The 72,089-nt window shown below is 39.2% G+C and overlaps 3 protein-coding genes across 3 annotated transcripts; 2 read left to right on the top strand and 1 right to left on the bottom strand.

The window, feature by feature from the left end:
• Window positions 1-38,536: 38,536 nt before the first annotated feature.
• Window positions 38,537-58,736, bottom strand: LOC130464793 (leucine-rich repeat receptor protein kinase HPCA1-like; the record flags this gene model as incomplete). The annotated part of the gene is made up of 19 exons (XM_056834017.1): window positions 58,685-58,736; window positions 49,663-49,786; window positions 49,507-49,578; window positions 49,077-49,151; window positions 48,924-48,995; window positions 48,598-48,759; window positions 48,374-48,448; window positions 47,920-47,991; window positions 47,737-47,808; window positions 47,572-47,640; window positions 47,420-47,494; window positions 47,048-47,119; window positions 46,725-46,862; window positions 45,777-46,252; window positions 45,514-45,675; window positions 44,785-44,924; window positions 41,362-41,581; window positions 39,065-39,300; window positions 38,537-38,848 (listed from the first exon to the last, which is right to left on the bottom strand). Coding segments are annotated over exons 1-19 (2,676 nt in total), but the record flags the coding sequence as incomplete, so codon positions are not given.
• A 1,660-nt stretch (window positions 58,737-60,396) lies between these two features.
• On the top strand, window positions 60,397-61,949 carry LOC110777738 (uncharacterized). The gene is made up of 3 exons (XM_056834016.1): window positions 60,397-61,357; window positions 61,498-61,702; window positions 61,805-61,949. The coding sequence occupies exons 1-3, from the start codon at window positions 60,397-60,399 to the stop codon at window positions 61,947-61,949; spliced, it is 1,311 nt and encodes a 436-aa protein (XP_056689994.1).
• A 6,183-nt stretch (window positions 61,950-68,132) lies between these two features.
• LOC130464792 (uncharacterized) lies at window positions 68,133-68,776 on the top strand. The gene is made up of 2 exons (XM_056834015.1): window positions 68,133-68,658; window positions 68,712-68,776. The coding sequence occupies exons 1-2, from the start codon at window positions 68,133-68,135 to the stop codon at window positions 68,774-68,776; spliced, it is 591 nt and encodes a 196-aa protein (XP_056689993.1).
• The last annotated feature ends 3,313 nt before the right edge of the window (window positions 68,777-72,089 follow it).

Below are 72,089 nucleotides of genomic sequence, written 5' to 3'. Positions count from 1 at the left end.
ACTAGATCACATAATAAACAAACTCAAAAGATCTTATCATCCTATCTCGAATATCATTCGACGAAAAAGATATTAAGATTGGCAAAGCATGATAACTAAACCTATGCAACAAGTGAGAAGCAACACTCACATTGTAGCACTGGAAATCAAGCATAGCATTGAATTCCATGAAATGTTTTAAAGATGGATTCGAGGCCCATGGTTGTAAAACATTAGGGGTTGAACATTTATCATATATGAAATGTATTTTCATATTCCATTTAATCTTGGTTTAGTATTAAATGATGAGTCCCTTCAATTTGACGATATATTCAAGATAGACTGGCAGGACCAGTCCTGTGACTAAGAAATGTCTATCAAGTGAACTTGAATGTCAAAGGTTGAAAATGGTCCCTAGTCGGAGTTTTCTATAAAATTGGACGCATAGAAAACGTTAGACGACTAGAATGCAAGATGACTAGTAGTTCTGTTTCTTGAACTATGAGGACATGGCAATGTCATAATCATTTGCATAGATACTTACTTTGGGAAGACTAGTATCGGACAAGACCTATGAAACTTTACTGTAAGAGATGAAAATCTGTCATAAGTAAATTTCATTAAAATTATTAGACACTAAATCCTCAATACCTGAGTGATTTGAGATTACTTGTTTGAGAACTGGTTGCTTTGACGTTGACCAACCGTCGCACCGTAAAAGGAGGCTATAAAGGCAACGCTCAGGTAATCACCTATCAAACGAAGTCTAATCTCAAGATCGCAAGATTGGGATTGTCCTCCCATAAATCGGGATGAGATGCTTAAAAGTTGTACAAGGCCATTCGGAGAGCTAGAAACTGTGAAATGCATGGCCGTGCTCGGATGAATCATAGGCTATGATTATCTGTCTATTTGATCAGTTGAACTCTGAAACCGAGAAACACCTCTGGACATAATAAGGATGACAACTCTTACCTTATGTTCAAGAGCAAGCATCGAGCGACAAAGGAATTAGGAAATGTACACTTGTCCCTAAGGACAAGTGGGAGACTGAAGGAAATAATGCCCTTGGTCCAAGTATGCATTCTATGTTAAGTCTAATAAGTGCGGTTCAGTATTAATTAACAAGTTAATAATTCAATGAGATCAAGTGAGCTGAATGCCTAGCTAGAGGCCGCTTCAGTTCAAGTGGAATTAATGATATTAATCCACAGCTTACTCTTGACTGAACCCGTAGGGTCACACAAATAGTACGTAAACGGATCAAGTATTTAATGGCATTAAATACTCCATCTATGGATATTCGGAATCGACGGATCTTGGTTTCAAAGGGAGCTGAGATCGTCACAGGCAAGAAATGAATGCTCCTGAAACGATGATGTTGCCGGAAACGGAAATATGGATCGTATCGGAAATATAAATATTATCCAAGTCGTAGATGTTGCCGTAAACGGAAACATGGTACGTATCGGAAAATATTATCGGAAATGGAAATATTGCCTGAATCGGAAATATTCCCGGAAACGGAAATATTGTCAGAAACGGAAATATTATCGGAAACGGAAAATAATTCCGGAAACGGAAATGTTAAATATTTGTTCGAAACGGAAATTAATTCCGGAATCGGAAATATTAAATATTGTTCGTATCGGAAATGAATTCCGGAATCGGGAAATTAATCGGAAGCGTATCGTACGAATTAGCATCGGACGAGGCCTGCCAGACGAAGGCCCAGCACGAAGCCGGGCCATCGCCCAGCAAGCCAGCGCGCCACAACGCACTAGCCAAGGCTGCGCCAGGCCCACCGCAAGGCAGGCCTAGCGCGCGCCAACGCTGCGGCAGCGTGTGGGCCTCGTGGCAATGGGCTGCGAGCTCGCGGGCTGCGCGCGCGGAAGGCTAATTCAGCCTACTTTCGAAACCGACAAAGTCAGAGGTCCGAGCGCTTACCTTATACCCCATGGGTCCCTTAAGGCCCTATTATGTGCTTAGAACCATCTCTTTTGCCTCCTAAAGGCTAATTCGGCCCACTTTCTGAAAAAACACGAGTTGTCGAGTGGATGACATACCTGGACCTTTGAGCCTCGGTATTTTTTGAAACCTTCAAAGTTAGAGGTCCAAGCGCTTACCACATATCCCGTGGCTCCCTTAAGACCATATTAGGTGCTTAAAACTATCTCCTTTGCCACCTAAATGCCATTTCACCACACTTTCTGAAAAACACGAGTTGTCGAGTCGATGCCATACTTGGACTTTTGAGCCTGCGCATTTTTCGAAACCGTCAAAGTTAGAGGTCCGAGCGATTACCACATAACCCATGGGTCACTTAAGGCCCTATTATGTTCTTAGAACCATCTCCTTTGCCTCCTAAAGGCTAATTAAGCCTACTCTCTTAAAAAAACCCGAGTTGTCGAGTCGATGCCATACCTGGACCTTTGAGCTGGGGCGTTTTTCAAAACCGACAAAGTTAGAGGTCCGAGCGCTTACCACATACCCCATGGTCCCTTAAGGCCCTATTAGGTGCTTAAAACCATTTCCTTTTCCTCCTAAAGGCTAATTAAGCCTACTTTCTGAAAAAACCCAAGTTGTCGAGTCGATGCCATACCTGGACCTTTGAGCTGAGGCGTTTTTCAAAACCGACAAAGTTAGAGGTCCGAGCGCTTACCACATACCCCATGGGTCCCTTAAGGCCCTATTAGGTGCTTAGAACCATCTCATTTGCCTCCTAAAGGCTAATTCAGCCAACTTTCTGAAAAACACGAGTTGTCGAGTCGATGCCATATCGGGAACCTTTGAGCCTGGGCGTTTTTCGAAACCGTCAAATTTAGAGGTCCGAGCGCTTACCATATAACCCATGGGTCACCTAAGGCCCTATTATGTTCTTAGAACCATCTGCTTTGCTTCCTAAAGGCTATTTAAGCCTACTTTCTGAAAAAACACGACTTGTCGAGTCGATGTCATACCTAGACGTTTGAGCTAGGGCGTTTTTCGAAACCAACAAAGTCAGAGGTCCGAGCGCTTACCTTATACCCCATGGGTCCCTTATTGCCCTATTATGTGCTTAGAACCATCTCTTTTGTCTCCTAAAAGCTAATTCAGCCCACTTTCTGAAAAAACACGAGTTGTCGATTCGATGACATACTTGGACCTTTGAGCATCGGCATTTTTTGAAACCTTCAAAGTTAGAGGTCCAAGCGCTTACCACATGTCCCGTGGGTCTGTTAAGACCATATTAGGTGCTTAAAACTATCTCCTTTTCCTCCTAAATGCCATTTCAGCACATTTTCTGAAAAACACGAGTTGTCGAGTCGATGCCATACCGGGACCTTTGCGCCTGCGCATTTTTCGAAACCGTCAAAGTTAGAGGTCCGAGCGATTACCACATAACCCATGGGTCACTTAAATCACTATTATGTGCTAAGAACCATATCCTTTGCCTCCTAAAGGCTAATTCAGCCTACTTTCTGAAAAAACACGAGTTGTCGAGTCGATGACATATCTGGACCTCTAAGCCTCGTCATTTTTTGAAACCTTCAAAGTTAGAGGTCCAAGCGCTTACCACATATCCCGTGGGTCCCTTAAGACCATATTAGGTGCTTAAAACTATCTCATTTGCCACCTAAATGCCATTTCAGCACACTTTCTGAAAAACACGAGTTGTCGAGTCGATGCCATACCTGGACTTTTGAGTCTGCGCATTTTTCGAAACCGTCAAATTTAGAGGTCCGAGCGATTACCACATAACCCATGGGTCACTTAAGGCCCTATTATGTGCTTAGAACCATCTCCTTTGCCTCCTAAAGGCTAATTCAACCTACTTTCTGAAAAAACCCGAGTTGTCGTGTCGATGCCATACTTGGACCTTTGAGCTGAGGCGTTTTTCAAAACCGACAAAGTCAGAGGTCCGAGCGCTTACCTTATACCCCATGGGTCCCTTAAGGCCCTGTTATGTGCTTAGAACGATCTCTTTTGCCTCCTAAAGGCTAATTCGGCCCACTTTCTGAAAAAACACGAGTTGTCGAGTGGATGACATACCCGGACCATTGAGCATCGGCATTTTTTGAAACCTTCAAAAGTTAGAGGTCCAAGCGGTTAACACATATCCCGTGGGTCCCTTAAAACCATATTAGGTGCTTAAAACTATCTCCTTTGCCACCTAAATGCCATTTCAACACACTTTCTGAAAAACACGAGTTGTCGAGTCGATGTCATACCTGGATATTTGAGCTAGGGCGTTTTTCGAAACCGACAAAGTCAGAGGTCCGAGCGCTTACCTTATACCCCATGGGTCCCTTAAGGCCCTATTATGTGCTTAAAACCATCTCTTTTGCCTCCTAAAGGCTAATTCAGCCCACTTTCTGAAAAAACACGAGTTGTCGAGTGGATGACATACTTGGACCTTTGAGCATCGGCATTTTTTGAAACCTACAAAGTTAGAGGTCCAAGCGCTTACCACATGTCCCGTGGGTCTGTTAAGACCATATTAGGTGCTTAAAACTATCTCCTTTGCCTCCTAAATGCCATTTCAGCACATTTTCTGAAAAACACGAGTTGTTGAGTCGATGCCATACCGGGACTTTTGAGTCTGCGCATTTTTCGAAACCGTCAAATTTAGAGGTCCGAGCGATTTCAGTAAAGAATGTTTGAACTATGTATAAGCATTTACTAAGTTAAACATCAAAGGATCTAAGTAAGATTCTTAACCTATATTATATGTCAAAGATTTTAGCTGGATTTAGTATCTACAAAAACTAGATGAGCTAAACGTACATGAATAGAATTCATTTGGGAATTTTTCTGCAAAAGAATTTATCATGTATGATATAATATTAGGATCGCCAAAAACGTATCGTATGACTTTAGGCATGACGAACATATACCAATCTCTATTAATCTAAGTGAAGATCAACTAGATTGAGATCAAGAATACTTATGGTACTTGAAAGGAGTACATAAGAATAGTTCTTGATTCAAGGAAATAAAGATATGCTAAATATTGATGCTACACACATAAACACTGGCAAAGGATCAAGCAAGATTCCTTTGGAGTTAACCATTGACAAGGACGAGCTAAAGAGCATCGTGTTTCGAAATGGCAACATGGATTGGAGACCATGAGTTGTTGCGTGGGAAATTAAAATATTAATTTCTATGTTCTAAGATACAGCTGGAAAGTCTTCCACATATCCGTGAACTGCTTGGATAAGTAAATCCAAACAAAGCATCACTAGCAACCTAAACAGTTGAAGTAAAAGTACTTATTGCCTAAGAAGCAATAAAACAGAGTTGTTTATATTAATGAGTTCTTCATTGAACTTGGGTGGATCACATGTCTGCTAACTTGATGGTTCTTCATTGCAAAATACGTAGAACCACTACCGAAGTAAGAAAGACTAGATCACATAATAAACAAACTCAAAAGATCTTATCATCTTATCTCGAAAAACATTCGATGAAAAGGGATATTAAGATTGGCAAAGCATGATAACTAAACCTATGCAACAAGTGAGAAGCAACACTCACATTGTAGCACTGGAAATCAAGCATAGCTTTGAAATTCCATGAACTGTTTTAAAGATGGGTTTGAGGCCCATGGTTGTAAAACATTGGGGTTGAACATTTATCATATATGAAATGTATTTTCATATTCCATTTAATCTTGGTTTAGTATTAAATGATTAGTCCCTTCAATTTGACAAAATATTCAAGATAGACTGTCAAGACCAGTCCTGTGACTAAGAAATGTCTATCAAGTGAACTTGAATTTCAAAGGTTGAGAATGGTCCCTGGTCGGAGTTTTCTATAAAATTGGACGCATAGAAAACGTTAGACGACTAGAATGCAAGATGACTAGTAGTTCTGTTTCTTGAACTATGTGGACATGGCAATGTCATAATCATTTGCATAGATACTTACTTTGGGATGACTAGTATCGGACTGACCTATAAAACTTTACTGTAAGAGATGAAAATCTATCATAAGTAAATTTCATTAAAATTATTAGACACTAAATCCTCAATACCTGAGTGATTTGAGATTACTTGTTTGAGAACTGGTTGCTTTGACGTTGACCAACCGTCGCACCGTAAAAGGAGGCTATAAAGGCAATGCTCAGGTAATCACCTATCAAACGAAGTCTAATCTGAAGATCGCAAGATTGGGATTGTCCTCCCATAAATCGGGATGAGATGCTTAAAAGTTGTACAAGGCCACTCGGAGAGCTAGAAACTGTGAAATGCATGGCCGTGCTCGGATGAATCATAGGCTATGATTATCTGTTTATTTGATCAGTTGAACAATGAAACCGAGAAACACCTTTGGACATAATAAGGATGACAACTCTTAACTTATGTTCAAGAGCAAGCATCGAGCGACAAAGGAATTAGGAAATGCACACTTGTCCCTAAGGACAAGTGGGAGACTGAAGGAAATAATGCCCTTGGTGCAAGTATGCATTCTATGTTAAGTCTACTAAGTGCGGTTCAGTATTAATTAACAAGTTAATAATTCAGTGAGATCAAGTGAGCTGAATGCCTAGCTAGAGGCCGCTTCAGTTCAAGTGGAATTAATGATATTAATCCACAACTTACTCTTGACTGAACCCGTAGGGTCACACAAATAGTACGTAAACGGATCAAGTATTTAATGGCATTAAATACTCCATCTATTGATATTCGGAATCGACGGATCTTGGTTTCAGTGGGAGCTGAGATCGTCACAGGCAAGAAATGAATGCTCCGGAAACGATGATATTGCCGGAAACGGAAATATGGATCGTATCGGAAATATAAATATTATCCAAGTCGCAGATGTTGCCGGAAACGGAAACATGGTACGTATCGGAAAATATTATCGGAAATGGAAATATTGCCGGAAACGGAAATATTGTCAGAATCGGAAATATTATCGGAATCGGAAAATAATTCCGGAAACAGAAATATTAAATATTTGTTCGAAACGGAAATTAATTCCGGAATCGGAAATATTAAATATTGTTCGTATCGGAAATGAATTCCGGAATCGGGAAATTAATCGCAAGCGTATCGTACGAATTAGCATCGGACGAGGCCTGCCAGACGAAGGCCCAGCACGAAGCCGGGCCATCGCCCAGCAAGCCAGCGCGCCACAACGCACCAGCCAAGGCTGCGCCAGGCCCACCGCAAGGCAGGCCCAGCGCGCGCCAACGCTGCGGCAGCGTGTGGGCCTCGTGGCAATGGGCTGCGAGCTCGCGGGCTGCGCGCGCGCGCATGGCGCCCCTCGTGGGCTGCTGTGCGTGCGTGTGTGTGTTGGTGTGCTATACGAATCCTGAAGCTATCAGGTTTCGACTAATGATTAAATTCCTAAACCTAAAAAGGATGAATTAATTAAATAAGAATTCTATTAGGATTCTAGTTTAATTAATTCGTATCCTAATAGGATTACGATTCCTAGGGTCATTATTTTGCACAGAGAATTCAAGTATTCAAAGTGATTTTTGAGAGCAAAAATTCAGTCATACAATTGCCTATACTAGCCGAAAATTCTAAGTACCTTAAGGGCGATCCTAGTTGGTCAAGCTTAAGGCGGATCCGGACGTGCTGTGGACTATCTACGGAGGGACGACACTTGGAGTCCTAAAGACTTGTTCTTGTTCGGTTCGGGCGCAGCTAGGGAAGGCACGCAACAAAGTGTATGCATCTAAACTATGCTAAATGATTATGTGTAAATAATATGCTTTCCTGGCTTTATGGTTTTTCCGCATGATTTATGAATTGTCATATGTATCATAACCTAACAGTGGTATCACGAGCCTCTTATTATTTTCATAATCTAAATTGCATGAACATGGTTAAATATTACAAATTTGCAAGAATTAAAAGGGGTGATTAATTTTCGTAATTGTTAATTAATTGCAAATTGCGTTTATTTAATTATACGTACGCAGTTTTTCGGCAGTTTCTTCGTTACTCATCCAAATCGAGTGATTTTTGTTTCAATTCCGCATGTAAAAGGCATTCTAAAATTTTGACAAAAAAAGTACTTTTCGGCCGAACCCAGAATTCTCAAATTCGAAGCCTAACTATGACTTTTCGGAGGTTTTAGTTTTTCGAATGCAAAATTTCGTAAATTTAAGATGTTAAATTAAATATTTGCGATTCTTGTTGATAAATCTTGAATTTTTGATTGTCCTACTGTATATGTTTAACAAGTTTGAATGCCTAGCCTTGTTAATTATGCAATCTAATTTGTAATTATAATTAATTTGTTGAAAATTGGAATAATTTAGAATTAATTTGATTTTCATAATTAGTTATAATTTAATTAGACACCTATGATTAAAAACCACCATAAAAATTGTAAATTTATGTTAAATTTTAAATTTTTATGACCTAGACTTGAATCCATGTTAATCGGAAGTCAATTAAATAATACATTTTCGATTATTCGCCCTAAAATTATGAAATTAATATTATTTATTAATTTGTCATTAATTTTTAAAATAAATTTTGAATTTTTATGCGATTCGCTCATATAACTTGCACGCACAAAGCAATGGACGCTACGTGTTACCCTTAAGGGGTGTTGTATAGTGCGGGCATGTGACGACGAGCAAGGGAGCTCGTCGCCCATGCGGTACGAATGCAATGAGCAAAGCCATGGTGCACGAGCACAAGGCAGTAGCCCTGCCTTGTGTCGTGGGCTGTGTGCGATGGGCGAATGGGCGAGGGCGAGAGCAAGGCACGAGCAGTCGCGTGTGGGCAGCAAGCGAGCTGCGCCACAGCGCGCACTGCCTCGCGCAAGCGTGCGGAGCCACGCGCGCAGCGAGCGCAAGCTCGCGTGCCACGAGTGCTACGCCCAGCATCGGTCGCTCGCGCGCAGCGAGCGCTATTGTGCGTGCGACAAGCGCTCGCCCAGCGAAGGCGTGCAGCGTGCTTGTTGCGACGTGCGACGAGCGCTGCGCCCAGCGATGGCAAGCAGCTTGCTTGTTGCGACGAGCGCTGCGCCAAGCGATGGCAAGCGGCTTGCTTGTTGCGACGTGCGACGAGCGCTGCGCCCAGCGATGGGCTGCGGCAACATGCTTGTTGCGTCGAGCGCTGGCGCGCGCAGCGAGCACCAGCTCGCGTGATGCCTTGCGATGGTGAGCAGCAGCGATGCGACGCAGCGCATGGGCTGCGCGTACATGGCCAGCGATGGCTGTATGCGTGTGGCCCATGGGCGTGCGTTGCGTGGGATTGTTGCGTTGCGATTAGATCATTTTGAAATTTTAATTTGAAATTTTCAGTTTACGTAATTTTAATTAATTTTAAAATTAATAATTTAAATTATTTTCTTGGATTTTAATTTTGAATATTGTAATTATAATAAATTTTATTTATTCTAATTATTTTACTAAAATTAAAATCATGAATTAATTTAAATACGACTGAAATTAAATTAAACTTTTTGGATTCAATTATAAATGTATATGAGCTTTAAATTTTAATTAAATTTGTATGTTTCCGGTTAGACTAGAAATACATTTTTATGTTTAAAATTAGTAAAGCATATGAATTTATTGGTTTAAGTGGGAGCCCTTTTAGTCATATACTCTTGATTAGGTCTACAAATCCTTAAGGTTAAAACAACTTGATTTGAATTAATAAGGACTGAATAATTTGTAGATTATTGGTGCCCTTGATTAATTGCTGCAAATGTTTATGTGATGCATAATGTGTTTTACTAACCAGCTATGTGGGCCATTCATGATAATGAATGGGTGAATGGTATATATTGTATATGTACTGTTTTGCAGGTTATGAAGTGACTAGTATGGCCCAAATAGGATAGAAAATATGGTCTGCGTACCATTAATTTGAATGTAATTGGTCTAAAGTACCAAAGTTGTTTTTCAATTCAAATATGGTCTGCGTACCATCAAATAGTTGTAATTAGTTTAATTATAGCTTATCCTATTTGAAGAAAATGGTGCCTCCCACGGAGATTTTCAAGACGGACTTTGAAGTTGAAGCTTCAAGATGAAGTCGGGCCATACTGGATCACATTTATCTTATGCATGCTTTAAGTTATTTATTGCTTTAAATATGTCTTAATTATGCATGAGATTGCGGCTTGATTATGTTGCATGATTAAGGATTTTAGTTCACTTAAAATCTAATCAACATAGTAAGAGCCCTAAGTTCCAAACTTAAAAATTAAGTTAAAAGGTGTCATGCCAAAATATACACTTGCTTGGATATCCTTTACATCAATCTAGTAATAGTTTTCGCTCAGCGAGGTGTTACTTATTGGTCCTAAAGGGGCAAGGTACACAAATAATTGTGAGTACATGTTAGTTTTGGTGAAACTCAACGATATAAGTAAGGAGTCCTTTTATGTCGTGGCAAAATCGATAGGTTTACCTAATAAGTTCTTAGACGTGCCTATCAACCAAGAGTAGTTTCTAGACTATTAGCAAAAGGCTTTTGCTTACCTAAAATGTTTTAGAATTGAGTCGATAAACTGTGCTTAATTCTTCAATGGTTTTAGGGTCTTGGAATCATTTTATTCACACCTGTCGGAACACATAATTCGAATAAAATGCTAATGACTTGTTGCATGATTGCTTTCATTTTCAAGTTATTATTCATGATAAATGTTTAGACTTTGCATGCTTCAATGAATGTTTTAATTATTGTTTATAATTAAATATCTTGCACTGCAATAAATCCTTTTAGAAAGGTAACAGTAAATTTCCTCGATTGGTAGTGAATCCAAGAACGATTCACGGAAATGAGAGAAAATGAGCAATTTAAAATGTACGTTTCTTTTAGCGACTTTTATGGTTGTTTTCGAATATCAAAGTCGAATGGCGAACCGATTGGTACTTGTGAATTCAAAATACAATGTAGTTTTGAGATCATAAAGCATTGAGTTTAAACGCTCAGCTTTACCAATGGTTAACAACCTAAAATCTTTTTTCCATTTAATTCTCGAATGAGTCTAGTACCTAGACATTCGAATAGATCGATACTTAGAGAACTTTAGAAGCTTCTGGTAAGATCATCTAGTTGAAACAAAATATTCAACATAAATTAAAATGGTAAAGAACCTTGTTGATGACATTGGACATGTCTAACAAAGTATAAAAGTCAACACTAAAGAATTCAATTCTTAAGACTATAAGAAAGGGTACAAGAAATAGGAAAACAAAGGAACCAATGAAAGGAATTTATAATTCCGTTTCTACCTATAAGTTTATGTTTAAAGAGAAGTGACCTAGGAATCAAACTTCCTTGGTATCATATACCGCTTGAGGTTCTTACTTCGGTAATAACTCAAACAATGGAAGCTAGGCTACACTAATGGCCTACAAATGGGAAATGAAGCATGGCAATGCTACATTAGTTGTAGGGTCATCTAGTTTGTTTTAAGTCCTTTCAAAGGCTGGAACTTAATGGCTATTTTGTTCCATAATCAACATACCTAAATTTCTGTTTTCAAACACAGAAAGACTCACATTCAAGAAAAACAAAAACAATGTTTGTTTGTTTATTTGAATGAAATGGTCAATTACAGGTTGAGTCAATATGCTTGATTAAAACAAACAACTCTTTAAAGAACTTTACTAGGTTAAATCAACCCCTTGATTTGAGTTCCACTAATCTTTGGCATTGTTGCTTAGACCATATCAACAAGTTAAAACTTCAAAAGCTCTATTTTGATGGACTTTTGAAAGTTCATTGATTTCTAGATCAATTTAAGACGACTAGTCTTACTTGTTGAAAGTAACAAAAGATATGAACTATTGTTAGAACGCCTAGACAATAGAGTTCAAAGCTAAAGAAAGATTTTATGACTTTCACATGGATTTGAGTGAATATAGGTTTATTTACTCAAATGTGATATAAGTTGAATCTGTTTGGCTAGTTCAAAGATTCAAAAGTATAAAATCCACTTGGCAAGAAATCATAAAGATCTAGGTTAGATCATGTTGATGATTACTTGAGACAAAATATGATCATCAATGATTGTGTGTTGTAATTTCACAATCTAGGTCCATAAGATATGGCATATCTTAGTTGGAATAATCGAAGTCAATTAGTACTTGATTCGATTAATGATGAATCATAAAGACTTTTCCTATAATTTCTAAAACAAAATGCTCAACTACCACCAAACTAAACCAAATTCGTCAAAGCTATTGAAAAGTAATTTCAGAATAACTTTTCATAAAATGTATCTAAAGAGTTGCAAAAATCAGTGGGAGCTTAGTGTTTGTCATTCGACAAACTAAGGCCCAAGTATAGATATATGTTTCATTGTGATTTATTCAAATGAGACACAAGGGTATTGTTTCTACCACAAATTTTTGAGAACATAATGTTTGTTTGCTCGAAATAATGTCCTTTTGGAGATTCGTTTCCAAAATGACAAGTGGGAGAAAATAGACCTCGAAAGTTTTCGAGGCGAACAACAAACATAAACGGACATTCCGGAGGCTTTTCGAAGTGCTTCATAAAATCCGAACTTATTCTTTAAGGACTTTAGAAGTGGCTTTAAAGAATAGACATCTCTTAGAAGACTTTACAAGTGCTTCAAGGAGAACAGAATATTCAAAGGACTTTCAAGTGGCTATTGATATTGTTTGATGTTCTATACCAAAGTAGGCATAGAGTTCAAATCACTGAAACTATGAGATTCTTCTATTAGATAGTGAAGAAACATGGAGTTCAGGTCACTGAAACTATGCAATTCTTCTATTAGATAGTAAAGAAACCTATAACTTGCAGTCAAACTATTATCATGTAGATTAATGAGTTTGTGACCTGTAAGAAAGCTATGATGAAACCCAGATTCCCTAAAATGGTTAGAGGCCATATATAGACTCAAATGTTTTAAATGGTTAGAGGCCATAAAACATACTCAAGGTTTTGATGACAAAATTGAAATTTTGTTGATTTGCAAGAATAGTTTCACACCTATTGGTTGCAAGTTTGTTTTAAGGATAAAAACCATCAAACATGAAAGTGTGTTCACACACAAAGCTAGATTAGTTGCTAAAGGTTACAAGCAAATTCACGGTGTGGATTGTGTTGAAACCTCATGCAAAATCGTAATGCTTAAGTCTATAATTCAAGCAATGATTGCATATGGCAATTGGATGACACAACATCTTCCAAATAAATGCTAATGAAACTATGTACATGGTATGTCATAGGATTTGTGGATCCAAATAAATGCTTGAAAAGAAAAGCTAGTTTATAAAATCTAAGTACAGATTTAAGCAAGGAATTGGGAATTAGAACTATATTTTAGTGAAGCTAATAAGTATTTTTAGTTTCATAAAATGTACATAATTCTTATAGATATATAAGAAGTTTAGTGGGAGTACATAAAACTTAATTGGTCCTATGTGTATCACACACATATCTCTCTATTGTGAAACAACATTCAAATGCTAATGACTTAGATTTGAAATTATTCATCAATGATGGACCAAGGCGAAACTTAGAACATACTGGGTATTAAGATCTATTTACAAAGATCTTATATTAATGTTTTAGATTATGTAATGGCATTTACTAAATCAAACACGAAAGACTCCATTGGAGATATTCGACCCATGTGAATAAATCTAAATAAAGAATGTTTGAACTATGTATAAGCATTTACTAAGTTAAACATCTAAGGATCTAAGTAAGATTCTTAACCTATATTATATGTCAAAGAATTTAGCTGGATTTAGTATCTACTGAAACTAGATGAGCTAAACTTACATGAATAGAATTCAATTGGGAATTATTCTGCAAAAGAATTTATCATGTATGATATAATATTAGGATTGCCAAAAACGTATCGTATGACTTTAGGCATGACGAACATATACCAATCTCTATTAATCTAAATGAAGATCAACTAGATTGAGATCAAGAATACTTATGGTACTTGAAAGGAGTACATAAGAATAGTTCTTGATTCAAGGAAATAAAGATATGCTAAATATTGATGCTACACACATAAACACTGGCAAAGGATCAAGCAAGATTCCTTTGGAGTTAACCATTGACAAGGACGAGCTAAAGAGCATCGTGTTTCGAAATGGCAACATAGATTGGAGACCATGAGTTGTTGCGTGGGAAATTAAAATATTAATTTCTATGTTCTAAGATACAGCTGGAAAGTCTTCCACATATCTGTGAACTGCTTGGATAAGTAAATCCAAACAAAGCATCACTAGCAACCTAAACAGTTGAAGTAAAAGTACTTATTGCCTAAGAAGCAATAAAACAGAGTTGTTTATATTAATGAGTTCTTCATTGAACTTGGGTGGATCACATGTCTGCTAACTTGATGGTTCTTCATTGCAAAATACGTAGAACCACTATCGAAGTAAGAAAGACTAGATCACATAATAAACAAACTCAAAAGATCTTATCATCTTATCTCGAAAAACATTCGATGAAAGGGATATTAAGATTGGCAAAGCATGATAACTAAACCTATGCAACAAGTGAGAAGCAACACTCACATTGTAGCACTGGAAATCAAGCATAGCTTTGAAATTCCATGAACTGTTTTAAAGATGGGTTTGAGGCCCATGGTTGTAAAACATTGGGGTTGAACATTTATCATATATGAAATGTATTTTCATATTCCATTTAATCTTGGTTTAGTATTAAATGATGAGTCCCTTCAATTTGACGAAATATTCAAGATAGACTGTCAGGACCAGTCCTGTGACTAAGAAATGTCTATCAAGTGAACTTGAATGTCAATGGTTGAGAATGGTCCCTGGTCGGAGTTTTCTATAAAATTGGACGCATAGAAAACGTTAGACGACTAGAATGCAAGATGACTAGTAGTTCTGTTTCTTGAACTGTGTGGACATGGCAATGTTATAATCATTTGCATAGATACTTACTTTGGGAAGACTAGTATCGGACAGACCTATGAAACTTTACTGTAAGAGATGAAAATCTGTCATAAGTAAATTTCATTAAAATTATTAGACACTAAATCCTCAATACCTGAGTGATTTGAGATTACTTGTTTGAGAACTGGTTGCTTTGACGTTGACCAACCGTCGCACCGTAAAAGGAGGCTATAAAGGCAACGCTCAGGTAATCACCTATCAAACGAAGTCTAATCTCAAGATCGCAAGATTGGGATTGTCCTCCCATAAATCGGGATGAGATGCTTAAAAGTTGTACAAGGCCACTCGGAGAGCTAGAAACTGTGAAATGCATGGCCGTGCTCGGATGAATCATAGGCTATGATTATCTGTTTATTTGATCAGTTGAACTCTGAAACCGAGAAACACCTCTGGACATAATAAGGATGACAACTCTTACCTTATGTTCAAGAGCAAGCATCGAGCGACAAAGGAATTAGGAAATGCACACTTGTCCCTAAGGACAAGTGGGAGACTAAAGGAAATAATTCCCTTGGTCCAAGTATGCATTCTATGTGATGTCTAATAAGTGCGGTTCAGTATTAATTAACAAGTTAATAATTCAGTGAGATCAAGTGAGCTGAATGCCTAGCTAGAGGCCGCTTCAGTTCAAGTAGAATTAATGATATTAATCCACAGCTTACTCTTGACTGAACCCATAGGGTCACACAAATAGTACGTAAACGGATCAAGTATTTAATGGCATTAAATACTCCATCTATGGATATTCGGAATCGACGGATCTTGGTTTCAGTGGGAGCTGAGATCGTCACAGGCAAGAAATGAATGCTCCGGAAACGATGATATTGCCGGAAACGGAAATATGGATCGTATCGGAAATATTAATATTATCCAAGTCGCAGATGTTGCCGGAAACGGAAACATGGTACGTATCGGAAAATATTATCGGAAATGGAAATATTGCCGGAATCGGAAATATTGTCGGAAACGGAAATATTGTCAGAATCGGAAATATTATCGGAATCGGGAAATAATTCCGGAAACGGAAATATAAAATATATTTGTTCGAAACGGAAATTAATTCCGGAATCGGAAATATTAAATATTGTTCGTATCGGAAATGAATTCCGGAATCGGGAAATTAATCGGAAGCGTATCGTACGAATTAGCATCGGACGAGGCCTGCCAGACGAAGGCCCAGCACGAAGCCGGGCCATCACCCAGCAAGCCAGCGCGCCACAACGCACCAGCCAAGGCTGCGCCAGGCCCACCGCAAGGCAGGCCCAGCGCGCGCCAACGCTGCGGCAGCATGTGGGCCTCGTGGCAATGGGCTGCGAGCTCGCGGGCTGCGCGCGCGCGCATGGCGCCCCTCGTGGGCTGCTGTGCGTGCGTGTGTGTGTTGGTGTGCTATACGAATCCTGAAGCTATCAGGTTTCGACTAATGATTAAATTTCTAAACCTAAAAAGGATGAATTAATTAAATAAGAATTCTATTAGGATTCTAGTTTAATTAATTCGTATCCTAATAGGATTACGATTCCCTTTCCATACCTCTATAAATAAAGGCCTAGGGTCATTATTTTGCACAGAGAATTCAAGTATTCAAAGTGATTTTTGAGAGCAAAAATTCAGTCATACAATTGCCTATACTAGCCGAAAATTCTAAGTACCTTAAGGGCGATCCTAGTTGGTCAAGCTTAAGGCGGATCCGGACATGCTGTGGACTATCTACGGAGGGAAGACAATTGGAGTCCTAAAGAGTTGTTCTTGTTCGGTTCGGGCGCAGCTAGGGAAGGCACGCAACAAAGTGTATGCATCTAAACTATGCTAAATGATTATGTGTAAATAATATGCTTTCCTGGCTTTATGGTTTTTCCGCATGATTTATGAATTGTCATATGTATCATAACCTAACACCTCTAACTTTGACGGTTTCGAAAAACGCGCAGGCTCAAAGGTCCAGGTATGTCATCGACTCGACAACTCGTGTTTTTTCGGAAAGTGGGCTAAATTAGCCTTTAGGAGGCAAAAGAGATGGTTCTAAGCACATAATAGGGCCTTAAGGGACCCATGGGATATAAGGTAAGCGCTCGGACCTCTGACTTTGTCGGTTTCGAAGAACGCCCTAGCTCAGCTCAAAGGTCCAGGTATGACATCGACTCGACAACTCGTGTTTTTTCAGAAAGTAGGCTGAAATAGCCTTTAGGAAGCAAAGCAGATGGTTCTAAGAACATAATAGGGCCTTAGGTGACCCATGGGTTATATGGTAAGCGCTTGGACCTCTAAATTTGACGGTTTCGAAAAACGCCCAGGCTCAAAGGTTCCCGATATGGCATCGACTCGACAACTCGTGTTTTTCAGAAAGTTGGCTCAATTAGCCTTTAGGAGGCAAAGGAGATGGTTTTAAGCACCTAATAGGCCCTTAAGGGACCCATGGGGTATGTGGTAAGCGCTCGGACCTCTAACTTTGTCGGTTTTGAAAACCGCCCCAGCTCAAAGGTCCAGGTATGGCATCGATTCGACAACTCCGGTTTTTTAAGAAAGTAGGCTGAATTAGCCTTTAGGAGGCAAAGGAGATGGTTCTAAGCACATAATAGGGCCTTAGTTGACCTATGGGTTATGTGGTAATCGCTCGGACCTCTAACTTTGACGGTTTCGAAAAATGCGCAGGCGCAAAGGTCCCTGTATGGCATCGACTCGACAACTCGTGTTTTTCAGAAAGTGTGCTGAAATGGCATTTAGGTGGCAAAGGAGATAGTTTTAAGCACCTAATATGGTTTTAAAAGACCCACGGGATATGTGGTAAGCGCTTGGACCTCTAACTTTTGAAGGTTCCAAAAAATGTCGATGCTCAATGGTCCGGGTATGTCATCGACTCGACAACTCTGTTTTTTCAGAAAGTGGGCCGAATTAGCCTTTAGGAGGCAAAAGAGATGGTTCTAAGCACATAATAGGTCCTTAAGGGACCCATGGGGTATAAGGTAAGCGCTCGGACCTCTGACTTTGTCGGTTTTGAAAAATGCCCTAGCTCAAAGGTCCAAGTATGACATCGACTCGACAACTCGTGTTTTTTCAGAAAGTAGGCTGAAATAGCATTTAGGAAGCAAAGCAGATGGATCTAAGAACATAATAGGGCCTTAGGTGACCCATGCTTTATATGGTAAGCGCTCGGACCTCTAAATTTGACGGTTTCGAAAAACGCCTAGGCTCAAAGGTTCCCGGTATGGCATCGACTCGACAACTCGTGTTTTTCAGAAAGTGGGATGAATTAGCCTTTAGGAGGCAAATGAGATGGTTCTAAGCACCTAATAGGGCCTTAAGGGACCCATGGGGTATGTGGTAAGCGCTCGGACCTCAAACTTTGTCGGTTTTGAAAAACGCCCCAGCTCAAAGGTCCAGGTATGGCATCGACTCGACAACTCGGGTTTTTTCAGAAAGTAGGCTGAATTAGCCTTTAGGAGGCAAAGGAGATGGTTCTAAGCACATAATAGGGCCTTAAGTGACCCATGGTTTCGAAAAATGCGCAGACTCAAAAGTCCAGGTATGGCATCGACTCGACAACTCGTGTTTTTCAGAAAGTGTGCTGAAATGGCATTTAGGTGGCAAATCAGATAGTTTTAAGCACCTAATATGGTCTTAAGGGACCCACGGGATATGTGGTAAGCGATTGGACCTCTAACTTTGAAGGTTTCAAAAAATGACGAGGCTCAGAGGTCCAGATATGTCATCAACTCGACAACTCGTGTTTTTTCAGAAAGTAGGCTGAATTAGCCTTTAAGAGGCAAAGGATATGGTTCTAAGCACATAATAGTGCCTTAAGTGACCCATGGGTTATGTGGTAATCGCTCGGACCTCTAACTTTGACGGTTTCGAAAAATGCGCAGGCGCAAAGGTCCCGGTATGGCATCGACTCGACAACTCGTGTTTTTCAGAAAATGTGCTGAAATGGCATTTAGGTGACAAAGGAGATAGTTTTAAGCACGTAATATGGTCTTAACAGACCCACGGGATATGTGGTAAGCGCTTGGACCTCTAACTTTGAAGGTTTCAAAAAATGCCGATGCTCAAAGGTCCAAGTATGTCATCGACTCGACAACTCGTGTTTTTTCAGAAAGTGGGCTGAATTAGCCTTTAGGAGGCAAAAGAGATGGTTCTAATCACATAATAGGGTCTTAAGGGACCCATGGGGTATAAGGTAAGCGCTCGGACCTCTGACTTTGTCGGTTTTGAAAAATGCCCTAGCTCAAAGGTCCAGGTATGACATCGACTCGACAACTCGTGTTTTTTCAGAAAGTAGGCTGAAAAAGCCTTTAGGAAGAAAAGAAGATGGTTCTTAGAAAATAATAGGGCCTTAGGTGACCCATGGGTTATATGGTAAGCGCTCGGATCTCTAAATTTGACGGTTTCGAAAAACGCCCAGGCTCAAAGGTTCCCGATATGGCATCGACTCGACAACTCGTGTTTTTCAGAAAGTTGGCTGAATTAGCCTTTAGGATGCAAATGAGATGGTTCTAAGCACCTAATAGGGCCTTAAGGGACCCATGGCGTATGTGGTAAGCGCTCGGACCTCTAACTTTGTCGGTTTTGAAAAACGCCCCAGCTCAAAGGTCCAGGTATGGCATCGACTCGACAACTTGGGTTTTTTCAGAAAGTAGGTTGAATTAGCCTTTAGGTGGCAAAGGAGATGGTTTTAAGCACCTAATAGGTCCTTAAGGGACCCATGGGGTATGTGGTAAGCGCTCGGACCTCTAACTTTGTCGGTTTTGAAAAACGCCCCAGCTCAAAGGTCCAGGTATGGCATCGACTCGACAACTCGGGTTTTTTTAAGAGAGTAAGCTGAATTATCCTTTAGGAGGCAAAGGAGATGGTTCTAAGCACATAATAGGGCCTTAGTTGATCCATGGTTTATGTGGTAATCGCTCGGACCTCTAACTTTGACGGTTTTGAAAAATGCGTAGGCGCAAAGGTCCCTGTATGGCATCGACTCGACAACTCGTGTTTTTCAGAAAGTGTGTTGAAATGGCATTTAGGTGGCAAAGGAGATAGTTTTAAGCACCTAATATGGTTTTAAGAGACCCACGGGATATGTGGTAACCGCTTGGACCTCTAACTTTTGAAGGTTTCAAAAAATGCCGATGCTCAATGGTCCTGGTATGTCATCGACTCGACAACTCGTGTTTTTTCAGAAAGTGGGCCGAATTAGCCTTTAGGAGGCAAAAGAGATGGTTCTAAGCACATAATACGGCCTTAAGGGACCCATGGCGTATAAGGTAAGCGCTCGGACCTCTGACTTTGTCGGTTTTGAAAAATGCCCTAGCTCAAAGGTCCAGGTATGACATCGACTCAACAACTCGTGTTTTTTCAGAAAGTAGGCTGAAATAGCATTTAGGAAGCAAAGCAGATGGATCTAAGAACATAATAGGGCCTTAGGTGACCCATGCTTTATATGGTAAGCGCTCGGACCTCTAAATTTGACGGTTTCGAAAAACGCCCAGGCTCAAAGGTTCCCGATATGGCATCGACTCGACAACTCGTGTTTTTCAGAAAGTGGGATGAATTAGCCTTTAGGAGGTAAATGAGATGGTTCTAAGCACCTAATAGGGCCTTAAGGGACCCATGGGGTATAAGGTAAGCGCTCGGACCTCTGACTTTGTCGGTTTCGAAAAACGCCCTAGCTCAAAGGTCCAGGTATGACATCGACTCGACAACTCGTGTTTTTTCAGAAAGTAGGCTGAAAAAGCCTTTAGGAAGCAAAGAAAATGGTTCTTAGAAAATAATAGGGCCTTAGGTGACCCATGGGTTATATGGTAAGCGCTCGGATCTCTAAATTTGACGGTTTCGAAAAACGCCCAGGCTCAAAGGTTCCCGATATGGCATCGACTCGACAACTCGTATTTTTCAGAAAGATGGCTGAATTAGCCTTTAGGATGCAAATGAGATGGTTCTAAGCACCTAATAGGGCCTTAAGGGACCCATGGGGTATGTGGTAAGCGCTCGGACCTCTAACTTTGTCGGTTTTGAAAAACGCCCCAGCTCAAAGGTCCAGGTATGGCATCGACTCGACAACTTGGGTTTTTTCAGAAAGTAGGCTGAATTAGCCTTTAGGTGGCAAAGGAGATGGTTTTAAGCACCTAATAGGGCCTTAAGGGACCCATGGGGTATTTGGTAAGCGCTCGGACCTCTAACTTTGTCGGTTTTGAAAAACGCCCCAGCTCAAAGGTCCAGGTATGGCATCGACTCGACAACTCGGGTTTTTTTAAGAGAGTAGGCTGAATTATCCTTTAGGAGGCAAAGGAGATGGTTCTAAGCACATAATAGGGCCTTAGTTGATCCATGGTTTATGTGGTAATCGCTCGGACCTCTAACTTTGACGGTTTCGAAAAATGCGCAGGCGCAAAGGTCCCTGTATGGCATCGACTCGACAACTCGTGTTTTTCAAAAAGTGTGTTGAAATGGCATTTAGGTGGCAAAGGAGATAGTTTTAAGCACCTAATATGGTTTTAAGAGACCTACAGGATATGTGGTAACCGCTTGGACCTCTAACTTTTGAAGGTTTCAAAAAATGCCGATGCTCAATGGTCCGGGTATGTCATCGACTCGACAACTCGTGTTTTTTCAGAAAGTGGTCCGAATTAGCCTTTAGGAGGCAAAAGAGATGGTTCTAAGAACATAATAGGGCCTTAAGGGACCCATGGGGTATAAGGTAAGCGCTCGGACCTCTGACTTTGTCGGTTTCGAAAAACGCCCTAGCTCAAAGGTCCAGGTATGACATCGACTCGACAACTCGTGTTTTTTCAGAAAGTAGGCTGAAAAAGCCTTTAGGAAGCAAAGAAGATGGTTCTTAGAAAATAATAGGGCCTTAGGTGACCCATGGGTTATATGGTAAGCGCTCGGATCTCTAAATTTGACGGTTTCGAAAAACGCCCAGGCTCAAAGGTTCCCGATATGGCATCGACTCGACAACTCGTGTTTTTCAGAAAGTTGGCTGAATTAGCCTTTAGGATGCAAATGAGATGGTTCTAAGCACCTAATAGGGCCTTAAGGGACCCATGGGGTATGTGGTAAGCGCTCGGACCTCTAACTTTGTCGGTTTTGAAAAACGCCCCAGCTCAAAGGTCCAGGTATGGCATCGACTCGACAACTTGGGCTTTTTCAGAAAGTAGGCTGAATTAGCCTTTAGGTGGCAAAGGAGATGGTTTTAAGCACCTAATAGGGCCTTAAGGGACCCATGGGGTATGTGGTAAGCGCTCGGACCTCTAACTTTGTCGGTTTTGAAAAACGCCCCAGCTCAAAGGTACAGGTATGGCATCGACTCGACAACTCGGGTTTTTTTAAGAGAGTAGGCTGAATTATCCTTTAGGAGGCAAAGGAGATGGTTCTAAGCACATAATAGGGCCTTAGTTGATCCATGGTTTATGTGGTAATCGCTCGGACCTCTAACTTTGACGGTTTCGAAAAATGCGCAGGCGCAAAGGTCCCTGTATGGCATCGACTCGACAACTCGTGTTTTTCAGAAAGTGTGTTGAAATGGAATTTAGGTGGCAAAGGAGATAGTTTTAAGCACCTAATATGGTTTTAAGAGACCCACGGGATATGTGGTAACCGCTTGGACCTCTAACTTTTGAAGGTTTCAAAAAATGCCGATGCTCAATAGTCCGGGTATGTCATCGAATCGACAACTCGTGTTTTTTCAGAAAGTGGGCCGAATTAGCCTTTAGGAGGCAAAAGAGATGGTGACCCATGGGTTATATGGTAAGCGCTCGGACCTCTAACTTTGTCGGTTTTGAAAAACGCCCCAGCTCAAAGGTCCAGGTATGGCATCGACTCGACAACTTGGGTTTTTTCAGAAAGTAGGCTGAATTAGCCTTTAGGAGGCAAAGGAGATGGTTTTAAGCACCTAATAGCCCCTAAAGGGACCCATGGGGTATGTGGTAAACGCTCGGACCTCTAACTTTGTCGGTTTTGAAAAACGCCCCAGCTCAAAGGTCCAGTTATGGCATCGACTCGACAACTCCAGTTTTTTTAAGAAAGTAGGCTGAATTAGCCTTTAGGAGGAAAAGGAGATGGTTCTAAGCACATAATAGGGCCATAGTTGACCCATGGGTTATGTGGTAATCGCTCGGACCTCTAACTTTGATGGTTTCGAAAAATGCGCAGGCGCAAAGGTCCCTGTATGGCATCGACTCGACAACTCGTGTTTTTCAGAAAGTGTGCTGAAATGGCATTTAGGTGGCAAAGGAGATAGTTTTAAGCACCTAATATGGTTTTAAGAGACCCACGGGATATGTGGTAAGCGCTTGGACCTTTAACTTTTGAAGGTATAAAAAAATGCCGATGCTCAATGGTCCGGGTATGTCATTGACTCGACAACTCGTGTTTTTTCAGAAAGTGGGGCGAATTAGCCTTTCGGAGGCAAAAGAGATGGTTCTAAGCACATAATAGGGCCTTAATGGACCCATGGGGTATAAGGTAAGCGCTCGGACCTCTGACTTTGTCGGTTTCGAAAAACGCCCTAGCTCAAAGGTCCAGGTATGACATCGACTCGACAACTCGTGTTTTTTCAGAAAGTAGGCTGAAATAGCCCTTAGGAAGCAAAGCAGATGGATCTAAGAACATAATAGGGCCTTAGGTGACCCATGGTTTATATGGTAAGCGCTCGGACCTCTAAATTTGACGGTTTCGAAAAACGCGCAGGCTCAAAGGTCCAGGTATGGCATCGACTCGACAACTCGTGTTTTTCAGAAAGTGTGCTGAAATGGCATTTAGGTGCCAAAGGAGATGGTTTTAAGCACCTAATATGGTCTTAAGGGAGCCACGGGATATGTGGTAAGCGCTTGGACCTCTAACTTTAAAGGTTTCAAAAAATGACGATGCTCAGAGTTCCAGGTATGTCATCGACTCGACAACTCGTGTTTTTTCAGAAAGTAGGCTGAATTAGCCTTTAGGAGGCAAAGGATATGGTTCTAAGAACATAATAGGGCCTTAAGTGACCCATGGGTTATGTGGTAATCGCTCGGACCTCTAACTTTGAAGGTTTCGAAAAATGCGCAGGCTCAAAAGTCCAGGTATGGCATCGACTCGACAACTCGTGTTTTTCAGAAAGTGTGCTGAAATGGCATTTAGGTGCCAAAGGAGATAGTTTTAAGCACCTAATATGGTCTTAAGGGACCCACGGGATATGTGGTAAGCGCTTGGACCTCTAACTTTGAAGGTTTCAAAAAATGACGAGGCTTAGAGGTCCAAATATGTCATCGACTCGACAACTCGTTTTTTTCAGAAAGTAGGCTGAATTAGCCTTTAGGAGGAAAAGGATATGGTTCTAAGCACATAATAGTGCCTTAAGTGACCCATGGGTTATGTGGTAATCGCTCGGACCTCTAACTTTGACGGTTTTGAAAAATGCGCAGGCGCAAAGGTCCCGGTATGGCATCGACTCGACAACTCGTGTTTTTCAGAAAATGTGCTGAAATTGCATTTAGGTGGCAAAGGAGAAAGTTTTAAGCACCTAATATGGTCTTAAGAGACCCACGGGACATGTGGTAAGCGCTTGGACCTCTAACTTTAAAGGTTTCAAAAAATGACGATGCTCAGAGTTCCAGGTATGTCATCGACTCGACAACTCGTGTTTTTTCAGAAAGTGGGCTGAATTAGCCTTTAGGAGGAAAAAGAGATGGTTCTAAGCACATAATAGGGCCTTAAGGGACCCATGGGGTATAAGGTAAGCGCTCGGACCTCTGACTTTGTCGGTTTCGAAAAACGCCCTAGCTCAAATGTCCAGGTATGACATCGACTCGACAACTCGTGTTTTTTCAGAAAGTAGGCTGAAATAGCCTTTAGGAAGCAAAGCAGATGGATCTAAGAACATAATAGGGCCTTTGGTGACCCATGGTTTATATGGTAAGCGCTCGGACCTCTAAATTTGACGGTTTCAAAAAACGCCTAGGCTCAAAGGTTCCAGGTATGGCATCGACTCGACAACTCGTGTTTTTCAGAAAGTGGGCTGAATTAGCCTTTAGGAGGCAAATGAGATGGTTCTAAGCACCTAATAGGGCCTTAAGGGACCCATGGGGTATGTGGTAAGCGCCTGGACCTCTAACTTTGTGGGTATTGAAAAACGCCCTAGCTCAAAGGTCCAGGTATGGCATCGACTCGACAACTCGTGTTTTTTCAGAAAGTAGGCTGAAATAGCCTTTAGGAAGCAAAGCAGATGGATCTAAGAACATAATAGGGCCTTTGGTGACCCATGGTTTATATGGTAAGCGCTCGGACCTCTAAATTTGACGGTTTCGAAAAACGCCTAGGCTCAAAGGTTCCCGGTATGGCATCGACTCGACAACTCGTGTTTTTCAGAAAGTGGGCTGAATTAGCCTTTAGGAGGCAAATGAGATAGTCCTAAGCACCTAATAGGGCCTTAAGGGACCCATGGGGTATTTGGTAAGCGCCCGGACCTCTAACTTTGTCGGTTTTGAAAAACGCCTCAGCTCAAAGGACCAGGTATGTCATTGACTCGACAACTCTTGTTTTTTCAGAAAGTAGGCTGAATTAGCCTTTAGGAGGCAAAGGAGATGGTTCTAAGCACATAATAGGGCCTTAAGTGACCTATGGGTTATGTGGTAATCGCTCAAACCTCTAACTTTGACGGTTTCGAAAAACGCGCAGGCTCAAAGGTCCAGGTATGGCATCGACTCGACAACTTGTGTTTTTCAGAAAGTGTGCTGAAATGGCATTCAGGTAGCAAAGGAGATAGTTTTAAGCATCTAATATGGTCTTAAGGGAGCCACGGGATATGTGGTAAGCGCTTGGACCTCTAACTTTGAAGGTTTCAAAAAATGACGAGGCTCAAAGGTCTAGGTATGTCATCGACTCGACAACTCGTGTTTTTTCAGAAAGTGGGCTAAATTAGCCTTTAGGAGGCAAAAGAGATGGTTCTAAGCACATAATAGGGCCTTAAGGGACCCATGGGGTATATGGTAAGCGCTCGGACCTCTGACTTTGTCGGTTTCGAAAAACGCCCTAGCTCAAAGGTCCAGGTATGACATCGACTCGACAACTCGTGTTTTTTCAGAAAGTTGGCTGAAATAGCTTTTAGGAAGCATAGAAGATGGTTCTAAGAACATAATAGGGCCTTAGGTGACCCATGGGTTATATGGTAAGCGCTTGGACCTCTAAATTTGACGGTTTCGAAAAACGCCCAGGCTCAAAGGTTCCCGATATGGCATCGACTCGACAACTCGTGTTTTTCAAAAAGTTGGCTGAATTAGCCTTTAGGAGGCAAATGAGATGGTTCTAAGCACCAAATAGGGCCTCAAGGGACCCATGGGGTATGTGGTAAGCGCTCGGACCTCTAACTTTGTCTGTTTTGAAAAACGCCCCATCTCAAAGGTCCAGGTATGGCATCGACTCGACAACTTGGGGTTTTTCAGAAAGTAGGCTGAACTAGCCTTTAGGTGGAAAAGGAGATGGTTTTAAGAATCTAATAGGCCCTTAAGGGACCCATGGGGTATGTGGTAAGCGCTCGGACCTCTAACTTTGTCGGTTTTGAAAAACGCCTCAGCTCAAAGGACCAGGTATGTCATCGACTCGACAACTCTTGTTTTTTCAGAAAGTAGGCTGAATTAGCCTTTAGGAGGCAAAGGAGATGGTTCTAAGCACATAATAGGGCCTTAAGTGACCTATGGGTTATGTGGTAATCGCTCAAACCTCTAACTTTGACGGTTTCGAAAAACGCGCAGGCTCAAAGGTCCAAGTATGGCATCGACTCGACAACTTGTGTTTTTCAGAAAGTGTGCTGAAATGGCATTCAGGTGGCAAAGGAGATAGTTTTAAGCATCTAATATGGTCTTAAGGGAGCCACGGGATATGTGGTAAGCGCTTGGACCTCTAACTTTGAAGGTTTCAAAAAATGACGAGGCTCAAAGGTCTAGGTATGTCATCGACTCGACAACTCGTGTTTTTTCAGAAAGTGGGCTAAATTAGCCTTTAGGAGGCAAAAGAGATGGTTCTAAGCACATAATAGGGCCTTAAGGGACCCATGGGGTATATGGTAAGCGCTCGGACCTCTGACTTTGTCGGTTTCGAAAAACGCCCTAGCTCAAAGGTCCAGGTATGACATCGACTCGACAACTCGTGTTTTTTCAGAAAGTTGGCTGAAATAGCTTTTAGGAAGCAAAGCAGATGGTTCTAAGAACATAATAGGGCCTTAGGTGACCCATGGGTTATATGGTAAGCACTTGGACCTCTAAATTTGACGGTTTCGAAAAACGCCCAGGCTCAAAGGTTCCCGATATGGCATCGACTCGACAACTCGTGTTTTTCAAAAGGTTGGCTGAATTAGCCTTTAGGAGGCAAATGAGATGGTTCTAAGCACCAAATAGGGCCTCAAGGGACCCATGGGGTATGTGGTAAGCGCTCGGACCTCTAACTTTGTCGGTTTTGAAAAACGCCCCATCTCAAAGGTCCAGGTATGGCATCGACTCGACAACTTGGGGTTTTTCAGAAAGTAGGCTGAACTAGCCTTTAGGTGGAAAAGGAGATGGTTTTAAGAATCTAATAGGCCCTTAAGGGACCCATGGGGTATGTGGTAAGCGCTCGGACCTCTAACTTTGTCGGTTTTGAAAAACGCCTCAGCTCAAAGGACCAGGTATGTCATCGACTCGACAACTCTTGTTTTTTCAGAAAGTAGGCTGAATTAGCCTTTAGGCCGGAGGCAAAGGAGATGGTTCTAAGCACATAATAGGGCCTTAGTTGACCCATGGTTTATGTGGTAATCGCTCGGACCTCTAACTTTGACGGTTTCGAAAAACGCGCAGGCGCAAAGATCCCTGTATGGCATCGACTCGACAACTCGTGTTTTTCAGAAAGTGTGCTGAAATGGCATTCAGGTGGCAAAGGAGATAGTTTTAAGCATCTAATATGGTCTTAAGGGAGCCACGGGATATGTGGTAAGCGCTTGGACCTCTAACTTTGAAGGTTTCAAAAAATGACGAGGCTCAAAGGTCTAGGTATGTCATCGACTCGACAACTCGTGTTTTTTCAGAAAGTGGGCTAAATTAGCCTTTAGGAGGCAAAAGAGATAGTTCTAAGCACATAATAGGGCCTTAAGGGACCCATGGGGTATATGGTAAGCGCTCGGACCTCTGACTTTGTCGGTTTCGAAAAACGCCCTAGCTCAAAGGTCCAGGTATGACATCGACTCGACAACTCGTGTTTTTTCAGAAAGTTGGCTGAAATAGCTTTTAGGAAGCAAAGCAGATGGTTCTAAGAACATAATAGGGCCTTAGGTGACCCATGGGTTATATGGTAAGCGCTTGGACCTCTAAATTTGACGGTTTCGAAAAACGCCCAGGCTCAAAGGTTCCCGATGTGGCATCGACTCGACAACTCGTGTTTTTCAAAAAGTTGGCTGAATTAGCCTTTAGGAGGCAAATGAGATGGTTCTAAGCACCAAATAGGGCCTCAAGGGACCCATGGGGTATGTGGTAAGCGCTCGGACCTCTAACTTTGTCGGTTTTGAAAAACGCCCCATCTCAAAGGTCCAGGTATGGCATCGACTCGACAACTTGGGGTTTTTCAGAAAGTAGGCTGAACTAGCCTTTAGGTGGAAAAGGAGATGGTTTTAAGAATCTAATAGGCCCTTAAGGGACCCATGGGGTATGTGGTAAGCGCTCGGACCTCTAACTTTGTCGGTTTTGAAAAACGCCTCAGCTCAAAGGACCAGGTATGTCATCGACTCGACAACTCTTGTTTTTTCAGAAAGTAGGCTGAATTAGCCTTTAGGCCGGAGGCAAAGGAGATGGTTCTAAGCACATAATAGGGCCTTAGTTGACCCATGGTTTATGTGGTAATCGCTCGGACCTCTAACTTTGACGGTTTCGAAAAACGCGCAGGCGCAAAGATCCCTGTATGGCATCGACTCGACAACTCGTGTTTTTCAGAAAGTGTGCTGAAATGGCATTCAGGTGGCAAAGGAGATAGTTTTAAGCATCTAATATGGTCTTAAGGGAGCCACGGGATATGTGGTAAGCGCTTGGACCTCTAACTTTGAAGGTTTCAAAAAATGACGAGGCTCAAAGGTCTAGGTATGTCATCGACTCGACAACTCGTGTTTTTTCAGAAAGTGGGCTAAATTAGCCTTTAGGAGGCAAAAGAGATGGTTCTAAGCACATAATAGGGCCTTAAGGGACCCATGGGGTATATGGTAAGCGCTCGGACCTCTGACTTTGTCGGTTTCGAAAAACGCCCTAGCTCAAAGGTCCAGGTATGACATCGACTCGACAACTCGTGTTTTTTCAGAAAGTTGGCTGAAATAGCTTTTAGGAAGCAAAGCAGATGGTTCTAAGAACATAATAGGGCCTTAGGTGACCCATGGGTTATATGGTAAGCGCTTGGACCTCTAAATTTGACGGTTTCGAAAAACGCCCAGGCTCAAAGGTTCCCGATATGGCATCGACTCGACAACTCGTGTTTTTCAAAAAGTTGGCTGAATTAGCCTTTAGGAGGCAAATGAGATGGTTCTAAGCACCAAATAGGGCCTCAAGGGACCCATGGGGTATGTGGTAAGCGCTCGGACCTCTAACTTTGTCGGTTTTGAAAAACGCCCCATCTCAAAGGTCCAGGTATGGCATCGACTCGACAACTTGGGGTTTTTCAGAAAGTAGGCTGAACTAGCCTTTAGGTGGAAAAGGAGATGGTTTTAAGAATCTAATAGGCCCTTAAGGGACCCATGGGGTATGTGGTAAGCGCTCGGACCTCTAACTTTGTCGGTTTTGAAAAACGCCTCAGCTCAAAGGACCAGGTATGTCATCGACTCGACAACTCTTGTTTTTTCAGAAAGTAGGCTGAATTAGCCTTTAGGCCGGAGGCAAAGGAGATGGTTCTAAGCACATAATAGGGCCTTAGTTGACCCATGGTTTATGTGGTAATCGCTCGGACCTCTAACTTTGACGGTTTCGAAAAACGCGCAGGCGCAAAGATCCCTGTATGGCATCGACTCGACAACTCGTGTTTTTCAGAAAGTGTGCTGAAATGGCATTCAGGTGGCAAAGGAGATAGTTTTAAGCATCTAATATGGTCTTAAGGGAGCCACGGGATATGTGGTAAGCGCTTGGACCTCTAACTTTGAAGGTTTCAAAAAATGACGAGGCTCAAAGGTCTAGGTATGTCATCGACTCGACAACTCGTGTTTTTTCAGAAAGTGGGCTAAATTAGCCTTTAGGAGGCAAAAGAGATGGTTCTAAGCACATAATAGGGCATTAAGGGACCCATGGGGTATATGGTAAGCGCTCGGACCTCTGACTTTGTCGGTTTCGAAAAACGCCCTAGCTCAAAGGTCCAGGTATGACATCGACTCGACAACTCGTGTTTTTTCAGAAAGTTGGCTGAAATAGCTTTTAGGAAGCAAAGCAGATGGTTCTAAGAACATAATAGGGCCTTAGGTGACCCATGGGTTATATGGTAAGCGCTTGGACCTCTAAATTTGACGGTTTCGAAAAACGCCCAGGCTCAAAGGTTCCCGATATGGCATCGACTCCACAACTCGTGTTTTTCAAAAAGTTGGCTGAATTAGCCTTTAGGAGGCAAATGAGATGGTTCTAAGCACCAAATAGGGCCTCAAGGGACCCATGGGGTATGTGGTAAGCGCTCGGACCTCTAACTTTGTCGGTTTTGAAAAACGCCCCATCTCAAAGGTCCAGGTATGGCATCGACTCGACAACTTGGGGTTTTTCAGAAAGTAGGCTGAACTAGCCTTTAGGTGGAAAAGGAGATGGTTTTAAGAATCTAATAGGCCCTTAAGGGACCCATGGGGTATGTGGTAAGCGCTCGGACCTCTAACTTTGTCGGTTTTGAAAAACGCCTCAGCTCAAAGGACCAGGTATGTCATCGACTCGACAACTCTTGTTTTTTCAGAAAGTAGGCTGAATTAGCCTTTAGGCCGGAGGCAAAGGAGATGGTTCTAAGCACATAATAGGGCCTTAGTTGACCCATGGTTTATGTGGTAATCGCTCGGACCTCTAACTTTGACGGTTTCGAAAAACGCGCAGGCGCAAAGATCCCTGTATGGCATCGACTCGACAACTCGTGTTTTTCATAAAGTGTGCTGAAATGGCATTCAGGTGGCAAAGGAGATAGTTTTAAGCATCTAATATGGTCTTAAGGGAGCCACGGGATATGTGGTAAGCGCTTGGACCTCTAACTTTGAAGGTTTCAAAAAATGACGAGGCTCAAAGGTCTAGGTATGTCATCGACTCGACAACTCGTGTTTTTTCAGAAAGTGGGCTAAATTAGCCTTTAGGAGGCAAAAGAGATGGTTCTAAGCACATAATAGGGCCTTAAGGGACCCATGGGGTATATGGTAAGTGCTCGGACCTCTGACTTTGTCGGTTTCGAAAAACGCCCTAGCTCAAAGGTCCAGGTATGACATCGACTCGACAACTCGTGTTTTTTCAGAAAGTTGGCTGAAATAGCTTTTAGGAAGCAAAGAAGATGGTTCTAAGAACATAATAGGGCCTTAGGTGACCCATGGGTTATATGGTAAGCGCTTGGACCTCTAAATTTGAGGGTTTCGAAAAACGCCCAGGCTCAAAGGTTCCCGATATGGCATCGACTCGACAACTCGTGTTTTTCAGAAAGTTGGCTGAATTAGCCTTTAGGAGGCAAATGAGATGGTTCTAAGCACCAAATAGGGCCTCAAGGGACCCATGGGGTATGTGGTAAGCGCTCGGACCTCTAACTTTGTCGGTTTTGAAAAACGCCCGATCTCAAAGGTCCAGGTATGGCATCGACTCGACAACTTGGGGTTTTTCAGAAAGTAGGCTGAATTAGCCTTTAGGTGGAAAAGGAGATGGTTTTAAGAATCTAATAGGCCCTTAAGGTACCCATGGGGTATGTGGTAACTGCTCGGACCTCTAACTTTGTCGGTTTTGAAAAACGCCCCAGCTCAAAGGTCCAGGTATGGCATCGACTCGACAACTCCTGTTTTTTTAAGAAAGTAGGCTCAATTAGCCTTTAGGCCGGAGGCAAAGGAGATGGTTCTAAGCACATAATAGGGCCTTAGTTGACCCATGGTTTATGTGGTAATCGCTCGGACCTCTAACTTTGACGGTTTCGAAAAATGCGCAGGCGCAAAGATCCCTGTATGGCATCGACTCGACTACTCGTGTTTTTCAGAAAGTGTGCTGAAATGGCATTTAGGTGGCAAAGGAGATAGTTTTAAGCACCTAATATGGTTTTAAGAGACCCACGGGATATGTGGTAAGCGCTTGGACCTCTAACTTTTGAAGGTTTCAAAAAATGCCGATGCTCAATGGTCCGGGTATGTCATCGACTCGACAACTCGTGTTTTTTCAGAAAGTGGGCCGAATTAGCCTTTAGGAGGCAAAAGAGATGGTTCTAAGCACATAATAGGGCCTTACGGGACCCGGCCATGGGGTATAAGGTAAGCGCTCGGACCTCTGACTTTGTCGGTTTCGAAAAACGCCCGAGCTCAAAGGTCTAGGTATGACATCGACTCGACAACTCGTGTTTTTTCAGAAAGTAGGCTGAAATAGCCTTTAGGAAGCAAAGCAGATGGATCTAAGAACATAATAGGGGCTTAGGTGACCCATGGTTTATATGGTAAGCGCTCGGACCTCTAACTTTGTCGGCTTTGAAAAACGCCCCAGCTCAAAGGTTCCTGGTATGGCATCGACTCGACAACATGGGTTTTTTCAGAAAGTGGGCTGAATTAGCCTTTAGGAGGCAAATGAGATGGTTCTAAGCACCTAATAGGGCCTTAAGGGACCCATGGGTTATGTGGTAATCGCTCGGACCTCTAACTTTGTCGGTTTTGAAAAACGCCTCAGCTCAAAGGTCCAAGTATGGCATCGACTCGACAACTCGGGTTTTTTCAGAAAGTAGGCTGAATTAGCCTTTAGGAGGCAAAGGAGATGGTTCTAAGCACATAATAGGGCCTTAAGTGACCCATGGGTTATGTGGTAATCGCTCGGACCTCTAAATTTGACGGTTTCGAAAAATGCGCAGGCTCCAAGGTCCCGATATGGCATCGACTCGACAACTCGTGTTTTTCAGAAAGTGTGCTGAATTGGCATTTAGGTGCCAAAGGAGATAGTTTTAAGCACCTAATATGGTCTTAAGGGACCCACGGGATATGTGGTAAGCGCTTAGACCTCTAACTTTGAAGGTTTCAAAAAATGTCGAGGCTCAAAGGTCCAGGTATGTCATCGACTCGACAACTCGTGTTTTTTCAGAAAGTAGGCTAAATTAGCCTTTAGGAGGCAAAGGAGATGGTTCTAAGCACATAATAGGCCCTTAAGTGACCCATGGGTTATGTGGTAATCGCTCGGACCTCTAACTTTGACGGTTTCGAAAAACGCGTAGGCTCAAAGGTCCAGGTATGGCATCGACTCGACAACTCGTGTTTTTCAGAAAGTGTGCTGAAATGGCATTTAGGTGCCAAAGGAGATAGTTTTAAGCACCAAATATGGTCTTAAGGGAGCCACGGGATATGTGTTAAGCGCTTGGACCTCTAACTTTTGAAGGTTTCAAAAAATGACGAGGCTTAGAGGTCCAAGTATGTCATCGACTCGACAATCGTGTTTTTTCAGAAAGTAGGCTGAATTCGCGTTTAGGAGGCAAAGGAGATGGTTCTAAGCACCTAATAGGGACTTAAGGGACCCATGGGGTATGTGGTAAGCGCTCGGACCTCTAACTTTGTCGGTTTTGAAAAACGCCTCAGCTCAAAGGTCCAGGTATGGCATCGCCTCGACAACTCGTGTTTTTTTAGAAAGTAGGCTGAAATGGCATTTAGGTGGCAAAGGAGATAGTTTTAAGCACCTAATATGGTCTTAAGGGACCCACGGGATATGTGGTAAACGCTTGGACCTCTAACTTTGAAGGTTTCAAAAAATGACGAGGCTCAGAGGTCCAGATATGTCATCGACTCGACAACTCGTGTTTTTTCAGAAAGTAGGCTGAATTAGCCTTTAGGAGGCAAAGGATATGGTTCTAAGCACATAATAGTGCCTTAAGTGACCCATGGGTTATGTGGTAATCGCTCGGACATCTAACTTTGACGGTTTCGAAAAATGCGCAGGCGCAAAGGTCCCGGTATGGCATCGAATCGACAACTCGTGTTTTTCAGAAAATGTGCTGAAATGGCATTTAGGTGGCAAAGGAGATAGTTTTAAGCACCTAATATGGTCTTAAGAGACCCACGGGACATGTGGTAAGCGCTTGGACCTCTAACTTTGAAGGTTTCAAAATATGCCCTTGCTCAAAGGTCCAAGTATGTCATCGACTCGACAACTCGTGTTTTTTCAGAAAGTGGGCTGAATTAGCCTTTAGGAGGCAAAAGAGATGGTTCTAAGCACATAATAGGGCCTTAAGGGACCCATGGGGTATAAGGTAAGCGCTCGGACCTCTGACTTTGTCGGTTTCGAAAAACACCCTAGCTCAAAGGTCCAGGTATGACATCGACTCGACAACTCGTGTTTTTTCAGAAAGTAGGCTGAAATAGCCTTTAGGAAGCAAAGCAGATGGTTCTAAGAACATAATAGGGCCTTAGGTGACCCATGGGTTATATGGTAAGCGCTTGGACCTCTAAATTTGACGGTTTCGAAAAACGCCCAGGCTCAAAGGTTCCCGATATGGCATCGACTCGACAACTCGTGTTTTTCAGAAAGTTGGCTGAATTAGCCTTTAGGAGGCAAATGAGATGGTTCTAAGCACCAAATAGGGCCTCAAGGGACCCATGGGGTATGTGGTAAGCGCTCGGACCTCTAACTTTGTCGGTTTTGAAAAACGCCCCATCTCAAAGGTCCAGGTATGGCATCGACTCGACAACTTGGGGTTTTTCAGAAAGTAGGCTGAATTAGCCTTTAGGTGGAAAAGGAGATGGTTTTAAGAATCTAATAGGCCCTTAAGGGACCCATGGGGTATGTGGTAAGCGCTCGGACCTCTAACTTTGTCGGTTTTGAAAAACGCCCCAGCTCAAAGGTCCAGGTATGGCATCGACTCGACAACTCCTGTTTTTTTAAGAAAGTAGGCTCAATTAGCCTTTAGGCCGGAGGCAAAGGAGATGGTTCTAAGCACATAATAGGGCCTTATTTGACCCATGGGTTATGTGGTAATCGCTCGGACCTCTAACTTTGACGGTTTCGAAAAATGCGCAGGCGCAAAGATCCCTGTATGGCATCGACTCGACAACTCGTGTTTTTCAGAAAGTGTGCTGAAATGGCATTTAGGTGGCAAAGGAGATAGTTTTAAGCACCTAATATGGTTTTAAGAGACCCACGGGATATGTGGTAAGCGCTTGGACCTCTAACTTTTGAAGGTTTCAAAAAATGCCGATGCTCAATGGTCCGGGTATGTCATCGACTCGACAACTCGTGTTTTTTCAGAAAGTGGGCCGAATTAGCCTTTAGGAGGCAAAAGAGATGGTTATAAGCACATAATAGGGCCTTACGGGACCCGGCCATGGGGTATAAGGTAAGCGCTCGGACCTCTGACTTTGTCGGTTTCGAAAAACGCCCGAGCTCAAAGGTCCAGGTATGACATCGACTCGACAACTCGTGTTTTTTCAGAAAGTAGGCTGAAATAGCCTTTAGGAAGCAAAGAAGATGGATCTAAGAACATAATAGGGGCTTAGGTGACCCATGGTTTATATGGTAAGCGCTCGGACCTCTAACTTTGTCGGCTTTGAAAAACGCCCCAGCTCAAAGGTTCCTGGTATGGCATCGACTCGACAACATGGGTTTTTTCAGAAAGTGGGCTGAATTAGCCTTTAGGAGGCAAATGAGATGGTTCTAAGCACCTAATAGGGCCTTAAGGGACCCATGGGTTATGTGGTAATCGCTCGGACCTCTAACTTTGTCGGTTTTGAAAAACGCCTCAGCTCAAAGGTCCAAGTATGGCATCGACTCGACAACTCGGGTTTTTTCAGAAAGTAGGCTGAATTAGCCTTTAGGAGGCAAAGGAGATGGTTCTAAGCACATAATAGGGCCTTAAGTGACCCATGGGTTATGTGGTAATCGCTCGAACCTCTAAATTTGACGGTTTCGAAAAATGCGCAGGCTCCAAGGTCCCGATATGGCATCGACTCGACAACTCGTGTTTTTCAGAAAGTGTGCTGAATTGGAATTTAGGTGCCAAAGGAGATATTTTTAAGCACCTAATATGGTCTTAAGGGACCCACGGGATATGTGGTAAGCGCTTAGACCTCTAACTTTGAAGGTTTCAAAAAATGTCGAGGCTCAAAGGTCCAGGTATGTCATCGACTCGACAACTCGTGTTTTTTCAGAAAGTAGGCTGAATTAGCCTTTAGGAGGCAAAGGAGATGGTTCTAAGCACATAATAGGCCCTTAAGTGACCCATGGGTTATGTGGTAATCGCTCGGACCTCTAACTTTGACGGTTTCGAAATACGCGTAGGCTCAAAGGTCCAAGTATGGCATCGACTCGACAACTCGTGTTTTTCAGAAAGTGTGCTGAAATGGCATTTAGGTGCCAAAGGAGATATTTTTAAGCACCAAATATGGTCTTAAGGGAGCCACGGGATATGTGTTAAGCGCTTGGACCTCTAACTTTTGAAGGTTTCAAAAAATGACGAGGCTTAGAGGTCCAAGTATGTCATCGACTCGACAATCGTGTTTTTTCAGAAAGTAGGCTGAATTAGCGTTTAGGAGGCAAAGGAGATGGTTCTAAGCACCTAATAGGGCCTTAAGGGACCCATAGGGTATGTGGTAAGCGCTCGGACCTCTAACTTTGTTGGTTTTGAAAAACGCCTTAGCTCAAAGGTCCAGGTATGGCATCGACTCGACAACTCGTGTTTTTTTAGAAAGTAGGCTGAAATGGCATTTAGGTGGCAAAGGAGATAGTTTTAAGCACCTAATATGGTCTTAAGGGACCCACGGGATATGTGGTAAACGCTTGGACCTCTAACTTTGAAGGTTTCAAAAAATGACGAGGCTCAGAGGACCAGATATGTCATCGACTCGACAACTCGTGTTTTTTCAGAAAGTAGGCTGAATTAGCCTTTAGGAGGCAAAGGATATGGTTCTAAGCACATAATAGTGCCTTAAGTGACCCATGGGTTATGTGGTAATCGCTCGGACATCTAACTTTGACGGTTTCGAAAAATGCGCAGGCGCAAAGGTCCTTGTATGGCATCGACTCGACAACTCATGTTTTTCAGAAAGTGTGCTGAAATGGAATTTAGGTGGCAAAGGAGATAGTTTTAAGCACCTAATATGGTTTTAAGAGACCCACGGGATACGTGGTAAGCGCTTGGACCTCTAACTTTTGATGGTTTCAAAAAATGCCGATGCTCAATGGTCCGGGTATGTCATCGACTCGAGAACTCGTGTTTTTTCAGAAAGTGGGCCGAATTAGACTTTAGGAGGCAAAAGAGATGGTTCTAAGCACATAATAGGGCCTTAAGGGACCCATGGGGTATAAGGTAAGCGCTCGGACCTCTGACTATGTCAGTTTCGAAAAACGCCCTAGCTCAAAGGTCCAGGTATGACATCGACTCGACAACTCGTGTTTTTTCAGAAAGTAGGCTGAAATAGCCTTTAGGAAGCAAAGCAGATGGTTCTAAGAACATAATAGGGCCTTAGGTGACCCATGGTTTATATGGTAAGCGCTCGGACCTCTAAATTTGAAGGTTTTGAAAAACGCCTAGGCTCAAAGGTTCCCGGTATGGCATCGACTCGACAACTCGTGTTTTTTAGAAAGTGGGCTGAATTAGCCTTTAGGGGGCAAATTAGATGGTTTTAAGAACCTAATAGGGCCTTAAGGGACCCATGGGGTATGTGGTAAGCGCTCGGACCTCTAACTTTGTCGGTTTGAAAAACGCCTCAGCTCAATAGTCCAGGTATGTCATCGACTCGACAACTCGTGTTTTTTCAGAAAGTATGCTGAATTAGCCTTTAGGAGGCAAAGGATATGGTTCTAAGCACATAATAGGGCCTTAAGTGACCCATGGGTTATGTGGTAATCACTCGGACCTCTAAATTTGACGGTATTGAAAAATGCGCAGGCTCAAAGGTCCCGATATGGCATCGACTCGACAACTCGTGTTTTTCAGAAAGTGTGCTGAAATGGCGTTTAGGTGCCAAAGGAGATAGTTTTAAGAACCTAATATGGTCTTAAGGGACCCACGGGATATGTGGTAAGCGCTTGGACCTCTAACTTTGAAGGTTTCAAAAAATGCCGAGGCTCAAAGGTCCAAGTATGTCATCGACTCGACAACTCGTGTATTTTCAAAAAGTAGGCTGAACTAGCCTTCAGGAGGCAAAGGAGATGGTTCTAAGCACATAATAGGGCCTTAAGTGACCCATGGGTTATGTGGTAATCGCTCGGACCTCTTAATTTGACGGTTTCGGAAAATGCGCAGGCTCAAAGGTCCCGATATGGCATCGACTCGACAACTCCTGTTTTTCAGAAAGTGTGCTGAAATGGCATTTAGGTGCCAAAGGAGATAGTTTTAAGCACCTAATATGGTCTTAAGGGACCCACGGGATATGTGGTAAGCGCTTGGACCTCTAACTTTGAAGGTTTCAAAAAATGCCGAGGCTCAAAGGTCCAGGTATGTCATCCACTCGACAACTCGTGTTTTTTCAGAAAGTAGGCTGAATTAGCCTTCAGGAGACAAAGGAGATGGTTCTAAGCACATAATAGGGCCTTAAGTGACCCATGGGTTATGTGGTAATCTCTTGCTAGGGCGATCTACTCCTGATTCTTCCACACAGCTAAGTGACAAATCGACATACTTCTCGAACCCCTTTAATTCGGAGCCAAGTCCGATACTTGGGTCCAGAAACTCATCAAGACCATATAAGTCTTGTGTTCTATCAATGGCATTCCTCACTTCTCTCACTATGTATCTTCCTCTGTCAATCGGTGCCTTTCCTGTAACAAGTTCCAGCATTAGCACCCCAAAGCTGTAAACATCACTTTTCTCATTCAATTTTTGACTCATGTAATATTCAGGATCCAAGTATCCCTGCATCAATAAAATCAAATATTAACAACTCATTAGAAACAATGAGCAGCCAACATCAATAATATACTTTTCATGAATATTTCACTGGTGGATAAAATCATAAAAGTAGAAAATGGATCATCCAGATCGGGTATGGTTCGGCTAATTCAGTTTAGATTATGTTTGTGCCGATCAACTCAGATGACTTATGATGGATTTAGAAGAATGTATACACACCATTGTCCCCTTCACTTCGGTGGTGATATGACCCTTTCCAACATCAAGCAGAGGCTTGGATAGACCAAAGTCAGAAACTTTTGCATTTAAGTGTTCATCAAGGAGAAGGTTGTTCGACTTGATGTCCCTGTGTATAATTGGTGGGCTGGCAAGTTCATGCAAGTATGCTAGACCTCTTGCCGCACCAAGCCCTACCTTGATTCTTCTCCTCCAGTCTAACCTTATTCCAGATTTTCCTACATAAAACACAAAAAATCATCATTAGGACAAGGATTTACAGGTTGACACCAAATTTGGGATATTCACTACTTTCACACTTTCAGCGCAGAAACCTCCAGTGCCGTAGGCCCGTAACACATACATATTTTTTCACTTACAAACTCTTTCTACGAATCATTAACATATTGTGTAGCATAAAATACCAGCATTCGCACAAAAATATTTATTAGTCATGCATGTGCAATGAACCGATATTATGGAGAAGGGTAGTTTAGGAAATAGTTTTATAAGTTAGTAGGGGTATCTGGGGAATAAGTTAGGGGGTAGTTAGGGAAGTAGTACTATATATAGAGAGGTTATTGACTGGGAATGAGATGTGAAATTGTGGAGTAATTTGGTTGAGCTTTTAAGAGCTCATTGGGAGAGAAATCAAGCCTCTCGAATGCTTGAATATCGGTTACTTCTTGTAATTTCAGTTTATTAATCAAATCTTCATTAGTCTCTTGTTTTATGGTCTGTTATCTATGCCAACCAAATATTGGTTAATAAAATAATGAAATTTGGAACCTCCATCAAGTAATATCCAATTCATTGTTTCTCATTACTACGAAACATTGAAGTAGAACATTAGCCTTAATGAATTTTTAAGATTTGTAAAGGGGTCCATAAAAACCATGGAAAACCCATCTAAGGCAAGATAGTATCAATTTTTTAACAAATGACTACTCCCTCCGTATTTATTAGGAGTCATACTTACCATTTTCGGCCGTATTTTATTAGGAGTCATACTTCCATTTTTAGTAATTTTTCTACCTCACCTTCTAACTAAATAATATATCTAATTTACCGCAATTTAGAAGGTGGACCATGGTGCAAAGTGAACATGGTGCACCTTAAGAACACTAATATATAATTAAAAGAACATTTGATTACTTGAAAAGAATATGAACATATTTATTATTTATATTTTTAATAAATAGTGAAATATTATATTCTTTTTTATAACAAAAAAGTGAAATATTAGGATAAATTCTTTTTTACCGCCTAAAATTCTAAAACTTGTATTTTACCACCTAAAAAAAATTAAAACTTGTTTTTTACCACCTAAAAAATTGAAAAATATATGATATAGTTATTGAGGTCCACTAATTCAATTTCCCTCCAATTATTTACAACCCTATATGATTTTCTTTGACTCTTTCACCCTCTTCTCTTTACTACCATTGATTTTGTCAATTTTGTAAATTAATGGAAAGAAAAATTAAGTGATTTCATGCAAGAGAACGAAGCAGAGGAAGGGAAGGGATGTCAAATAGATGAAATTGTGAAAAAAGAGAAAATATCAGAGACATTACCGTTATTGTGTCCCCTCACATTAACGATTTCATCTACTTTCCAATTTAAAGGTGGTAAAAAACAAGTTTTATATTTTGTTTAGGTGGTAAAAAACAAGTTTTGGTTTTTGAGGTGGTAAAAAACAAATTTTGGTTTTTTAGGTGGTAAAAAACAAATTTTCGATTTTTTAGGTAGTAAAAAACAAATTGTCCGAAATATTATATCGCATGTTCTTTTGTCGTATTGTCATGTTCTTTTGCTTATCCACATATGTTTTTTGGTGCATCATGATCATTGTGCACCATGATCCATATTCCACGGATTGCTAATTTATTATGACCCACCATCATATTAAAGTATTAAACCATTAATTTAGATTTAATGTTCCCCACTTCTTTTTTACTTGATTAAAATATTTACCCCAACCCCACTTGCTTTATTATTTTATTTCATTCAACTCTTCTTCCTTAATACCCATGCCCGGCCATATGTGATTCATATTTAAATACGGAGGGAGTATCATTCTAAGATAGTATAAATCATTATCCACTTGAAACTCGTAATTCACAGTCGATACTCAGAAAAGCCTGAAGCTTTAAAGGATTAAATGATAACTTTTTGATTGGTTGTGATTCTTGTAAATAATCCAGTGGCTTACTCGTTTGGGATTCAATCCAGCTATTATTGATGGTGCAAGCACGGGGAAGAAAGAGAAAAAGAACAAATTAAGCAAATATATATACCTGAGAGACTCTCTTTCAGGGTGCCGTTTGGTACATACTCATAGATCAATATGAGTTCTCCTTTCTCCAAACAGAAACCAAACAGTCTAACAAGGTTCTTATGATGAACTCTTGATAGAAGCTCCACTTCAGTTTTGAACTCAAGATCACCCTGTGGTGAACCTTGCTCTGCTCTTTTAACAGCAACTAGCTGGCCATTTGTATGTGTCCCTCTGTAAACCTGATGAGGCACAGTTATAAATACAAAAGACAAGTAGTTTGGAATGGTGTTTATATACTATTTGAAGAAGGGAAAAAGTAATAGAATGAAAAAGAAAAAAAAAGTAACCCACAGCTACTAAAATAAGGTAAAGTTTTTATCAGTTAACATGACAGGTTTCCGTATGGAAAAGGTAGTAAGTGAATCACCCCCTTTTTATTCACTAGTTTTTTGCCCTTAAACGCATGGGTTATTTTTCTTTTAAAATACTTTATTTTATCCATTTACTTTGACATGATAATCTGTAACAATTTTGTTCATACCGATATACTTCCTCCAGTTCTTATTAGTTGACACGTTTTGACCTTGGCACTATTCACACTAGTTACTTTGACTTACTTTTGTGATTTATACTTGAGAAAAAACATAGTCATGTAGGATCTTGTTAGATTCGTCTCAATGAATATTTTCCAAATATCAGTTTTTTATAATTTTTTCTTATTCATAATTAAGATATTAATGTTTGAAATCATGAAAAAGAAAATGTGCCTAAAGAAATGTGTCAATTAATACTAAGCGAACGAAGTATGGTATAATAATTAGTTGTTAAATGCAAAACTAATTTGTCAGATGCTTCCTCCTTGTAATCTTATTCATCCAATATACAATTTAAGTTTATTACTCTTCAAATATTTTAAATGCATACAAATGATAATTAACTGATAAATTGGGATGGAGTAGGAAGTACTGGGACTATATTAGTAAGTATTTTGTATGGACTTAATTTAAGTACTTAGGCATGTGAATATATCAAACCATAACATAACTATACTGTACTATACATATAAATAAATGTTAATAGAAACTAACATAGTATTGGATTGGAAGAGGGAAGAAAGAAGAAAGAAGAAAGAAGACAAAGACCATAATGTACCAAGTTCAGTTAGCTGGTGATGGAGGAACATCAGGTCAGAGTTACTGAAGCAGGCTTTTGTTATAAATCAATGGTGCTTTCCAGCTAAGAATTACAGGATAAATGCAGCTTATATGAGCTTAAACATTCCCTTCGACTGAACGGTTACTTTGGACAAGCTAAAAATAAAAGAACGGATCAAGGCTGCAAGAGTTTGTGAGGATGAGAGATGCCTTGTGTCTGTTCACTAAACATAAGTATGTGACTGTAGAAAGATTAAGTATGCACAGTAGTATGTGGTATAAAAAGATTTGCAATTGGATTGAAGTCAGATATCAGGAGATGAAAAGTGTTCATACGGTGTGGAAAGTCTGTGATTGGAAGATATGCAAGATCAAAGTAGAACAGAAAGTTTGTTTAGCTACTTTTTTTGCTGTGATGTATCACCTATGGAAAGCTAGGAAACATGCTTATTGGAAGGCATCTGATATATTGTCTGTTGGATGTAGTGCTTCAGATTATAGTTACTAATTTTCCTAGTGGGATATTCTAGGAGTTGGTCAATAAATAAACATTTGCGGGAGCCTCTTTGAGGCAATAGGGTAATGATATTGATGAATGGGATATTATTTTGAGCATGATCTTGATAATGGGTCACATTCATCCCATGTTTAATTTCCGTTTGCTATTCTTAAGTTATTAGTTTTTGCTTTATCCTACTTAAGAGGCATTGCATCATGTATTTTAAATTGGATAGAATGAAGATCAGAGATCGTTTTCTTCTTCTTTCCCTTCTCTTATCTCTCTTATAATTTCAACATGGTATCAGCGCCAGGTTAGATCCCTTAGAAATATATATATATATATATATATATATATATATATATATATATATATATATATATATATATATATATATATATATATATATATATATATATATATATATATATATATATATATATATATATATATATATATATATATATATATATATATATATATATATATATATATATATATATATATATATATATATATATATATATATATATATATATATATATATATATATATAACTGAGAGAGAATAAGAAGGAAGCCATTGTAGGTCATGTTCTGTGTCTGAGTGCAAAAAATGAATAGGCAAACCACCATGGCAAGAGTAGTTGAATTTTCTTTTGTTAATGACGATTATGTGCATCATGGTGAAGAGAAGTGTTTCACAACGTCGTGCGGAGAGAGGTGCTCCGAAGATATGGTGTGGTGTGGTGATAATGTGCATCAACGAAATTGTTTTGATAATGAGATGTGCATCACAAATTGAAGTGTCGGCAAGATGTTGTGAAATTAGACGAGAAGTACGTCAAATACTTGATAGTATGAAGGAAACTTTGCTTATGGAAGAAGCAATTTCCGTGGACACAAACGTGTTACGTTGGAGCAAACCAAAAAAAATCTCTGCTTCAAATGTGGAAAAAGAGAGCAAGCTCTTTATGGTGTTCGAGAATTGATGTTTCGGTCAAGGTGAAACGTGAAGGTCATGAAATTTGAAGCAATGGATCGCGTTGGATGTAGTGCTTCAAATTACGATTACTAATTTTCCTAGATTTGTTGCAATATTCTAGGAGTTGGTCAATAACTAAACATTGTTAGTGGGATATTACTTTGAACATGATCTTGGTAATGCGTCACATTCATCCCACGTTTAATTTCAGTTTGCTATTCTTAAGTCATTAGTTTTTGCTTAAGCTTATTTAAGAGGAATCGCTTCATGTATTTAAATTGGATAGTATGAAGATCATAGTATTGTTTTCTTCTTCTTTCTCTCTTTCATCTCTCTTAAAGTTTCAACAATGTCTAGTTTATTATAGAATTAAATTGGATGCTTTGCTCTCGTAACTGACAAATGGTCTAGTGATTAAATCAGTTGGTTAAGTAGTCTCGAGATGGATGTGTAATATATTAATACTAGGTTGAGGGAGCCTTCCTAGAAGACTTGCTCACTTTCTCCTGAGTCTAGTTTGTATATTGCTCTTGATTAGTGATTAAAATGAAATTCTTGCTCGCTTAGAGAAACATAGAGAAGACAGAGCAATAAGAACCTTTAATTGAAAATTGACAGATTTAATGAATGAAGGATCAAAGCATTTTTTTTAGATAAGAAATGAAATTTTTAGACTGAATAGTTCAAGTTTTAAAATATGAGTCTAGATACTTCAAGCCAAAATGCATAGAGATGAGATTCTGCATTACTCACGTATTATTATCCAAAAAGTAGTAGTAACCAATTTACACAGTAACAAATATACCTTCCCATAGGTCCCTGACCCAATGACATTGGCTTCTGAGAAATAATTGGTCATCTTTTTTATCTCTTCAAGAGGAAATACCCTTGATCCTGCCAGCGGCAATGTGCTAGTGGTGCTTCCAGGAGACATCCAAGATGCAGCTGATGTAAGACCTACAAGTTATAAAGTATTGTCATACACTTATAAAAGTAATGATGATGTGATGGTTATAACTATGAGGTGCGGAAGGTTCAAAAATCAGAATTGTGCAAAGCCTTTCATCAGGGCGTGTGACTTGGATAAGCTCAATACTAATGACAGACTGCAACATGAATGCGAGACTGAGTGAGATGCTTCTCTATATGTGGTCATGTTATAATTACAGAGAGACTGAGTCTCTTTTGTATCCTTTAATTTCATTTCTTGCTTGCATGTTTGCTACTTTGAGCTAATATTGAGGATTCTAGGTCTTTTTGAGATGAATTTTGTCATAAAAATGAACCTTCTCTATTAAAAACATCATAAAGTGTTACTTCCAACATCCAATATCATTATCATTATCATTATCATTACCCCATTGCCTCAAAGAGGCTCCCGCAAGAAGCGGGGTAAGGGGGGGGGGGGGGTCGGACGTACACAACCTTACCCCTGCAATTGCAATTGCAGAGAGGTTGTTTCCAACATCCAATATATTGATGTCAAATGTACCTTCCAACTTCCAACATATTCATGTAAAAGAAAAACATTTACCGAAAGTTTTGTCTGGATCCACAGTTTTGATAGATCTCTTCTTACGGCAACAAATGATAGTTACAATACATAATGGTACTAGAAGAACTGCAGCGCCTACAACAGCGATTGCAATGATGGCAGTCATGCTTAATATCTTCCTCGATCCAGGTACAGATTGTTCTATGGTGGGAACAAAAAGGTGAATGTTAAGAAGGAACTCCAGTTAGGAACCAATACAAAGAAATGTATTATGCAACTTTTTTTTCCGAACATAGAGTTACCTGCAAAGGTTGTATAGCCATTAGCAGTAAAATAGAACGGTCCAAAATCTGATGGCGGCTTAAAGGTCTGGTTGCTGAGCATAAAGCCTACAGTAGATATCGCGGTCCTATTGAATCTATCGTGGTCAAGAGGGAAAACTTGCAAGGTCATTTCAAGATAATTAGAAGGAGCCCTGTTTATATTACTTAGAGACACCGAATCAACAGGGATTTTATAGGATTTAAAGCTTGTCATAAGTGTATTTTCTAAATCCTTATAGTAAGTTACATTTTCCAAGTCTGAAAATTTTGGGGCTCTAAATACCAAAATCCTAGTGTACGGATAGCCACAGTGACAACTAAGGCTGGAAACTTTATTTGAATCACATACAGGAGCACGGTTTTTTGGTGTTGAATATGAGACATTGGACTGTTGAGGTAGAATGCAATATCTCTGTGTTGTGACGGTGTCTGAACAAACTGGATTTCCAACCAGACTGCAAAATTATTAAAACATGTTAAGGTATTAAAACTTAATAGAGATAGTTTCCAGTTACAAAAATTTAATAGAGATAGTTTCCAGTTACAATACACCGCAGAAAACTACTACACCTTAAGCTCCATTTGGTTGCATGAAACATTTTTCTCCATTAAGAATATTCAAACAAAATTTAACTTGAACTTTTCCTTTTCAAGATTTAGTCAGTTGCATGATATAAAGAAGATAACACAACAGGGGGGGGGGGAGGAGGGGGGTAATGTCTACCCTCCTGATCGGAATATATATTCCCACATTAAAAGAAAATGGGAATATGCTTTCCTCTAACTTTGTTGTTTTGTAAAATAAAAGAACAAAAGAGGAGGAAAATTTACAGCAAACAAAATAGCCCTCATCTCAGATGAATTCAATTTACAAACTTTAAAATAAAAATTAGAATATGAGGTGAAAAAGAGAATTTTAGAGCATACATTAGTTGGACATCACTGTTTTTGGGTCTTTGAGTGTAAGATGAAATATTGTTGTTTTGCAGATCAACAACCCGAAGTTGTGAGCTGCGGCTATCACCAATATCCAATATGCCACTCAGCCTGTTCTTCTTCAATACCCTTCAGTTACATGGAAAGATAGTAAGGAGTCAAATATAGATACCTTTTCACTCACACCGTGCACAGTAATTTTATTTTAGTTAATAAAATCATATACCAATTGCAACATCTATACAAGAAACACAGCATATTCAATAGTAGTAGTCCCACCGGACTGATAAGATCAAATACCAACTGATACTCACACTTTTTGTAACTGAGGGAGGCTGAATAATGTATCTGGAACATCACCTTGAATTTGAGTCGCTTCCATTATTCTGCAATGAAAACGCATAGATATCAACAAAGAGCAAGAATTATGTACATGGTCAAATAAATAGCAAGGTATACGTAACTTTCTTTATCCCTGATTTTACTTGGACAGTTGCACAACTAACAGAAGAAATATCCTTAGATTAAAATAAAGTTGCATTAGGATGGATCCGGTCATAAGCTAGGGATAAAAAAAATAAAAGAAAGAAAGAACATAAATCAGTGAAATATTCTATGTCAACGGTGATAATATAATGCCTTCAAGAAAAGAAAAAAAAAAGTTCCATGGAGATAGAAAGCAATACAGAGTAGTCAAAGATGACAAGGTGGTGAACCATGATGGAACATCTGAGGTTTCAAAACTATTGTTGCTCATGTCCCTACACACAGAAAAATATAGATCGTCAGGTTTTAGAAACTTTTGTAGCTCTTGAATACATTATGGTTCTTAACTTACAAGTAATTGAGACCGCTCATTTCAGTAAGGTCAGGCATAGGGCCAGTCAGTTGGTTGTTAGACAAAAGCCTGGAAATAAATAGAAAAATTAAAAAAGTAATTGCGCTGATACTTTAGGTTGCACAAAGTCCAAAATCAAGTTGGCACACTTTCTTGTTTACTTACAAATTAGTTACACGAGTAAGATTGGTGATGTTGGAAGGGACAAACCCACTGAACGAATTCCAATCCAGTCGTCTGATAAGCATCAAAGTCAAATAATAAAAAGTCACTATTACACATAACTACATTCCGATTATTCTGCTTATCAATGATATTTTCAGGAAGGATGTGATGGAGGATACTTACATAACCTCCATTTTATTCACTAGACCTATTGTCGATGGGATGCTTCCTGTAAGTTTATTGTTATCCAGAAGCCTGTGATGCTCCGAACACATGTTTTGCAGGTGAATACATTGGGTTATATACCTTTAGTTGAACTATAATCCAAATTACTGAAAACGGATTATATTCAAAACCTAATTTACTGCTTAGAGACAAATGAATATAATAAAATGCTGCTGGACTACAGGAGTAATATAATGTAAAGAACTAAAAAACAGATTTTTTTCCTGAGGCTTTAAAAAAGAAAGAAGAAAACCGAATCATAAACCTTAAGTAGAACCTAAATCTATAGTATTTACTTAACAGGACCAATTTAAAATCCTTTATCAGGTGAGCTTTGCTCAAGAGTAATTATGAACTGTTGTCAGTGAGACGTCCATAATGCAACTTATATGTTAGTTTGCAGGGTACTTACATATGAATAAGAGTCATATTTGCATGGAGTAGCTGAGGCGGAATCGCACCAGAAAGTTGATTTCTTCCAAAGTGACTGACAATCAAATAGTTCCTAGACAATGAGAAACTGAAAATTAAATGATTGAAAGAGGGAAAAATGCAATAATTGATTCACTGGGAAAGAAAAAAGTGACTGATTTTAGAAATTTATTTAAACTGAATTATAAACATTATCGGACATACAAGTGCTTGCAATTGTGCAACATATCCAAACCAGGTCTAGTCCCATTTGATACAGGCAATGATCCAGTAAGCTTGTTTTCAGCTAGATCTAGCCAATAGAGCTTAGAAAGATTGCCAATTGAACTCGGGATAGGCCCACTGAAACTATTAGAATTCAGTGATCTGCAGAACACCAATTCAGACTTCAGATATCATAATATGAAAAAGAAACAAGGGGGGGGGGGAGGGGGGCAGAGGGAAATTTTGTAACACAAAAGCCCTTAGATGATCTCAAAATCAAATATGAAATAGTCTAAACAAACAATGCAAGAGCCAATATTTCTTACAAGAATATCAGATTTGACAGAGATCCTATGCTGTCTGGAATTTTGCCAATGAAATTGCAGCCAACCAGGATCCTACAGTGCAACAGGAAATACTTATTGTAAAGAGATTTAGTTTTCAAGTAACATATAGATTTGTAAATTGACACTTCTTACAGGTTTGTGAGCTTTGATAATCTCCCAATTGCTTCAGGAAGAGAGCCAGTCAGTTCCTTGTTAGAGGACAGGTCCCTACATATAAAGAAATAAAAAAACGTATGGTGTAAATAGGAGGTCATAAATCAAATAAAGGTAAAAGAGAAGACTTATAATTTTCAAAAACAATGGAAAATCTGTAGAAGAACACAAGTTGATAAAATACCAAATGTCAGGTGATCAAATGACTGTGAAAGCTGTGCTAAATGAAAATACAGTAATGACAACAGGTCACATACAAAGAACGTAAAGGAGCTAAGCAGTATAGCATGTATACGTGATAATTCACCAAAGATATAGAAGTCAAAAAAAGGGTAAGATGTCGACGGTTTTTGGTTGTTATTCAATAAATTAGAAAAAGAAGAGTGAAAGAGCATGTTAAAAAACATACAGAGTTTGTAGTTCAGATAACTGCTGGATATCACCTGACAGTTTTCCCTTCAGTCCAATGCTTGATAAAGTTCTGAGACAACTTTCAGAATCAAATCAGGAAATGATTTAAGATGTGTATGGCTGTAATGTAGATGTAATGGCAGATATGACTTACATAGAAATCACACGGGTATTATTGCAGACGATTCCTTCCCAGTGATCTCCACAAGGATCACGAAAACCATTCCATGATGGTGGCACATTCTCCCAGAGTTCTTTCAGGGACGATAGTCCAACAACTGCATAATACAGAGCCCATTCTCAGCTTCAAGCTACGAATCTTAAATTGCACGAAGTTCATATCACCATTATTGATTCACGAGCCAGTACACCATTGAAGATGTTAAGAGTCTCAAGACTTGGGAGATAGCATGCACACACACGATAGAGAGAGGATGATAAAGAGAGGATTTAGGGTGCATTCTCTTCACCTTACAAACAATAAGTTTCAGGTCTAACTACTTCAGATAAGTTGCAATTAGGTCCTATAAGGTCAATAAATTTCAATTTCAATCAGATCCTATAAGTTTACACTCTTAACTTTACACTCTAATAATCAAGTCTAATAATTCCAATCAAGTCATATCATGTCAATCAGGTTTAATCACTTCCAATAAATTCAGACTAGTATTCTATGCACGCAATGCGTGCAGATATTTTTAAAAATCTGATTTGATATATTCGCGAGTATGTTCTAACATTTTATAAATTCTTTGTATTATCGATATCTTATGTGGACACCTAAGTGCTAAGTTATTAAACTAAAGTTTGATTATAATGAACTAAAATAATACTTCAATGACTTTCTTCTCTAATTTGTTAATTAAAACATAGGCGTATATACACGCTACACATTCTTAAAAGTAAGTACATTTTCTAAAACGTGTAGGAAAATTTATTTAAAACTAAAGAAAACAAATATACGTATTTATATGTAATAAAATCTATTTGGGAATTAATGTAATAACAAATTAACTAAAATAAACGTAAAAGATTGTGTTTTTACTTGTTCATTTTTTTTTGCGTTTTTGCCGAAAAAGTGCTTGTATAACCATATAAAATTAGGGTATGATTAAGAGTAGACTAAGTTTAACTTTTTAATAAAAAAATGTAAGATTGAAGGGTTAAATTCCAATTTTTTTAACTTATTTAATAATTGCTTTCATGTTTGCTATAGGAGTTAAATTAAATTATTGTTGACTTTTAGTTGTCACGTGCATTAAAATTTCATTTTTTACAATATGACATTAATTATCAGTTTTTAGAATTATTATAATTAAATGAAATTAAAACTTATTAAGGATATTTCATAGGGGGACACCAAAAGGCAATTTACTAAAATTACCTCATGAATTCCCTTATAAAATAGAGATATATATTTTATATGCACGCGATGCATGTGAAATTATTAAAAACTTAAAATTGTATTTTTACTTAATATTGATGTATGAGCGTAATCAAAGATCTTGTACATACTACGTGCAACTATACTCTTATAGTCTTTTCTACATAATCATATCTTACCATCTTATGGAAAATATTCTAGAAAGTCAAAGATCTCCAAATATTAGACCATTAAATTTTACACATATGGGGATTAGCCCATAATGCTGGCACCAAAAACTTTCTTGATTTGTTATTGATTTTCAGTTTTTAAAATCAATAAATAATCAGATTTTTAAATCAATAAATAATTAGCTTTTTAATTGAATTTAATTGTGAAAATTTAGAGGGTAATTTAGTCTTATCATAGGGGGACACCAAAAGTGGTGTTACCAAAATACCCCTCCCCTCTTCACTTATATAATAGAGATAAGTCCAGTCCATATAAGTTCAGGTTTCATCCGGTGAAGAGAACGCCCCCTTAATGACAAGCAACAAAAGATGCAAGCTTTTTATAAGGCCCGTCAATGGGTCTAATACCAGGTCTCTTTGATTACTTCTCATTATGATGCTACACAAATAATCTGTAGTCAACAACTCTTTCCCATTTTAACATCTCCGCAAACACATCCTACCTCACATATAAAGTTGAAAATCCATTGTTCATCAACTATCAGTACAATTAAAGACCCTTTTCTGCAGGAAGCCTTGGGATAAAAAAGAAGAAATCAACCAATTGGTTCCGGTGCAAAATTCCAAAATTAGGCCAAGGCGTAGTCCTTCAAGCTCCACAAAAAAATGAACAAAAAATAAAACACAAAACAAAAGATACAACTAAATACTAATGGTAAAAAGTAAGTAGTAAGATAAATACTCTTTCCTATGTTATTAAAAAAGTTGATTGAAATTTTCAATAAATAATAAGTACTAAAGTAGAATACAAGTAATTCTTGTGTCCCTACTAACTCGACTCACTCTAACCAAAATAGAGCTTTAGTCTAATAAATTGACTTTTTATTTAAAATGTGATAGTTGGTAGTGGTGTATTTTTTTTATTATAGTTAGTGGGTAGTGGGTATAAAACGAATAGGGAGGAATAATATGAAAATAGTGGGTATATGCCATTTAAGGAAGAACAGAAAAGTGTGCCAAATAGATAGAGACAACTCTATACGGAAAGTGAGACGAGTAAATAGGGACGGAGGAAGTGTAATCCATGGATAACAAACTACAAACTATATAAAATCAAGGCTCAACCAACTACAAGAGCACCATGTTTAGATCCAATATCACCATCCAACTTTACATTCTTAACGAAGATTCTCAAAGATATTAAGCTCAGAGAGATATCTTAATGCTTTCGTAAATTTTATTTAAGGCTACCTCCATCAACTATGAACATCTGCTACCCTTCATGGCCACAAGGTCACACACTTATGTTTCTAAAACACTATCGAGCTAAAGATAATCTTTCAAATTTAACAGGCACTAATCACTCTAACATCTTGGTTTCTTCATCTTCATCTGAGCAAGTAGAATCTTAGATAAACCACAAACATGAAACAAATACTCTGTAGATTACAAGTCAAAATAGATCCTATTCGTCACGACCAATCCATCATAACACATCAATAAAGCAAAATGAATTGTACACGGTAAATGTTCACAGAATGCTGTAACCTCCAATGTCATAAGAAGCGCTACAAAAGTAATTCAAACATAGGGAGCATATAAACATTTATTCCATGTGCAAGAAAGGTAAACATAATAACGGAAAAGAACAATCATAATTAATGAGAAGATTGAAAGAGGAAACACAAATGCAGATAAGTTCTCATACAAGTAAGAAAATGAAGACATTGATCTCAACCTAACCATAGATGAAGAAATGATCAAACTAACCGTCATTAGAGTGTGTTTCCGAGGTTATAGTAGTAATTTGCAGACATATCAAAAGTAGGCAAATTGCTATGTTAAGACTCATTGATATGATCCAACTTGATCAATTCAGGCGACAAAACAGAACTGTATAGCAATATGACTTGTACAGAAAATTTTGATTGATTTCCAGTAATTCAATGACAAGCAAACTAAAGAAACGAAATTGGTCAACCCCTATTAGTTTATTCAACTAAATGTTTCATTATTATTTATAGTAATACATGAAGTTAAAGAACATAACAAGAAAACTCTACTATATACTCAGTCAAATGATGTCCAATTGTACATGGCTAAACAAGATATCTAACAGCAAAGCCACTAATAGTTAGCATCCAAAAGGATTAACATGATTGCCAATTTGCCACAATCATTGTCAACGATCAATCAAATTAATAGTATACAAAAGAGTAAATCTCTCAACTATATACTCAGTCAAATGATATCCATCATTAAACAATAAACCGAACAGAGAATTGGCTCATACTCATAGTATGATAGTAATTATTTACAGCGGGATAATTAACCATTATTGTCAATTTGTCATTGTCAGCGATGGATCAATCAAATTGACATTACAAAAGAGTAAAACCCTCGCTAAATTGGTAAAGTAACAGTTTGAATAAATATAAAAAGGGACCAAATTGAAGCTAAACAATCTAACAAACCAAACAAAAATTGGCGACGTGCATGATGAATCAAATAAATTAATTAAATTTAAGCAACAATTATAGATTTATAGATACTGGGTAATCAATAATTCCAGGAATAATATTATGAATATAAGAAGAATTGGTCAAATTTATGAAATTATGAAGGAAAATTATAAAATGAAAATTACATACGCCAATTTCATCGGTTTGATGCTTTCGAACTCCTTTTGGTCTTCATTGGTGGTGTTTTAATTGTTTTACTTTGTTCCATGAAGATGAAAAAGAAGTTGTAAGAATTTGGGATTCGATATTCATTATAGTTGAAACAGGGAGTAGAACTGGCAACACTTGAAAGATCATCGATGTTCATAGTGTTAAGGGGCAGCTTAGTTGGAGAAGGGCCGGGAAAGTGAAAGAGAATAAGAATCTAACTAAAATGGAGCATGTTCTTTTCACCTGGTCATTGTTATTTTTATTTTTATTTTTTATTTTTTGAAAAGAAAAGGTACACAGAAGTTAGGACAGTTTTCTCTCAATATTGTACCCTAACTTATCTAAGAAAAGAAAATAATAAAATATATTGTCTGCGAAAGGATAAATATCTAGTTGACTATTAATGTGATGACCACTGGATGCTAAGTAATCAGCAGTTTGGTTAGCTTCTCGGTATACACACGAATTATGGCTATCGAAATTAAATAGCTAATGTTTTATATCATCCATAAGAAGCTGTATTTTTCAGGGGCAACGATCAGCACGCTGGGCGCGCGGGACGGATGGGCGAGGGCCCGAGGCGCTGGGCGCTGTGCGCGAGAGAGAGACGAGAGGGCGAGAGGGGGTGCTGGGCGCTGGCGCACGAGAGAGCGAGGGAGCAGGGGCACTGTGCACGAAGGAGGGACAAGAGAGGGAGCAAGGGCGCGCGCTGGGGCGTGAGGCCGAGCAGCACGAGGGCTCAAGGGCGATGGCACAGCAGCACGAAGGCACGAGCACGAGGCCGTGCAGCGTGCGGACGAGCCGAGCAAAGAGGAAAGAGGAGTGAGGTGCAAGAAATCAAAGAGAGGTTTTATGAGATTTTAGGGGTTCAATTAATGATGAGGAGTCCTATTTATAGGCTCCTTATTTTTAATTGGGCTAGGCTTAGGAAAATAGATTTGGGCTTAGCAATTAAATGATTGGGCTAGCCAAGAGCTTGGAATTAAATTCTTTTGATTGGGCTCGTTTAATAAAACGAATTGGACTTTTCATTTAAAACCCGAAGCCTTTAAAAATCATTTGCAACCCATTTAATTTCCCGACTCAAGAATTAAATTCGTTTCGTAATTAATTAAAATAATAAATATTCTAATTAATTAAAATACATTTAAATATTATTTAAATGCTAATTAATCGTAAAATGCTTTATAACTATAATAAAATATACTTATAAATATTATAAAATATGAGGTATTACATTTATCCTCTATGGTGAGCAGTTAAGGTTGACTGGAGCAGATTGATCGTGAAGGATGCAATTACAAGTTGAAGGAGTTCAAATATTATCGTTTAGTCTTGTATGACAGTTTAATACTTTTCAGTTTAAATAGACCACCTATTAATCGAGTTGTAATAGTTTGAGTTTTGTAAGCCTTAGCACTTGCCAGTGTGGTCAAGTGTGGCGGTGATACCTCCAATTTAAGTGTAAGCTTCCGCAAATTTATTATAAAGTCTTTTATATTCTTATTTATTTCTAGTTAGTAAATCGGGGGTGTTACACCTCTAATGGCTTTGCATATATCTTGGCCAATAATTGGGCAGTAATGTTGGAAAAATATTGGTCCATATCCATCCGAACCAGGGGCTTTATAAGGTGACATGTTAAAAAAGGCATACTTTATTTCGTCATCTAAAAAAGGTTGTGTCAAATTATTATTATCTTCTTCAGAAATACAAGGCTGAATCTAAGGGATATTGATGTTTCTTGAATTAGCATGAGCTGATTTGAATCTAGTCGAGAATTCTTGAAAGAATAGATCAGCAATATTCAGATCAGATCAGACTTTATTAAATTAGATCAGACCAGATCAGTAATATTCTGATTAGATATGAACAGACCAGACCAGACCAGACCTTTTTAATTATTTATTATTACTTAGTATTATTATTATGATAATTATAATAATAATAATAATAATTATTATTATTATTATTATTATTATTATTATTGTTATTATTATTATTATTACTATTATTATTATTATTATTATTATAACAATAACAATAATACTCACTCTGTTCCTAAATAAGTGTAAGATATAATGATTGGGAATGTTTTTTTGGGAAAGGATAAAGTAGATAATTGAATAATAAGAGAAAGTAAAAAAAAGTAAAGAAATGAAAAAGAGGGAAATCAGAAAAAGATAGCCCACTAATTTGTCATCAATCCAATTAACAAAATTCTGCCAATAGTATTGCAGCAACAAAAGTGAACAACCAATAAGAATCCAATATATAAAAAAAAAATCACAAGTACACATTGGGGACAATTCCCTTTTAGAGGGAAATTTTGGCACCAAGAGGAGTTTTCCCTCCTTTTTTTCTTAATTACATGGGGAGAGAGAAATTTTATCAAAGTTCATAAGCAAAAAAACAAAAGAAAAACAGAGAAAACGAAAAAAAATAGGGGCAACATCCTTGTTTTGGCTTCTTTTGCTCAGACCATATGGAGATAAATGATGGAGATCAGTGGCAAGAAGCTGCTTGGAACATCAATGACCATTGGGTGCCAGAATCAAATGAAGATATATGGGGACAACATAAATGAACAGGGGCATTACTTTGATTTGAATGAGGCTGTAGAAGATACAGGGGACATGGAACATTTAGTGTCCATTTTACCTCAATGAACCAGCATCCAATCAGCATCTTAAGAATTTTCAACAACAAAGCTACGGGCCACGAGGTCATTAACGCAAAAGGAGGCCAAGGCTCAACTGCGCACACGGTTGTAAATACTCACGTGGTTGTTGAACAATCATCAAAAAGGGGGACAAATTACTCTTGACTGAACCCGTAGGGTCACACAAATAGTACGTGAACGGATCAAGTATTTAAGTGAATTAAATACTCTATTTATGAATATTCGGAATCGACGGATCTCGGTTCCAGTGGGAGCTGAAATCGTCAAAAGGAAAAATATGAATACTCCGGAAATGATGATATTGCCGGAAACGGAAATATAAATATTATCCAAGTCGTAAATGTTGCCAAAAACGAAAACATGGTACATATCGGAAAATATTATCAGAAATAGAAATATTGCCGGAATCGGAAATATTGCTGGAAACGGAAATATTACCGGAATCGGAAATATTGTCGGAATCGGAAATAAATTCTAAAATCGGAAATATTAATATTGTACGAGTCGGAAGTGAATTCCGAAATCGGAAAACGAAACGAAAGCGCGACGTACGGAACAATCGTCGGACAAGCTTGCTAGACGCAAGGCCCAACACAAAGCCAGGCCCGCGCCTAGCGAAGCCCGCGCGCACAGCCAGCAGCGAGCAGCCCAGCGCGCAAGCAGCGAGCTAGGCAGGCCCAGCCGCAAGCGCGCAAGGCCAGGCCCAGCAGCAACGCTTACGGATGGGCCGCGTGCTGCCAGCGCCAGCCTTGGGCCGAGCCGCGCACCATGCCCTTCGTGGGCTGCGTGTGTGTGTGTGCAATGCTACGCACGACCAATCCTTGGTCTCTTAGGATTGCTTAATTAATCGTTTTCCTAATTCTACAAGAATTAAATGTTTTCGTGTTTTATTAAACATTAAATTCTTAAGGATTAATTTAACTAGAATCCTAATTGATTTGGTTAGTTGAATCCTAGTAGAAATCTAAGTCCGTTATTTCCACCCTATAAATACGTGGTTCATAATCACAATTTATACATCACAATCAATAAGTATTCATATAGTTTAAGTTCAAGTTTGAATTTAATAAATTGCCTAAACTTATAATTAAGCTTTCGAATAAAACATAAAACCTTAGATAATATTCTAGTAAATTGAATCTAAGGCGGATCCGAACGTGCTGTGGACTATCTACGGAGGGGCGACATTTGGAGTCCTAAACTTGTTCTTGTTCGGTTCGGGAGCAGCTAGGGAAGGCACACATCACATGTATGTATCCTAAATTATGCTAATTGACTATGTGGCAATTAATTCGGATTCCTGGCTTTATGGTTTTTTCGCATGAAATATATGATTTATATTTGTCATAACCTAACACTAGATAGCTAGAGTCACAAGACACTATCACACAGACAGATAGAAGACCCTGAAATCTAGGAAGCCCCTTGAACAGCAAAAGACAATTGTCTAGTGCATCTAAGGCCCTGTTTAGTTCACCTTATTTCTCCTTCTAATCTGATCTGATCTGAACTTATTTTTTTTGATCTGATCTGATCTGGTCTTATCTGGTCTGATCTGATCTGGTCTTATCTGGTCTGATCTGATCTGATCTGATTCTTTAGAATTAAGTTTAAACAAAAATCTACATTCATTAATATTAAATGACTTACGTGTAAAATAAATGTTACGCAAATTTATAATATTGTTATTATTTATTTGACTTTGCTCATGGTTTAACTATTCCTTATATTAGATAGACATGTACATGATCTAGATAGATCGGTTATGATCTACACATATAAGTTCTGATCTGGATACGATTCTGATCTGGACATGATATGTACAGATCAATTCTGATCTGGACATGATATGTACAGATCAATTCTGATCTGGACATGATCTGTACAGATCAGTTCTGATCTAGACACGATTTGTACAAATTAGTTCTTATTTGGTCATGATTTGTACAAATCAGTTTTGATCTGGTCATGATCTGTACAGATCAGTTCTGATCTGGTCATGATTTGTACAGACCAGTTCTGACCTAGTCATTATCTGTACAAATCAATTCTGATATGGACATGATCTTTGTTGATCAATTCTGACACTAGAGGAAAAATCCTTATAGGATGTCCATCAAAGGTTGCCCTTATACAACAAGAGCAACTTATGATGGTTAAAAAAAATATTAAATGAATAATATTTTACCTCCAATTTAGAATAAGCGCAACTTAACCTAACATTCACTTCATTTCCATCTTGCAGCAGTCACGTAGACCGTATGTACCTCCATACTTTCTTCTCCTTCTTCTTCTTCTCTCCATATCACCGCCCACCATCACCAGCGTCCGACCGTTCTTTTTCACCGGCCTCCAACCGGCGCATTCACTGTTCTTCTTCGCGGCCTCCTAATTCCGGCAGTTGTTCACAGCCCCTCACTCTTAGCAGTCACGAATCTCAATTCTCTTCACTCACCGGTGTCCTCCTCTGCGTCTTTCTTCACCGGCGTCCGGCATGCCCTCCTCTGCTCTTTCTTTTTCGGCGACTCACCACGCAATTCTCTTCACTCACCACGCAATTCTCTCCATTTTCGGTGGTTGATGTTCCTAGGTATGGTGTAATTGCATAATTGAGTTAAATTACTCCCTTATTTTATCTGTTTTTGCTTGGTTTGTGCGAAAATGGTTTATCTATTTTGTTCTTGCGCTTGAGGAGGTTGAGTTGGTGGAGGTGATTTGGTGGTGGTGGTAGGGGGTTGGATGATGCAGGGGGACGAGGGAGGCAGAGGCATAACACTCGGTTCAGTGGTGGGGGAGGTGGTGTCTTGAGGTGGTTTAGTGGTGGTGGGAGGTGGTGGGAGGGAGGTAGAGGCATGGTGGAGCAGAGGCATCGTGGAGCTATAAGGCATAGACATCAATAATGTTAATGATATAATAACAAATAATAACAATAATTAATAATAAATAATAATAACATTAATGATAATAACATTAATAATAATAATAATAATAATGATGATGATAATAATAATAATAATAATAATAATAATAATAATAATAATAATAATAATAATAATAACAACAATAACAACAATAATAATAACAATAATAATAATAATAATAATAATAATAAGTAAATAAATAAATAAATAATTATAAATACAAATAGAAGTACAAATACAATTATAAATAAATAATGAAAACTAAAAACTAAACTAATTAAACTTTAAAATTTTATAAAAACGAAGAAAACAAATGAGTTATGAAAATAAGGCCTAAAATGTTTTTATTATCAAGAACACAATTCCTTATTTTTAATTTGTTGATCTCATCTGTATCGGCCTAAAATCTTTTTATTATCAAGAACACAATTCAATTTTTTGTAATCTAATAGCTTTTTGCTCCTATGTGCAGGCTAGACGCTTCCCCACCCTTTTCAGTAGAAAATTCAATTGTCGATTGTATTTTAGGTGATTTTTCCTCCCTTTACACTTTATTTTCGAGCATTTATGTATATATGTTTACTGTTTACATTATTGTCCAGAAGTAAATGCATCATCATCATATGCCTAGATACCCGTTCAAGACTTACTCGTTAGGAGTAAGTCTTGAATAGTCCCCGGTTTGGGACTGTTCTTGGACGTCTAATCTCACTTAGGAAGTGAATGTATGTCTTATTTTTGATTCTAAGGATTATACTGGCTCGTCGTTTCCCTATTTTGTTCTCCGGGTACATATGTAGGTAATAACTTACCTACATCGTGTACTTGGTGAACAGTAGGGAAATGCTGCCGGATTTTCCTTAGAATTGAATAGTTGACATGCATTCACTAGTGGGGTTAGACGTTCAAGGATGGGTTAGGTTGGAGTGATAAGGACCTTTGGAAGCACGCATTCATTCGATAAATCAACTTCTGTATGCATATGCTAAACTGGTAGAGTTTTTGTTTTTCTATGCCAATTAAACGGGGGGTTTTGGTTTGTTTAGAAGTTCCCGGAGATGGATCGTAGTTGGATGTATGGTAGACGTGACACAAAGGATTTCATGCATGTGGTTTCGGAGTTCTATATGAGTGTTTTGCAACATCAAGCTAGTACGGGGGTCAAAGAGTTTTATTGTCCTTGTGCCGATTGTGAGAATGTGAACACGGTCAATAATGTTTTGGTGATTAGAGATCATGTATTTATGCTTGGGTTTAGACCTAATTACCATGTATGGGTTTATCATGGTGAAAGTGGAGTGTACGTAGGTCATTCTAGTAAGAATGTTGTGCATGAACAAGAAGAAGCTATCCATGCGGAAGAGGAAGCCGATTGTTTTGAGGATGACGATGACGTTGAAAATAATATTGATGATGATAATGATCGTGTGGAGGACATGTTGCACGAGGTCGAGGATGAGGTTCGCGATCGTGTTTTTGAGTGCTTGTCTAAGGCGGCTCAAACACCATTGTATCCTGGTTGTACAAAGTATAGCAAGCTTTCCGTTGTTTGCACACTCTACAATATCAAGACAAGCGGAGGCTGGACTGACATTAGTTTCACTGAGTTGTTGGTGGCGCTAAGTGATATGTTACCGGCTGGCAATGAACTTCCTAGGTCGAACTATTATGCCAAGAAGCTCATGTGTCCCTTTGGTTTAGAGTACAAGAAGATACATGCTTGTCCAAATGATTGTCTGCTATATCATAAGCAGTATGAGAATTTGGATAAGTGTCCACGGTGGGGAGTGTCACGTTACAAACGCAAAGGGGTAAGCGAGGGTAAGAATGTGTACCCAGCTAAGGTGTTGTGGTATCTTCCCATAATACCGAGATTCAAGCGCTTGTTTTCGATAAAAAAAGATGCAAGGAATTTGAGGTGGCATGCAGATCCTGGTCGAAGGAAGAAAGATGGTTTGCTTAGACATCCTGCTGATTCTCCCCAGTGGAAGACTATTGACAAGCTTCATGACACTTTTGGTAAGGAACCTCGGAATTTGAGGCTTGGGTTATGTACGGATGGGATGAATCCATTTGTCACTCTTAGCTCCCAACATAGTACATGGCCAGTACTTTTAGTCATATATAATTTACCTCCTTGGTTGTGTATGAAACGCAAGTACATCATGTTGTGCTTCTTATATCGGGGCCTAAACAACCGGGAAACGACATAGATGTCTACCTTGAACCTCTCGTTGATGATTTGAGAAAGATGTGGGATAAAGGGGTTTCGGTATTTGATGCACATGCAAATGAGACGTTTAGATTGCGTGCAATGCTTTTCTGCACCATCAATGACTTCCCTGCTTATGGTAACTTATCCGGGTAGAAGAACAAAGGAAGGAAAACATGCTCGACTTGTGAAGATGATACACAATCCAAATATATTTCTGAATGTCACAAATTTGTGTTCTTGCGAACGCGAAGGCTTCTTAGGCGTGATCATCCCTATCGTAAGATGAAGACAACATTCGATGTGGATATTGAGATGGATGTCGCCCGTAGAGCGTTGACTGGTAAGGAAGTTTATGAGCGGGTCAAGGGTGTTGAAACGGTCTTCGCAAGTCAGTGAAAGACAGGGGTACAACTGGATTATGGAAAAAAGAGTCCGTGTTCTGGAAACTTCCAATCATATTTTACATTCAAGCATTTAATGTTAATTAACTTCCAATGAATTATGGAATTGTAGAGTGTTGATGAAAATGAATGTCAAAAAAAGCACACTTCCTCAATGGAAATCATTTAAGGTAAATAATAACTTGTTCACTACTTATTGTACGGCCAAAAAAATTACATTTCCTAATATCTAATTTATGTTCTCTTTAATCTAGTGCGCCCAACAAGAGGGTGGGGTCGAGTGTGGCTATTACGTGATGAAATTCATGCATGACATATTCAAAAGTTGCAAGGAAGTTCAAGATCCGGAAAAGGTACATAAAATAGTATATTTATGATGTATCATTTAGCTAGAAATTAGTTAAAAAAAACTATTCACCTATAATTGGCATGAACCGTCGAAAATGCCATTTTGGGCCAAATATGACCTGTATCGTCCCAAATGAGCCTTATGTGTGCATACATAACTTGAAATAAGTTTCATAAACATATAAATAATCATATGGATCATTAAAAAGGTTTAGAATTTGAATATAAGTTCGTTTGTTGGTAGTTGGGATCGAAAATGCCATTTTTGGCCATAAATGACCTATATCGACCCAAATGACCAATAGATGTAACACCCTAATAATTCCTTGATTTTATAAAACCATTTTCCAACTCAAAATAAAGGAATTACTAAAGTATTACCTCCACCGTGATAACGGTTAAGGCTAGTACCAGAATTACGCATCGGAAATTAATGTCAACTAACTTTTGAAAACATAATTAATGTAATATTGAGGCCTCCTACAATTTTTAACCATAACAGCCCAAAACCAAAACATAAATAGTTCAAACATTTCAAACATAATTAAAGTATTATTAAATAGTTTCAAAGTACGAAAACATGCAACTCTCTCGATCATCCCAAGCCACATGATTCCGATCTACCAGCCTGCTATATTACTCAACTCCCCATCAATGCAAGTGCAAATGATAGATCATCATAGGGTCATTAAGGCAAAGGCCATGACCAAGACACAAAAAGCACGTAGCCAGCAAAAGATGAGTACTTACAAGAATAGAGTGAATGAAACTAAAACATGCATCACTCACTAAGTACTAATCATCATGCAAAAGCCAAAAATAAATAACAACAAATCATGAATACAAGATTCGACTCTTAACTCGACTCTTGACTCACAATTTAATTAGAATAAGCTTCGAACGGGCCAAAAGAATATTCCATAAAGGAAGGGTGATGGGAGCCAACCATACACCAAATAATAAATAATAATATCGGACCATACCGAGTGTCGGGCCATACCGACGAAATTCCTGCGCATATTATAAATGAAACAACGTCTTGTATCATTAGTAGGAGATCAAGCTTTCCGGCAAGTCTCCCCCCATTGTTCATACTCAAGGTATATACGTTCCAAGAGTTTTGAAGCTTGTTCTGGTTGCACTTTACATTTATTAATATTTTATTTAAAGGCGAACTCGAGACTCAACAAACATACATTTAATAAACAACAACCAAAACAATCTTATTTTAATGCTTAAGGACTTGTGATCAACCAAGCAAGACTCTTGTGAAATTACTACCATGTTCCTCCTCACCAACGTGAGATTCCACATCATGCACATTAACATGAGGAATGTTCCTTTGCACGAAAAATCCTAATTCATTTCATACATAATATTCCCAACTGAACCCTACATGTGCGGTGGCTTACATGAGCTAACCCTTCACATGTGGTAAAATAAATAGTACAACGAAGTACGAATAATTGGCTCAAAGTATGCTAGACATCCCGTACAATAGCATACAAATAAATAGTCCATCCATTGCATGTGAAACAAACCATACATGTATAAATATTGAACAACATGATTGACAATGAATTCCATACTCATAATAATCTCAACATGCTTGTTCAACCAACAATTCAATAATTCCAATAACATTAATCCACATGATCGTTCACCAAAGCATATATGAATCCACATAATATAATTCACATCATCAACAATCATGTAATGTCATTGACAAAAGGTGTGGTCGCCCTAGACTTGTACGTACCTTGAATACCTAAGCGTAGGGGCCACTTTGCAATAACGAGCACTCAACTAGAAATCACCTCATATCATCAAAATAATGGAACTTAAATTATTTCCATGTTCATTAAATTTCCAGCAACTTTATAAAATCTAAAACCTTATTTAAACTTTAGAATTCAATCGTTTTTCAATAATATAAACGTCTCAATTTGCAAACCAATCCCTAGTACAAAAACATACTTTTTCGTCTTTAAAATCAATAAAAATCAACACTTTAAGCGTTTATTCAAATCTGAAAATATAATTGATTATCATAATTAAAATCATCACCTAATTATGCTAATCAATTGACTCATTAGGTCTAGGTTAAAACCCTAACTTGAAAATCCCAATAAAACTAATTTATTATCATAAAAATCAATCCTTTATTAAATAAACGAATCTGAAAATTCATGCTTTAATAGTGAAAACAAGCCTAATGAATCCCAACACGCAAATCCACAAAACACGGTGTTCATAACCGATTCCCAACATTTTATTTATTCAAAACAATAATAATATTATAATTTAAAAAAAAAAACGCCATTTTTGGGACCTGAGCTTCTTCTCTGTGCCATGGAAAGAGCGTAGGATAAGGTTCCTTGCTATCGTGCGCACCCCTTTCGAAAATGACGAGGAAGAAGAAGAATCAGAAGCATGAAGTTCGAGAAATCAATGAGGAGGCCTCCTCTCTTCTCAACACTGTAAGTTTGAGACCAAAGAACCAGCATCAACTGAGAAATGTGACACCCAGCTATGGTGGGGAAACTCGGAAATCGCCGCCGGTAATTTCTCCGTTTCCGTCGCACCCAAACACTGAGCCACCTTCTCCTGAGATGCAGGAAGCCATTGATGCCTATCACGCTGCTATTAACTACACCCCTTCTCTCCCAACGCAAACCCAGGTGGTTTCTCCAAAGATCTTGGAGCATGTGGAAGGTGTGCAAGACAGTAGAGTTCTTAGAGGCTCTGCTTTGGAAAAGGTTAAGGAGATGATGAGGAATGTGAATGTTGTGCTTGGATTGAAGAATGGTACGGAAACCCTTACTGATAATGGGGGTTTGCAATTCCCAGAAACAGAGCACATTGATGCTACTCAGCATAGGCCCAGTTCTTCAAAGGAGCAGTGTGAGAGTGGTGCACTTCCACCAACACCTTGGGTGAGTCTCTTTAAAGGTACTCAACTCACTGGTAAAGGTAATGCACTCTCTTTCATTCCCCCCACAATTTCAGATGGTTGTCCTGTTGCTGTGCTTGATAGCTTAGACATTAAGAGTATGGCTGCTCAGTGGGATGCAGCTCTTATTTTGTATGTTGTAGGAGAGAAACCTTCCATTGGGGTTGTCATTAGATATATTGCTAATGAGTGGAAAAATCTTAGTAAGCCCTCTGTGTTTCTTCATGATGAGGGGTACTTTGTGATTAAATTTGCTACTCAGAAAGATAGAGATTCAGTGTTGCTCTCTAGTCCCCATTCTTTCTTTGGTAGACCTATGATTACCAAACCTTGGACTGCTAATTTTGACTTTCAGGAGGAGATTCTGAGGGTTATCCCTGTGTGGGTGAGGCTTCCAAATCTCCCTTTGAGCTGCTGGGGTACTGACTCCCTTAGCAGGATTGGAAGCATGATAGGAGTGCCACTCTTTGCTGATGAGTGCACTTCTAAGCAGTTAAGGATCTCATTTGCTAGAATGTTGATTGAAGTAGACATCACCAAGGAGTTACCAAAAACTGTGCAGATTCAGAATAGTGAAGGTGTGGCTATTAGGCAAAAGGTAGAATATTACTGGCTTCCACCCTTCTGCAAATCCTGTAAGGTCATGGGTCATGATTGTAGCATCAAAAAGAGTAATACTACTAGATTTCAACCTGCAGTGTTTGTTAAGCCCACTCAAAAGATCCAGAAAGTTTGGAGGCCTAAAGAACCAAGGGTTAATGTGGCTTCTGTAATTGTGGAGGATGAGACTTGTGCTGAAACTGTGAAGGAGGTGGCTTCTACTCTTATTGAGAACACTCCAGCTGCTACTGCTCCACCTAGTGATGATGGGTGGAGGGTAGTATCTAGGAGAAAAAAGGAGACTAGATTGCATACATCTGCTCTTGGTTTGGCTCAAGTTCACTCTGCTGTGGTGAGTTCTTCTGAGGATGATGATGGAGGTGGGGGAATAGGTGGGGGTGAAGGTACTGTGGAGTTCCCCCCATGATAATATGCTCATGGAATGTGAGGGGGCTTAATGCTCCTTCAAAGGTGGTGGAGGTGAGGAGATTTTTGCAGAAGAATAAAATAGATGTTGTAGCTTTGGTGGAGACTAGGGTTAGAGACAATAATGTCAAGAAAATCCAGACTAAACTTGGAGGTGAGTGGAAGTGGGAAATGAACTACTTCTACTCTCCTAAAGGCAGAATTTGGGTTGGTTGGAGACATAGTTTGGTTACTTATCAGGTGGTGAATAAAACAGATCAGTTTATTCATGGAGTCATTTGCACTAAGACTGGCTTAACTACTTTTGAATTTACTGTTGTCTATGGACTTCACACTATAGATCATAGAAAGCCATTGTGGGTTGATTTGGTTAAAATTGCAAGCAATGTGAGCAAGCCTTGGCTTCTTATGGGGGATTTCAATTCTGTTTTATATTCTGGGGACAGGATTAATGGTAGTCAAGTTCAAGATAGTGAAACAAGGGATTTTGAGGGGTGTATTGATGCTGCTGGTTTGGCTGAACTGAAGAGTTGTGGACACTTCTTCTCCTGGAGTAATAAAGGGCAAGGGGATATGAGAATCAGTTCTAGAATTGATAGAGCTTTAGGGTGTGCTGCTTGGCATACAGTGTTTGATGGTGCTGTTGTGGATTATCTTAACCCAGGAATTTCTGATCATTCTCCTCTTGTTCTCACTTGTAATGCAGAGGATCATTCTAAAGGGAGGCTTTTTAGGTTCTTCAACTATATGGCTGATCACCCTAGCTTTACTCAAGTGGTCCAAGATGGATGGAAGGTTAATATACATGGCACTGCAATGTACCAGGTGTGGCAAAAGTTGAAATGTGTTAAGCAGGGTTTGAAAACTTTACACAAGAAGGAGTTTGCAAGGCTTGAGGAAAGAATTGACAATATTAGAACTGATCTTGATGGCATCCAACATCTGCTGGCTGCTACTCCCACTGACTCTGAGTTACAGGTGAATGAAAAGAAACAGTTAGAGTTGCTGAAAAAGTTTCTAGGAATTCAGGAAAGTGCATATAGGCAAAAATCAAGAATTCAATGGCTGAAAACAGGTGACTCAAATTCTAAATTCTTCTTCAGTGCTATGAAAGAGAGATACACAAGGAATAGCATTGACTTTTTGTATGACACTGTTGGAAGGAAACTGGTCACCACAGAGGAAATCCAGAAGGAGATTTATGATTTTTATAAGGAGCTTGTTGGGTCTGCTGCAGATAATCTTGTGGGGATTGATCTGGATGTTGTTAGGAAGGGGAATCAACTGACTGCTGATGCTGCTCAAGGTCTAGTTGTTCCTGTTACAAATGAGGAGATTGATGTTGCCTTGGCTGGTATCAATATTCACAAAGCCCCTGGCCTAGATGGTTTCAATAGCTTTTTCTTTAAAAAGGCATGGGGAATAGTTAAAGATGATATTTATGCAGCTGTGAAGGAATTCTTTGAAACTGGTCAAATGCTGAGGCAAGTCAACAACACCTTAGTGACTTTGATTCCTAAGATTCAGAATTCTACAAGTATCAAGGACTTTAGACCTATTGCTTGTTGCTCTATAGTTTACAAGCTTATTTCTAAAATCCTAACAGCAAGAATGCAGGGAGTGATTGGTGATGTGATTAGCAATGCTCAATCAGGGTTCATCACTGGTAGAAACATTTCAGATAATATTTTGTTGGCCTCAGAATTAGTCAAATGCTACTCCAGAAAGTACATTTCTCCTAGATGTATGATTAAAGTGGATTTAAAGAAGGCCTATGACTCTATTGAGTGGCCTTTTCTTAAACAGATGTTGCAGGAGTTGGGATTTCCTAGTAAGTTTGTTCACTAGGTTATGCAATGTCTGAGTTCAGTTTCTTATTCTATCCTAGTCAATGCAGCTCCTACTCCTCCTATTCCTGCTAAGAAAGGGTTGAGGCAAGGGGATCCTATATCCCCCTATCTGTTTGCAATAGGAATGGAGTACTTATCAAGATGCCTGGGTAGTGTTGCAGGTGATAAGCAATTTAAGTACCATCCAAGATGCAAGAAGCTGAATATAACACATATGATGTTTGCTGATGATCTTCTGATGTTTGCAAGAGCTGATATGCCTTCTGTAACTGCTTTGTTTGGGGCTTTCACTAAATTCTCTCTTGCTTCTGGTCTGCTGGCTAATTTTCATAAAAGTGAGGTGTATACTGCTGGTGTTTCTGATAGTTTATCTGATCAGATTGCTGAGCAAATTGGCATTCCAAAGGGTTCCTTTCCCTTCAAGTATTTTGGTGTTCCCTTAACAACCAGGAAACTTAAGTTTGCAGACTGCAAACCTCTCATTGAAAAGATTGTTGCTCGAGTGAGAAGCTGGTCTGCAAAATTTTGTCTTTTGCAAGGGAGATTACAATTGATCAAATCTGTCTTATTTGGAATTCAGATGTACTGGAGTCAGATTTTTGTAATGCCAAAGAAAGTAATGAAGGAAATCCAAAGGATATGTAGATGCTTTCTTTGGACAGGTTCTGAGTTAGGTTCAAAAAAAGCTCTTGTTTCTTGGGAACAGATGTGTTTCCCCAAGAGTTGTTGTAACACCCCCAAAATTTGGACCTTTTATATAATCAAAAATCATGTTTTTATATCATAAAACAATCGTCCAAACCTTGGGAGTGCCACTGCTACATTTATTCTCCATAGAAAATAAATGCAAAGCAACAAAACAATTTAAAATCATTAAAGTCAAAATTAACTAAGTGGTCTAAAAGGTGCCCCATAAAAACTACAACCAATTCCCATAAAATGAATGACAAAAACCAACTTAAACTTAAACTGAAATAGAAATTGTCTCTTGACTAGGTGGTTATTCTAAGCGTCTCCTCACTCGTAGCCAAGTACCTTTACCAACCTGCAAAAGTAAATAGAAAAGAGACAAGAGAGACGAACTCCCAAAAATCAGATAAACTGAGTAATTCCAACTCCATCCCGTAAAATAAATAATTTTAGTTTGAAACATTTTGAGTACATAAAATAGACAATTAAACAACAAGTACCAATTTAATAACTCCATTATTAAACTTATCACATAAAGATCAATATTAATTAAGTGAGGGAAAAAGAACGCTAAGGGTCGCGCGTAACCCTTGAGAATGGCCAAAGTAAGATGAGTACAGAATGTCCCTAGTGTGCACACCCCTCACTAATTGACTATGGGTCTCCGCGACCGCGCACCAATAGAATTAGGAGGAAGACTAAGCAGAAAGTTTAATACAGAATAATAGAAACCTACTAGAAGCCTACCGGGTCTCCACTAAAGTGCACCGATAGAACAACATCTAGAAGGGCAACCTGTTCCTAACCCTTACGGGCTTTTCCCTCTAATATTACACTTTACGTATTTAGTATTTTAACAAGACCAAAACACATAATACAAGTACTCCCACGAAATAATTACCAATGTCACAGTCCAAAATTATCTACTCATTCGACTGCATAATCTACCTGCTAATATAATTCTCAACACTGGCGTCTATTTGCCTTACTCACGAACTGATATTAAAGAGGTCATTAAATGCAGCAACTTATCACCACAATTAAAGTATAACAAGAACACTTAGTCAAAAGTTAATTAATATACTGCACTTTATAAAACATGTCTACATACCATTTTTGTAAAGTATTCATGGTTTTCAAACAACAGTCTTATCGTAATACTAGTACTGTAATACATTCCCATAAACTCTAAACGTATACCTTATATAAATAACACTTAATCTCCCTAGCACATAATAGCACATAGACATGTTCAAAATATTTTTCTTAACGGGATTCAAAGATGATGGACATTGAAAATTACCTTGAACACGCACGTACTCAAACTAGTAGTCTCCTTGCGTGGTTCCTAAGTAGTCTCCGTCTACGATTACACAAAATAAATAACCTAAATTAATCTACACTACCACGTACCTATGAATTAAACAAAAGACCGACCTTGCTAAATTATTAGCCCAAATTTTATAAAAGACGAAGGAGTGAAATACTGTAAAACTAACGGAAGGGAGAAGTGTATAGGAAATCATGTCAAACCAATTTAAAATCCTTGAAATACTTTGTTGTAAACAATTGATGCCGTTGTAATGACCAATTAAATCATGGAAAAAAATAGAAAAACTTAACACCCGAATCATATGGTCTTACTATGGAGATCATGCTAAAAAAAATTAAAGTTAGAGGAGATATAATCCATTACCTACCCAAAGGATGATGCGATGATGGTGGAAACTGATGACGGCAGAGAATAACTGATGGAGGAAGAAGGGTTTTGAGAGGGTTAAGAAATAACGTACGAGAACTTTTGATAATAACAGGGTATTTATAGCTTAGGGTATTAGGGTTTAACTAGGAGACTAATTTCAGAAAATTTTAAAAAATAAATTTGAAAATATACTTGTAGTTAAAACTCATTTAAAACTTTATTTTAAATTGTAAAATCTTTTTAAATTACAAAAATAGTTTATTAGAAAATATCCGAAAATTCGGGATATTACATCTACTCCCCCTAAAAACAAAGTTCGTCCTCGAACTTAAGGTTGACCCAATGTGCTAAAAGAACGATACTGACCTGTTAGCATCCTATTTCACCCCCCCTAAAAAGAGTTTCGTCCTCGAAACTTAGCATACCTGCTCAAATAGTTCTGGATAACGCTTTTTCATATCATCCTCAGCTTCCCACGTTGCCTCTTCGGAATTTTGATTCGACCATAGCACTTTAACTAACTTAACGACCTTGTTCCGCGTACTTCTGGTTTTGGTATCAAGAATCTTAATAGGGCGTTCTTGGAGGTTAATGACTCGTCTAACTCTATAGACTCTGGTTGGATTACATGGTTAGGGTCATGGATATATTTTCTGAGTTGGGAGACATGGAAAACATTGTGGACATTGGCTAACTCCATTGGTAAAGCTAACTGATATGCCACCTCTCCAATTCGCTTCAATACCTCATACGGGCCAATGTACCTCGGGCTCAACTTTCCTTTCCTTCCAAATCGCATGACACCTTTGGTCGGTGACACCTTAAGTAATTCTTTTTCTCCAACTTCAAACTCCACCACCCTTCTATTCTGGTCTGCATATAACTTCTGCCGATCCTAGGCTGCCTTCATATTCTCTTGTATCAACCTAACCTGCCTTATTGTTTCTTCTATCATTTCTGGCCCCAATGTCAACGACTCACTAATATCACTCCAACACAAAGGACTCCTGCATTTCCTCCCATATAACGCTTCATAAGGTGCCATTCCTATGCTTGCATGGTAGCTATTATTATATGAGAACTCAATCATATGCAATCGCTCATCCCACGACCCACCAAAATCCATTACACAAGCCCTTAACATATCCTCTAGAGTCTGAATCGTCCTCTCTGTCTGCCCATCGGTAGCAGGATGAAATGCTGTGCTAAACTTTAGTATAGTACCAAATGCTTTCTGAAAAGTACCCCAAAAGTTTGACAAGAATCTCGGGTCCCTATCTGAAATGATGTCCTTAGTAACTCCATGCAGTCTCACTATTTCACGAACATATGCATCTGCTAGTTGGTTCACATTCCAAGTATCCTTCATGGCAATGAATCTTGCTGTCTTTGTCAAGCGATCAACTATGACCCAAATTGCATTCTTTGCTGTCTTGGTAAGTGGCAATGCCATCACGAAATCCATTGAAATCGACTCCCACTTCCATCCCGGTACCTCCAAAGATTGCAACTTCCCTCCAGGTCTCATATGCTGAATCTTTACCTTCTGACATGTCAAACATCTTG

This window comes from Spinacia oleracea, unplaced genomic scaffold (genome assembly GCF_020520425.1).
Source record: "Spinacia oleracea cultivar Varoflay unplaced genomic scaffold, BTI_SOV_V1 SOVchr0_001, whole genome shotgun sequence".
Taxonomy (NCBI): Eukaryota; Viridiplantae; Streptophyta; class Magnoliopsida; order Caryophyllales; family Amaranthaceae; genus Spinacia; species Spinacia oleracea.
This window is presented reverse-complemented; position numbering and strand designations above follow the sequence as displayed.

What these genes read in the sequence shown, in the direction of transcription:
- LOC110777738 (XM_056834016.1), top strand. Translation starts at nt 60,397, where the DNA reads ATGGATCGTAGTTGGATGTATGGTAGACGTGACACAAAGGATTTCATG. An exon ending in CAAGCTTCATGACACTTTTG is followed by an intron (nt 61,358 to 61,497) that starts GTAAGGAACCTC and finishes ATGAAACGCAAG; the next exon opens with TACATCATGTTGTGCTTCTT. An exon ending in GCTTATGGTAACTTATCCGG is followed by an intron (nt 61,703 to 61,804) that starts GTAGAAGAACAA and finishes GCGAACGCGAAG; the next exon opens with GCTTCTTAGGCGTGATCATC.
- LOC130464792 (XM_056834015.1), top strand. Translation starts at nt 68,133, where the DNA reads ATGCAATGTCTGAGTTCAGTTTCTTATTCTATCCTAGTCAATGCAGCT. An exon ending in AAGCTGGTCTGCAAAATTTT is followed by an intron (nt 68,659 to 68,711) that starts GTCTTTTGCAAG and finishes TTTGGAATTCAG; the next exon opens with ATGTACTGGAGTCAGATTTT.